The sequence below is a fragment of the Dysidea avara genome, chromosome 11 (assembly GCF_963678975.1).
Source record: "Dysidea avara chromosome 11, odDysAvar1.4, whole genome shotgun sequence".
Lineage (NCBI taxonomy): Eukaryota > Metazoa > Porifera > Demospongiae > Dictyoceratida > Dysideidae > Dysidea > Dysidea avara.
The window spans coordinates 8,073,778-8,141,553 of record NC_089282.1 but is presented as its reverse complement, the minus strand read 5'-3'; the positions used below and the strand labels follow the sequence as shown (position 1 = coordinate 8,141,553).

Here is a 67,776-nt window from a genome sequence, read left to right as displayed (position 1 = left end):
GGAACAGAGTTGGGCGTTGTGGCTCTAGTGAAACTCAAGGTGTCAGTTGAAGGCGCAGACAGGACTCTACAGGTTCCATGTTATGTTTTGAACTCCAATAGACCACTTTGGAATGGTGAGTTGTGGAACTGTGGACTAGTACTTGGGACTAATTGTTTAGAGAAGTTTGGGTTTTTAATCACTCATCCCAGCGGTCAGATGGTCAGATCAGCTGTGAAGGAAGTTGCTACTTCACAGGACACTAACAACACAGAAACAGTAACCCCTAACTCAGTGGTGTGTACACCGGTATCCTCTAATACAGAAGTGAGTGCAGCATCTAGCACAAATGTGTGTGCAACAGCTACTCCTAGCACAAATGTGTGTGTATCTACTTCTCCTAGTACAGACACAAGTAGGACTGTGGTACTAGACAAGCGCCTGCGTATTGGACTGTTCCAAACTAAGGTTGTACAAGTGAATGTGGTGGGTACACCTGTATGTGATCTTCAGACAATTGGAATGGTTACACCAAGTGAGACGGTGGCTAACTTACAGTGTGATTTTACTGAAGAGGTGTGGAACAGCAGCACATCAGGAGTGCTAGCTATCACAAACTGGAGTGGTGAGCCATTAGCGATTGAACAAGGCACAACAATGGGCAGTATGGAAGAGGTGGAACTTGTTAGTCAAGATGACCCAGTGTGGAGCAACACAGACCCATTGCCAGTAGATGTTGCAAGGCTTGACGAACTCACTGAGGATGAGGTCAGCCAGAGGAAAGCAGAGCTAGAGAGCCAGTTAGTAATTGGTGGTGCCTGTTCTGAAGAGGAGTGTGGCAAGTTTAAATAATTATTGTTGTGTAAGCATAGTTGTTTTGCTCTAGAAGACACAGAGCTTGGAGAGACAGGTCTGGTGGAGCATGTCATAGATACTGGTGAGGCAAAACCAGTGAAGACTTCTCCAAGACGTCTGCCATATGTTCTCAGGAAGGAACTTGAAGATGAGTTAATCAAGTTAGAGACAACTGGATGTATCGAGCCATCAACTAGTCCTTATGCATCAGGATTGGTGCTGGTGCGTAAGAAAGATGGGACATTAAGAGTGTGTGTTGATTACAGACAAGTGAATAAGGATACTGTAGCTGATAGATACCCCATGCCCAGAGTGGATGAGCTGGTGGACGCTATTGGTAGAAGGGAGGGCAAGTACTTTACAACTCTCGACCTGATGAAAGGTTATCACCAGGTGAAGATGGAGGAACAGTCAAAGCCAAAGACAGCCTTCACCTGCCATTTGGGACTTTACCAGTACCGTCGTATGCCTTTTGGCCTGACAAATGCACCAGCAACATTCCAGAGATTAATGAACAAACTATTCAGTGGCAAGGAATGGGAGTCAGTATTTGTTTACCTGGATGATATTCTGGTAGTGTCGACATCCTTTGAGGACCACTTGAGAGATGTGGGACTTGTATTGGATAGACTTAAGGATGCAGGACTGTGTCTCAAGCCCAGTAAGTGTATGTTTGCCAGGAAGGAGGTTGTGTACCTCGGATTCACCATATCATCAGAGGGAGTGACCCCTAATCAGGAGAAGGTGAAGGCAATTGTGGAATATCCTCAGCCAACAGACTGTAAGTCAGTGAGAAGGTTTTTGGGTATGTTAAATTTCTATAGGAGACACATACAGAGCTTGGCAGCTGTGGCCAGACCGTTAACAGCACTAACACGTAAGGACCCAGTTAGTGGTGGTATAGTGCAGTTTAAGTGGAGTCCAGATTGTGAGAAGGCATTTAGAGAATTGAAGGAGAAGCTAGTATCAGCACCAGTTTTGAGCCCACCAGATTTGTCAAGACAATTCTTTGTGTGGACAGATGCCAGCCTGTTAGGTTTTGGAGCAGTGCTTGAACAGCTTGATGATGAGGATCGAAGGCACCCCATAGCTTATGCCAGTAGGCAAACCAATAATGCAGAGCAGAAGTATGCACCAACACAGTTGGAAGTGGCAGCTCTAGTTTATGCTGTGGAACACTTTGAAGTCTACCTGCTCGGACAACCATTCACAGTGTATACTGATCACCAGCCTTTAGTAAGTGCATTTATAGTTCACTTGAAGAGCCAGACAAAAGGTTTACTTGCTCGTTGGTATTTACGGCTAGCCAGGTTCCTGCCTAACGTGAAGATTGAGTACAAACCTGGAGTTACTAATGTCGTGGCAGATGCTTTGTCGAGAGCTCCCAGTCAGGGTGACAGTGATGGTACCAGTGTTTCAGTAGAAGGAAGTGATGTATTACAGTTGTCAGAACCAGATTCAACTCTGCGACAAGTGCAGACAGATCAGTGTAAGGACCCAGAACTGGCAAGACTGATTGATTTCCTTACTGACAAGACACTACCATCTGATCCTCGTGATGCCAATGTTGTGGTTGGTTTAGCCAAGAAGGGATACTATGTGGTAGATGGTATTCTTTATTACGAAGGTCCTGAAGTGTGTGATCACAGATGTGTAGTGGTACCAATTCATTTAAGACAGAAGTTACTGGATGAACATCATGATCTGCCATTCGCAGGACATTTTGCTGCGAAGAAGATGGTACAACGAATCAAGCAGTATTATTACTGGAGTGGACTACGAAGTGATGTGTACAAGAAGTGCTCCTCTTGTGTAACTTGTGCATCAGTAAGAGGACAGGGCAACAGAGGGAAACCACCCCTTGTGAGTATACCAGTTGGAGGCCCATTTGACATGATTGGAATGGACTTTGTTGAGTTAGATGTCAGTAAAAGTGGCAACAGGTATGCCCTTGTGTTTCAAGATTATTTAAGTAAGTGGCCCGAAGTGTATGCGTTATCCAACAGGCGGGCAGAGACTGTAGCTAAGTGCTTACAGGACTTGGTGTGGAGACATGGAGTACCCAATAAGATCATACATGACAGAGCGGCCGAGTTCTTGTCTGATGTTCTACAGGAGACTGCTGAACTTCTAGGTGTGAGGCAGCTACCCACATCAGGGGCCCATCCCCAAACTGATGGTCTCGTAGAACGCTTCAATCGGACCTTGAAGCAGATGCTGTCAAAGGTAGTCAATAAGGGAGGCCATGACTGGGATCAATTGTTAGGTCCAGTGTTGCTAGCTTACAGAGCAACACCACATGCATCATCAGGCATGTCACCATTTTATTTACTGTATGGTAGGGACCCCCAGTTACCAAGTCAGTTAGAGTTTCAAGTGCCAGTTACAAGGTATCCTGTTGTGGAGACAGAGTATGGCAAAGAGCTAGCCATGGAGTTGAAACAAGCTCGTAGTGTGGCCAAGCAGAATATTAGTAAGAAACAGAAAGAACAGAAGAAATATTATGACCGAAGAAGCAAAGAAGTAGAGTTGCAGGTCGGGGATTTAGTTATGTTGAAGACAGAACCTAGGTTCAAGTTAGATCGTTTGTTTAAGGGACCATTTGTGGTGAAGTCCCTAACTTCAACGAATGCAGTGATCCAGTTGAAAGATGACAACACTGCAGAACTATTGAATGTGTCCAGGCAGCGACTATCCCGTTGTGAGCAAGCAATGGCAACTGCTACCCCATGGGTAGGGCACTCTGGCAAGCTGAGAAAGAGACGCCAAGTTTTTAATAGGCGAGACAAGCAAGCAGCCACTGATAACCAATCCATAGAGGATCAATCTGAAGAGAGGGCTCCAGACAATGTTACCGTCACCAGACATGGACGTTTAGTAAAGAAGCCAGCAAGATTTCACATAATGAATAGCCCAGGGACTATTCACTAGAAGGAGGGGGAAGTTGTGAGATCATGCGAGACTCAATGAGAGATTACGGAGTCCGGGGAACGTGCAGAGAGAGTTGTTGGCGTCAAGACACCTCATGGACAGTGACTCGACTAGTCAGACTTAACTGTATTATATTGTGATTGCTGTATGATTTTACAGTCTTAATAAATTATCTAATCGAGTCTTACAAACGGTTAATTTTTCATTATGAAATTTGTCTATTGTAAACTTACATGGCATACACAAAGGTGCCATGAGAAATATAATTGTAGTGGTGTACACACTTTAGTTTTAAAGCACAAATGTTACATCATATATACACAGAAACCAGAAAGAACACCACAATGCAATCAGCTTGTAGTGACACAATTTTGTAATGTGTTAGTTCTGCTATACTACAAGTCAGAGACTCAGAATTTAATTTGTACCATTATACATAGACAGCACAGAGTTTCTCAGAAGCTAATCATGTAATAATTTACATACAAAGTGTGACCAATTTTACTTCGTATTATAATTTCTTTATCACCTATCACCTGAAAAATTATTTGAAATGAACCTTTGAATTTGCAATTCTTGAATACTTAATCTGTTTGCATTAATTCCCCATGACATCTGTGATTTACACTTCTGTCAGCAGAATGCCATAAACGATCCCTTTAAAAATCTTGTAATAGCATTGAATTCTAATACTTATATCTAATCTAACAGCATAGACTACAGCACTGCTGTAAGGGCCCACATTACTGGATGACCAATGACAGTGTACACATGTACAGCTAAGTTATAGATGAATTACATTACCAATTGGCTAAATCCATTAGCTGAATAACCTATTAAGTAATTTCACAAACAAATTATTACTACATGCCTAATTAGCGCAGCCTGATATGCCTAACAAAATTAACATATTCATTATCATACATACTGCTGACTCCCTAAGTTTGACAGCCACAAAACCTTGCAAACGCTTGGTGTGGAGGATACACAGAATTATGCATGTTGTATCATCCTCACCCCCACCCCAGAACATCCCCAATATGTATACCACCCTAGAACATCTTTGATATGCACCCCACCCTAGGTACTCATGACTTCTCAACTACCAAAACCTGTGTACAATGCATATAGAAACTGATGAATGTTTGCTAGGAGCATGCATGCGTGCATGTAAGAAACACAAACTTTTCAAATGGTTTTACAACCCTTTTCAAATCTATATTTATAGGTACAATTATATATAGTAAGAACACTAAACATCATGTCATAATTTGGCACAAAAATGTGACTGGATTTGTGAAAAGGGGCCTTCCACACATATCCAATTTACCAGCTTTCAACAATTCATAACTAGAGATTGTATTGACTTGAAATTTTGTTAGTATAGTGAGCATGCACCAACATAGCTTAATGGAAGGAAAATTTTAGGTTTGTCTTACTTGAACACTAAATTATGGTCTTTCAAGTTCATAGAATTGGATGTGTGTAGAAGACCCTTTTATGCAAATCTGGTCACAAAATTTAATGTGGATAGCACAGTCCAATGTAATAAGTTAATAGCAGCATGCTAACCTTGAGAACCTAGACTATGAATCAAACCATTAAATTGCTAGGGTACACCCTACCATGTACCATCATGCAGGACTGATTTATGAAGAAAGCACCTATTGAAAGTGAGTGTGAGTCGGCCTTATCACAAACCTATATAACTATAACACAAATCAGCTAAATGTGGTTTACATTTCAAGTGTTCTTCAAAGTGACATTTTATATAGATTCACTAAAATATGATGTTTCCTAATTGTCACATGTTAAACAATGATGGCATTGTAACTAACGTATTTACGGGTGTTTTACCAGTATAAGGGTATCTTGTTTGGTAAATATTTCATAACCACTGAGAACTTCACTATCTATAAATAGAATGCAGTTGAGTTGATCCTACAACACAGTGATACTGAATTGTTAGCAGCGCTTGATCATTCCTACAGTGCTACTTATATTTGGGTTTGGTTTACGTAGATTATCTCCAGTCATGTTGAAAGGAGTTCTGGTACTCATTCCCTGACAGTTGTTGCATCAAGTTATGGTTCTCCAGCTGATGATGAGAAACCAGCATCTGCAGCCTCTATACCTCAGCTGAAAAGTGGAAGAAACCATTGCAAACTGCCAACCAGTATGAATATTGTTGTACTACATTTGCTTACCATTATCCATTACATAATATATAGTTATACATACTATACATATGTATGGTTTATGCGTACATGCACTGTGCTGTTACCACTCTAACGTTACAGATTACTGCATCAAGCACCTGTATGTCTTGGCTCAATTAAACATCAAATGATCTATCTGCTGGAACCATTGGGAATCATAGGATTGCACTGCAAGCAAATGGACAGATGAAAACAATAATTCTACCTCATCCTTCTGGAGGTCTGGTGCGGAACAAAGGAGACTTATGGAAGCTATCTCTTGAAACTGATTTTGACTTCACTGACTGCATAACAGTAAAACAAATAGAAAACATGGCTCTGCTGGAAAATAGCAACGATGGATGGCATATTGATTCCATAGTCACTTTCTTGGTAGTCAATCCATATTACTGGGCTTTGAGCAGTGCTGACTTTGATGTCAACAGATGGGTTGATAAAAATGGAGATCCTACATCTAAGCAGTTTATACTGACCCTTTGTGTTTGAACACTGCAAACACAACAGACTTCTTTGCTGTACATATTAACATTTGCAATTAGTATTTTTGTAGGACTTCCTTTGTAGCACTAGGATTTCTGTATACGTAGTTGCTTTAGGATGATATGCAACAACTTACAACAGCATGATATTGTCACGATGTAAAGCTGTATATTTATTTACATTTATCAAACAATGTGTAAGGAGAAAATGAGTACATAATATATTCTGTAAATGAACTAGCATGTTTTATGGTATAATCCATGATTTCCATGACAAGTGTGTATGTGTGCATGGATGCATACATAAACCAAATGATTTAAATTGACCATGCATGTACATATCTATACAATCCCCTAACATTTTAAGTTATTGTTCCAAGTACAGTCTGTGCCAATAGCCAGCAGTTTACTAGTTTTCCAGCATCTATGCTGTATCACACAACATCAATGTTAAGTCAGTGTGAACGATCAGAATACTCAAGTCAAGAGTAACATAATTATGCACCTGGAGAAGAGAAAAATTAAACTGTAACCTGTGAAATAATAAACATTCCAAAAAGTTGACAAAAAACTCAATGAAGGTTCAAGGGTGGCTCCAGGAATTGTAGTGACAGGTTTCCAAAGTTTCTGTTGCAAGCACAGGCATACTCCCCCAGGAAATTTTAAGATTGAATCTGGTAACACAAAAACTGACATTTAAAACATATATTAGGAATTGATTAATATAGGCTGCTTTTGTTTGCTACTGTTGCACAGTATCAGGAGCTGTTAAGAGGTGAAGTGTGAAGCATACAACAGACGTGGATGCCATTCTGTGAGCCTGGGGACTGTTCTATTAGGGTAGTTGACTGTTCTATTAATCTGAACTTTTGATACCTTTGCAAAACAATTTAATTGCCTGAATATACTTGACCAGTTTATGGAAACCTCAGAAACCACCTGGATCCACCCCTGTTGTGTAAATTTAGATATAGCTCAGGGGTAGCCATGGAGGCTATAGAGAAACTGTCAGATAGGTTTAGAACATAGAAGGACTACAAGAGCAGTGAAAGGCTTGGAAGGAAATAATGGCATATGTGACAGGATCTGTGAAAAGGGATCTTATAGTCTTTCCAGATTTGACTAATCATATCTCCTTAAACTTTTAACCTATCACCTTCATATTGCAGCACACAATAGTGGTATATTGTGGCCAAATTTCAGGGTAGTGCCATATTCATAAGTCAAGATATGGGTTGCCAAATATGGAAAGGCTATAAGACCTCTTTTCGCAGATGCGGCCACATAATTATACAGATGAACAGAATTGGGTGTACGATGAATGCTTATAGTATGTTTGTGAGAGACACAGCCTGTACATGTAACTGAAACACATCAAATTCAAGTTTCACAATCTCCCAGAGTGCAACACAGCATGATTTGGCGAGCAATAAGAGTTTATCTTTTGCTTAATTATAGGCCACTGCACCAGTCAGAACAATTACAATGGAATAGTACATCAGCCAGATGCAGTGATAGTGGACATCCAACAGGTTTTGGAGCATCAAGTCAAGAAACAACGTTGTGGTAACAATGAATATTGGACAGTTACAAGATGTGATGGAGTCAACATTAATCGGTCAGGACATGACATGTGGAAACATTTAAAAGGATAACAATTCCAGTGCTTTCTGGTGACAACAAAAACTATCAAAACTGGAGGGCAGCCTTTATAGCTTGAAGATCCAGTCATAGCAGAGCATAAGTTGTTACAGTTGTGACAATGCCTTGCAGGAGAGGTACTTAAAGTGATCAAGAATCTGGGACATTTGTGCAGCAGCATGATTAGGCTGCAATGGAAAGATTGGAAATGAAGTTTGGTGGATAACGATGTTGGGTGGCAGTGTGGCACTCTATTTGGAAGAAATAGATAATTAAGCCAGTATATGCTCAGGAAGGATTAAAGATGTAACAACTGAGAGATGTATAATATGAAATTACAGCAAAATTACCTACTTCTATGTGAATATAATTACCACCAATGGTTATTACAAAACCATAAAAAGGAATGTGTTGAAGTTTTGAGAATGTGTGGCTTGGGAAGCTGAATTTCACACCAGAGCCTTGGAAACAGTTCAAGGATTAAGTGCTGGAAGGTGTGGAAAGTTTGACACAAGAATTATGAAGGAGTCTCCATGACATTCGTGGTAGACCAAGCTTCAAGTCAGAAGTTGGAATTGTCCAGAGGTCTTGTGAGATCTGTAACAAGTCACATGTTATTTGGGCCTGTGAAGAGTTTAAGAGGCTGAATTTACCAAAGAGGTGGGAGCCAATTATATGTTTTGGCTCAAACCTCAAATGATCCATTTGCTGGAACCATTGGGGATCATAGAATTGCACTGCAAGCAAATGGACAGATGAAAACAATAATTCTGCCTCGTCCATCTGGAGGTCTGGTGTGGAACAAAGGAGACTTATGGAAGCTATCTCTTGAAACTGATTTTGGCTTCACTGACTGCATAACAGTAAAATAAATAGAAAACATGGCCCTGCTGGAAAATAGCAATGATGGATGGCATATTGATTCCATAGTCACTTTCTTGGTTGTGAATCCATATTACTGGGCTTTGAGCAGTGCTGACTTTAATGTCAATAGATGGGTTGATAAAGATGGAGATGCTACATCTAAGCAGTTCATACTGACTCTTTGTGTTGAACACTGCAAACACAACAGACTTCTTTGCTGTGCATATTAACATCTAATCAAAAACAGCCAAGCTGTAAAAAAGGAGTGCGGCCCTTGAAAAGGCTATGGTGAAAAAAGATGTGAAATCCAAGGTGGCGGCCAAGAAATGGCTGTGATGGTAGGTTAATGGTAAAAAGTTTAATAACAACAATTCAGGTGAATTTGGTGCCGCTTGGTCAATTGGCACAAAATTCACCTGAATTGTCGTTATTAAAATTTTTACCATTAACCTACCATCACAGCCATTTCTTGGCCGCCACCTTGGATTTCACATCTTTTTTCACCATAGCCTTTTCAAGGGCCACACTCCATTTTTACAGCTTGGCTGTTTTTGATTAGATTTCACTTCTTTTTGTATTTGTATACCCCAAAGCTGGCCTATGGCCAGCTTTGGGGCTTTTTAACCTATATTTTTCTTTACCACAGGAAAAAGAAAAAGATGAAGCAGATTTTATAAATACTTTAACTCATTCTGATTTTATCAGTAAATGTACAAATTATATATATATAATGCATATATCAAGAGTTCATAATATAAAAAGAGAGCATATATTTATTACATGTCAATTAATCCCCACAGGATAATTTGCAGCTGATCTCTCAACTGGGTGACTTGAAATGTAGCTGAACACTCTACAGGATGATCTGCTTGTACGTAGATGAACTCTATACAGGATTCTCTCTAATGGGTGACTTGACTCTATAGCTGAACTCTCTACAGGGTTATCTGTTTGTAGTTGAATTCTCCACAGGGTGATTTGTTTGCAGCTGAACTCTCTACAAGGTAACTTCTTCTAGCTGATCTGTCTACAGGGTGACTTGTTTCTAGCTGGTCTCTCTACAGGACGATTTGTTTGTAGCTGAATTCTCTACAGGGTGATGTGTTTGCAGCTGAACTCTCCACATGGTGGTTGCTTTGTAGCTGAACTCTCTGAAAGGTGACTTCTTCTAGCTGAACTCTCTACAGGGTGATCTTTTCATAGCTGAACTCTCTACAGGATGATTTGTTTGCAGCTGAACTCTCTACAGGATGATTTGTTTGTAGCTGAAATCCCTACAAGGTAACTTCTTCTAGCTGATCTTTCTACAGGGCGATTTGTTTGTAGCTGAGTTCTCTACAGGGTGTTTGTTTGCAGCTGAATTCTCTACATGGTGGTTTCTTTATAGCTGAACTCTCTACAAGGTGACTTCTTCTAGCTGATCTCTCTACAGGGTGATTTGTTTGTAGCTGAACTCTCTACAGGTTATTTGTTTGTAGCTGAACTCTCTACAAGGTGATACTCCTAGCTGATCTCTCTACAGGATGACTAATTTCTAACTGAACTCTCAACAGGGTGATCTGTTCATAGCTGAACTTTCTACCGGGTGATTTGTTTGGAGCTTAACTCTCTACATGGTGGTTTCTTTGTAGCTGAACTCTCTATAAGGTAATTTCTTCTAGCTGATCTTTTTACAGGGCATGTTTGTTTGTAGCTGAGTTCTCTACAGGGTGATTTGTTTGCAGCTGAACTCTCTACATGATGGTTTCTTTGCAGCTGAACTCTCTACAAGGTGACTTCTTCTAGCTGATCTTTCTACAGGGTCATTTGTTTGTAGCTGAATTCTCTACATGATGGTTTCTTTGTAGCTGAACTCTCTATTAGGTACCTTCTTCTGGCTGATCTGACTACAGGGTGACTTGTTTGTAGTTGAATTCCCTACAGAATAACTTGCAATATAATATAATTGAGTAAATTATAAATGCAGCTGAATGCTTTATTAGGGTGACTGTTCTATTAGAGTATCTCGATCTCGCATTTGCTACACGTAGTTGCCTTTCGAATCATAACTCAGTGGTTTGTAATCCGATTCTTCTGTACTACTGCAAGGACTTTCTATGATGATTATTCCAGCTACAGACTGATTTTCAGCTCATTGCTCCAAGCGGTTTTCCTGATAGACACGAAAACTAATAGTTTTTTTATTCATAAAAATCGATTGCGTAATTTTGACACAGGTTGGGTTTTATGTCATATCTCCGTGGTCTTTGTCCCGATTCCTTTCAAACCACAAAAAGGCACTCCTACGATGGTTGCTCCATCCACATAGCAATTTTCAACTGATTCTTCAAAGGAGTTTACCCTGTAGGCGTGACAGACCTTCGACCTTATTTTACGCAAATAATCGGTCATAACTCCGTGAATGTTCATCGGATTCCTACCAAAGTTGGTACAGAGATCCGCCTTAATGAGCTCTTTATGTGTGCCAAATTTTAGCCCGATCCGAGCACGCATTCGTGTTTTATGGCGGATTTTGCGAAGTGTGCGAAATGAAGAAGAAGTAGAAGAAGAAGAAAAAAACGAAGAAATTAAAACGAAATTTTGTTCGCTCGTATCTCGGAAATGGCTGGAGCGATTTTCTTCAAATTTGGTATGTAGACTCCCCTTGCTGGCCGGCATCTCTCTAGCAAATTTGGTTCCAATCGGATAAGGGATCACAGAGCTACATAGGTGTGAAAATTGCGTTTTCTTTCTTCCTGTTAATATACTCACGGGTGGCACGCCGGCTTCTTGGGCCGCACGACACACTACCGTGTGTCTTGATTTGCACTTAGTATATTTGTAGGCCTTCCTTTGTAGCATTAGGCTTTTTGTATACATAGTTGCTTTAGGATGATATGCAACAACTTACGACAGCATGATATTGTCACGATGTAAAGCTGTATATTTATTTACATTTATCAAACAATGTGTAAGGAGAAAATGGGTATATAATATATTCTGTAAATGAACTAGCATGTTTCATGGTATAATCCGTGATTTCCATGACAATTGTGTATATGTGTGTACGAATACATTCATAAACCAAATGATTTAAATTGAACATGCGTGTACATATCTATACAATCCCCTAACATTTTAAGTTATACTGTTCCAAGTACAGTCTGTGGTAAACCACCAATAGCCAGCAGTCTATTAGTTTTCCAGCATCTATGCTGTATCATACAACATCAATGTTAAATCAGTGTGAACGATCAGAATACTCAAGTCAAGAGTAACATGATTATGCACCTGGAGAAGAGAAAAATTAAACTGTAACCTGTGAAATAATAAACATTCTAAAAGGTGACAACAAATTGGATGAAGGTTCAAGGGTGGCTCCAGGAATTGTAGTGACAGGTTTCCAAATTTTCTGTTGCATGCAAGCATGGGCGTACTCCCCTAAGATTGAATCTGGTAACACAAAAACTGACATTTAAAACATATGTTAGGAATTGATTAATATAGGCTGCATTTATTTTCCTTCTGTTGCACAGTATCAGGAGCAGTTAAGAGGTGAAGTTTGAAACATACAACAGACATGGATACCATTCTGGGGGCCTGGGGACTGTTCTATTAGGGTAGTTGACTGATCTTTGCAAAACAATTTTAATTGCCTGAATATACTTGACCAATTTCTGGAAACCTCAGAAACCCCTGGATCAGCCCCTGTTGTACAAATTTAGATATAGCTCAGGAGGTAGCCATGGAGGCTATAGAGAAACTGTCAGATAGGTTTAGAGCAGAGAAGGACTACAAGAGCAGTGAAAGGCTTGGAAGGAAATAGAGAAGATAGAAATGGCATATGTGACCGGATCTGCAAAAAGGGATCTTATATCTTTTCCAGATTCCCAACTACTTTGACTAATCATATCTCCTTAAGCTTTTAACCTATCACCTTCATATTGCAGCAAACAATAGGGGTATACTGTGGCCAAATTTCAGGGTAGTGCCATATTCATAAGTCAAGATGTGTGTTGCCAAATATGTGCAATTGGAAAGGCTATAAGACCTCTTTTTGCAGATGCAGTTACATAATTATACAGATGAACAGAATTGGGTGCAAGGAGTATACGATGAATGCTTATAGTAAGTTTGTGAAAACACTGGGAGAGACACAGCCAGTGTAACTGAAACACATCAAATTCAAGTTTCACAATCTCCTAGAGTGCAACACAGCATGATTTGGTGAGCAATAAGAGCTTCTTTGTTTAATTATAAGCCACTGCACCAGTCAGAACAATTACAATGGAATGTGACAATAGTAAATCAGCCAGCTGCAGTGATAAGTGGAATAAGTGGATATCCAACAGCATGTAGAAACATTTAAAAGGATGATGATTCCAGTGTTTTCTGGTGTCAAGAGAAACTATCAAAACTGGAAGGCAGCCTTTATAGCTTGAAGACCCATTGATGGCAGAGCATAAGTTGTTACAGTTGTGACAATGCCTTGCGGGAGAGGTACTTAAAGTGATCAAGAATCTGGAACATTTGTACAGCAGCATAATTAGGCTGCAATGGAAAAGATTGGAAATGAAGTTTGGTGGATAACGATGTTGGGTGGCACTCTATTTGGAAGAAATGGGTAATTAAGCCAGTATATGCTCAGGAAGGATTAAAGATATAACTGAGAGATGTATAATAATGAATTACAGCAAAATTACCTGCTTCTATGTGAGTATAATTACCATCAATGGTTATTACAAAACCATAAAAAGGAATGTGTTGAAATTTTGAGACTGTGTGCCTTGGGAAGCTGAATTTCACACCAGAGCCTTGGAAACAGTTCAAGGATTAAGTGCTGGAAGGTGTGGAAAGTTTGACACAAGAATTATGAAGGAGTCTCCATGACATTCTTGGTAGACCAAGCTTCAAGTCAGAAGCTGGAATTGTCCAGAGGTCTTGTGAGATCTGTAACAAGTCACATGTTATTTGGGCCTGTGAAGAGTTTAAGAGGCTGAATTTACCAAAGAGGTGGGAGTGTGCAAAAAAATTCAAATTGTGTTTTTGTTGTTTGGTGGTTGTAAAGCCTATTCACCAGGTGGTGAAGCCATCTTGTTTATTAAACCGAAACAATTGTTCATAAAGAACCTGTAACAGAAAGTGATAAAAAAAACAAAGAATTGTTTCTCCTATAGGGAGGGGATAGTGAACGAGTCGAAACAAAAGGATTCAGGATTTGTACAGAAACTACAGGAGGATACTGTGTTTAACTTACCGTAATTCGCTTTATTTTCATGAAAAATTTTTTCGTAATATACGGGCTAGTATGAGAAGGGTCACCTAATTCCAAAAAGCAAATCAAACATTAGAACAGATGATTACTGAATCCAATGGCGGATCCAGGATGGGGAATTTGGGGCAATTCCCCCACACACCTTGTGGAGGAGCCATAGTTCTGATTATAATACTAAACTTTGTCAGGCCAAGATCAGCCTATATAACTCACGAAAATATGCACATTTTATTAGCATTTATTACAAATTCACCTGAAACCAAAGTCAAACTAGCTATGAAATTGTCACCCCAATGGCAACTGAAGTTCAACATTAGTAAGTGTAATTGGTTACACTTAGGTAAACCTCACGGATTTGGTGAATGCGTAATTGATGGCACTACTATTACATCTTGTGATGTTGTAAAGGACTTGGGAATAATGATTGACAATCAGTTAAAGTTTCAAGATCATACCACTACAGTTGCCAAGAAAGCTAACAGACTACTAGCAGTTATTCACAAGACTTTTCAGAATTTCAACCATGCTACATTCATCAAATTGTATAAATCATATATCCGCCCAATGTTAGAGTATGGTAACATCATCTGGGGACCACAATACATTCTAGATCAAGAACAAATAGAGAAGATACAGAGAAGAGCCACAAAATTGGTCCAGGATCTTCAAAACTGCACATATAATGATTGCCTCACTGCTCTAAACTTGCCATCACTTAAATACCGCAGACTGCGCGGAGATATGATAATGTTCTATCAGCTATTACACAGCCATCTCAGTCTAGGTACATCAGATTTGTTTACTACTGCAACTTCATCAACAACTAGGGGTCACAATTACAAGTTATTTAAACCTCAAGCAACATCAAGAGTGAGATCTACTTTTTTCACTGTACGAGCCATCAATGACTGGAACAGTTTACCCAACCACATAGTTAATGTACCCACACTTAATGATTTTAAAAACTTCTCGACAGTGGCTGGTCTACTTTATTGTATGATTATTAATTAGTTAACTATTATTGTATATAAGTTTTTGCTATGTAGTTGCAAATTTGTTAAATTCTTTTTGTACAGATCAGGCTTTACAGGCTCCTCGAGCCTTCTTTACCTGTAACTCAAATACTAATACTAATACGCTTTCGTGCGTACTAAGCGCCTCTAAAATATTTACCGTGTTGCTGTTGTTTAAGACATTCAGAGCCTTTTAACAGCTTTTAAGACCAACCATCTGTAATGGCCAAAATGGTAAAAATCAACAGTAAGATACATGAGGATACACTGGTTAGTTACATGAAGATACACTGGGTTGCATGAGGATGCAGTGGGTTACATGAGGATACATTGGGTTACCTGAGGATACAATGGGTTACGTGAGGATATACTGGGTTACATGAGGATACAATGGGTTACCTGAGGATACAATGGGTTACGTGAGGATATACTGGGTTACAACTACTAAGAGGTGTATTATTTGCTGCTTCAACTAGCTAACAAGAAAGGGAAAAAAAGCTAACAAGAGAACCTGCAGCTGGCTTTCCTCAACCACCTACAACTTGGCCTGTTTGTGCCCCTCCCCTTGCCAGCTCCTGAATCCGCCCCTGGACTAACTTTAATAATCACGTGATTCATGCACTTTCAACTTGAACCCTGACCCCGTGATTTGGGACTCGACTCGGGACTCGATCATTCTTGAGGCTCCTCCACACTATAACCATGGATGGACACGTCACGTAGGCAAGTTAGGACGTTGCTAATACAGCGAGATCACTTAGCGGATTACATTTCCAGTAGAAAACTACTGTGCATGTGAGTGGTGTGCACGTGGTGCTGGCGTATGTTTGTACGGTTGGGATAATTTATTAAATTTCTGTCTCGAGGTATACTGACATACTGGTACATAGAAATCTGTTCTGCTCTTTAATAATAGCATGGGTAAGGATTATATCATATATAAGTGTATTTAACACCATGTGGTAAGGATATAGCTATAGCACAAACTTTCATGTAAACACATAGCTGACCCTTGTATCCAGTTAAAAAAGCAACCCACCCATTAGAATGAATAATCCCTTAGTTTTTCAGTTGCCATTTAGTCACTGCAAGAGTACAAGTGCATTCATATTTACAGTAAATGACTTTTTCAGGACTAATGTTGATACACATACAACTTTACATCAAATGTATATGCTGTTATAAATTGTTGCATATCATTGAATAGCAACTACAAACTAATGTTACAAAAATATTTAGAAAATCCTACAAACAAATGTTTAACTGCAGAGTCAATGAAGTCTGGTGTGTTTGTAGTGTTCAAACACAAAGGGTCAGTATAAACTGCTTAGCTGTAGGATCTCCGTTTTTATCAACCCATCTGTTGACATCAAAGTCAGCACTGCTCAAAGCCCAGTAATATGGATTCACAACCAAGAAAGTGACTATGGAATCAATATGCCATCCATCATTGCTATTTTCCAGCAGAGCCATGTTTTCTATGTGCTTTACTGTTATGCAGTCAGTGAAGCCAAAATCAGTTTCTAAAGATAGCTTCCATAAGTCTCCTTTGTTCTGCACCAGACCTCCAGAAGGACTTGGTAGGATTATCGTTTTCAGCTGTCCATTGGCTTGCAGTGCAATTTTATGATCCCCAATGGTTCCAGCACTTACCACATTAGATGTTTGAGCCAAAACATACAGATGTTTGATGCAGAAATCTGTAACATTAAAGATTGTGTAACAGTACAGTATTATGGATGTGCACATACAACATACTATAGCTATACTTATATGTATAATGGTACTATCTAGTACAGCAATATTCATACTAGTTGGCAGTTTGCGACGGCTTCTTCCACTTTTCAGCTCAGGTATGGAGGCTGCAGATGCTGGTTTCTCATCATCAGCTGGAGCACCGTAACTTGATACAGCAAATGTCAGGGCAATGAGCACCAGAACTCCTTTCAACATGACTAGAGATAATATAATCTAAACCAATTTCCAAATATCAGTAGCACTGTAGGATGCTGCTAAAAATTCAGTATAATTGCTGTGTATGGGATCAACTCAACTGCGTTCAATTTATAGGTAGTGAAGTTCTCAGTGGTTATGCAATATTTACCAAACAATAACTCTTGATACTAGCCAAGGATCTGTCAATAAGTTAATTGCAATACCAACATTATTAATAATGAAACATCATAATTATTATATTAATTTTAGTGAATCTGTAAAATTAAATGCTTACTAAATTTGTAAACCACATTTGTCTGAGTTAATGCTGCCTCAGCACTATGTATATAGGTTCGTGATAAAGCTCATGCCTACTTTGTTAATGAGTGGAATTGAGTGTTTTCAGTCTTCCAAGTGGACAGTAGCTACTGAGTAAGCTATTTAATATGTAGGTTGACTGGATTCTCATCTCTGAGGCAGTAGCTATATAGGATGCTACCATCAACTTATTGTGCCTAATCTTTTTTTGTACCAAATTTTGATGCTTAGCTGTGTTCTTGCTTTAAATATGTGTATAAATCTACATGTCCTCACAGTGTTACAAACAACAAAAACAGATCAGAAAAGAGGAGAGCAACTTCAAGCAGTCACTGTGGAATATGCAGATTGTTCTTGTTATTAACGTAGGAATGAGCTGTCAGCAAAAGAGAAACAGGACACAAAGGAGGACTAAGGTAAGTCCCGTCCATGATGCATATATTGTATGTAACTGCGGTATGCAAAAGGGAACCTAGCTATTGGCTGAAGTGACAAAATCAATCTTTTAGCCATCATCAAGTTCACTATAAATTTGGACTGAAGTGTGAATTTCATATTGAAGGAATGAGTCCCGTGGCAACTCCACAATGGGGTCATACTCGAGTTGCCACAGGAGACATCCCTTTTGTATGAAAGTCATACTTCCAAGCTTACAGTGTTATGCTTGTTTGAAGACATTAGTACGTTAGTCAGTCAATCAGTCAGCAGAAAATTCCACTAAATTAGATTTTGTAGTGACCTATTGAAAACATTTCGGATCATACTGAAGACACTCTTTTCAAGGTACCATGAAGGTATTGTCAGAATGGCCAGTTTGTGGTCAAATTTTTTAAAATCAAAAGCGCAAACCTTCATGATCCATAATATACCATACTGTATGATATATTTATCAGGTCACTGCATGGTCATCTCAGTAAAGTGGTATTTGGTAATGATCTTGTTTTTTTTTGTGTCCATTAAAATGACCTGCCTAATGCCTATTAACATCAAGAAAAGTTTGGTACAAAGGAAACTAATTTTTTTAAAAATCACCACACCCTTACAAACTTTTGCCCTGTTGAAAACCTGGTATACAGCAAACTATCTGTGAGTCTGCAACCAACACAACTTTGTTACCATATACCAAATTATGTTTCTCACATGCTTGCTGAAGACACTTGCACTGACTTCTACTAACATATAGTGACTACACTAGAGTATGTATGCTAGAATGGGGTTAAAGGTTTGGGCAAGCCTGAGCGAGCCCCACATAAATGCGAAACGTGCGGTCGACCATGCGCGAACAAGTACAAATAAATACGGAGCACTTATGCAAGCACTTGCGTACTAATTTCTCGACTAATTTTATATATTACCTATTTGTTTACTGATATAGTCAGGGTTGTTTTTACCTCAAGCGTGACTATTTAGCTATCATGAATATAGAGACGAAAGGCTAAGACACGAATACTCCATTTAAAGGGTTTGAAGGGTTTACACTAATTTCACAATGCTTCATGCCCGAGGGCACCCCTGCACGTATATGTGACCGGATCTGCGAAAACCCGACATAATGGTGCAAGCCTAAATTTTCAGTATATTTGCGTAAATGAAAAAAAAATTGTAAAATTTTTAAACGCTTTGTTCTTTATGAAGGAAGGGTGCAATGTTAAAACATGGGTGCTATCTTATTCGCCAACTCAAGATGAGTTTGAAAATCTTTGTTTCGTAACAGTAGCCTAAAGGATACTTGAGTTATGGGCATTTGTTTACGTCATGTCAAAATGGTCGTACGTGATCAATTTTTCTTCACTGATTTTGTCTCTGTATGTAGTGAAGAAAAATGGTAGTAGAAAAACTCACCATGAAATGGACTCCCCTATGCATGGCGAACACGATGGTGCAAGTTGCAACTCTGTACTACATTGCATTTGTAAGTTACAGTCGTTTTTGTAAGCACCTGTAATTTATTTTCCCAATACTTACTATACAAATCGATCTTTCTATTGCTGCTACTTTGTAGGGCTGTAACTCCAAAAGTTGTTGGCATACAAGGCTGAAACTTGGCCAGAGCATGCACTCAGCTAAGTAGATTATAAATATTCAATAATAAAGGATTTAAAAATGCACCATTATGTCGGGTTTTCGCAGATCCGGTCACATATATTGATATATTATACCACAATTGGTTCCATAGATAGTAGAGGGTGCATTGGTGCCCTCTACTATCTAAGGAATCATTTCTCACAATCAGTAGTCCAAAGTTAAGGTTAGGGTTTGGGTTCAGCTTTAGCTACTATAAAGCTGGTATGTACGTATTCCTTATTTTTTTGTGCATCGTCCATATGGACGACACACTGTCGCAGAGAATTGTAGATTTGTGAATGAAAAGAGAAACACCAGAAGAAGTGGAATTGAGGAGTGCATGCTAGAAGAGGGAAATGCGACAGACATAACTGACAAAAGAAGCGCCAGAACAAGCAGAATTAAGAAGTGCTACAAGACAACAGCATGACAGGCACCTTATAACAGCGAAAAACAGTGCCAGTTATATCCTGGTTATTTGAACACTCTGCTGACCCAATTATTGTTGAATTGCATCAGTCTCTTTTATTTACTGACTTTCAGGATGCACCAGTTGTTGTTTTCAAAGCAGTTTCTGCTGCTAAGGCATCAGTTTCTAACATCATTTGGTTCATTTACTTTTAGAGTAAGGTTCGTAGCAGTTTACATCCAGAATTTCATGCACTTCGTTATGTATTAAATGTGAAAGTGTGTCAGAAATAGCTTGCCCTTTGCTAGCACAAATACAATTTTATGCAACTCAGGCTTGCCCCACAATGTTGTTAACATCTGTCTAGTATTCTAAGATGGGAAAGGTTGTGGAATGGTGATGCAGCACATCCATGGCCCACATTGAAGTGCTGTAAGGTTTTGTGGCTAAAATAAAAATTATTATAATTTGTGTATCAGGATTAGTAAGTGTACTTAACCATATTGCTAATTTACACTTTAAACTGTAAATGTTTAAACAGAAAAATCCCTGTGACCTGATCCTCCAGTAACATAAAGTCTAGCTATGCCAAAGGAGCCATAACAGATATGATCTAATCTTCCTCTGCATTCAGCTTAACTTCAACAACATTGACCTCTAACTTGCACACATTACCAGTTCCTGTATTTTAAGGTTTTAGCCTTTTCATGGCTTCTTAGTGGGATATTCCATGCAATATCATACAGTACAGTAGTACTGTATCATGCAGTTTTGGGCTTTTTTGCCCAAAAATATCACCCTAATTTCAGCCTAAAATTTCCTTCATAACAACTTGGCAGTATTGGTTAGGCATAGCCAAGCCCAAAAATGCCTTCAGAGTGACCCCACACCCTTACAGCAAGTTTATATGGAATTTAAAAAATTTCCTATTTAACTGAATTTTCTACTGACTAACTAACTGATTCCTTCAGCCAAGCATAACTCAACAATGTATAAGGCTATGGGCTTGATTTTTTCACCCTTTGATGTTGCTTTATCCTGAGCCATGCCGTTTTGCCAACCGCAGTACATACAATGCATGTATCATGGACTTACCTTTGTCCTCCTTTGTCTTCCAGTTCTTTTCACTGACAACGCAAGGTGTAGATTCATGATAGCACAATATGGCTTTCCTCTGGCTGTGTCATGCTTTTCGCCCGCATTTTCTGTAGCGACTGGATTCATTGCAGAGAAGTTGCTTTTATTGTTCTTCATTTGTAATGCTGTATAACGAGCGGAGCATAACTACAAACGAAGCATAATGGCCACCTCACTTTTCAATACGTAATTGATTATTGCAGCACACGTTCAGACAAAAAAAAATTATGGAATGCCTGGCGCCATTCTTTCTTTTAATGTAGTACACGTGGATTCACTAATCATAATTGTGTTATTAATAAAGTAAAAAAAACAAGTAGAAGGAAAAATTAGGAATTTTAAGCTAGATTAGGGATCAAAGAACAAAAAGCAGAGAAACAAGAGAACAGTTAAAAAGTTGTGAAACAAGGGAGGTTGCCTATACCTGCAGATATACTAGTGGACATGTAATCCTTAATTCAGTCATGGTTATAGACTGAAGAGTAGGGATTAGATGTCCACTAGTATACCTGAAGGTATAAGCAACCTCCCTTGTTTCACAACTTTTTAGCTGTTCCCTTGTTTCCCTGCTTTTTGTTCTTTGATCCCTAATCTAGCTTAAAACTCTAAAGTTTTCCTTCTACTTGTTATTTTACATTTGAGTACATCTGACAAAGCTGCAAGCCTTTTTAGTGGTAGTATATATTATTATTGAAATTGTTAATGTTTTGACTAGCATGATATATGTCTACATCACAGCACTCAACATGACATGTATTATATACTGTGCTTCTTATTAATGCAAGTGGCCTTGTTGCAACTATATAGCATTGTGTATCCATCTCCCACATATTCACCTGTAATTACTTGTAGTTTGGCTATGCAAGTATCATGTGTGATAAAGACTGCTATAGCCAGAGTTTGAATTATGAATGGTTGCAAGTTGAAGTAATATTTTGCACTTGTGAAGCCTACTAGTAGCTATACATTTTACATATTAGTTATACGGGCACAATGTGGAGTCTATGAAATTTATAAACCCGAAGGCCCGGGCTGTAGCGCATGAGCGAAGCGAGGGCACTACTAAGGGCCTGAGGGTTTATAAATTTCATAGACTCCACATTGTGCCTGTATAACTGCTTTAGACTCTATTTCACATTACACTCAGATTACTTACCTCATCCACAGCTGTTTCTGCTGTAGGCTCGGAAGCGATAATACTAGCGCCATGGCAACTATGCGGCCTCAAGTGACAAAATAATCGCGCTCGTTAAATCACTGCATGTGAACAATGCATAGTGATTGGATAAACCTAGATTTTGAGCATATGTTATATTGTGCCTGAAGGCATGGAGTATATTAGAAAACAAGGTGGAGTATATGAGATTTATTACCCACCCAAAACGGCCTAAATAGAGTCTAATATGTTGTTAGTCATACATGTTTTGATGTTTTTTGTGATATAGTAAGCAGTATACAGTGTATACAGAGAACATGCATATTGTGTAATAGTGAACGAATGACATTGCATAACTTTAACTGCATATAAGTCTTGCAACTGTATTTGTTATATATATATATATTATGTATATAATAGTTATACAGGCACAATGTGGAGTCTATGAAATGTATAAACCCGAAGGCCTGGGCTGTAGCGCACAAGCGAAGCAAGGGCGCTACTAAGGGCCTGAGGGTTTATAAATTTCATACACTCCACATTGTACCCGTATAACTGCTTTAGACTCTATTTCACATTACACTCAGATTACTTACCTCATCCACGGCTGTTTCTGCTGTAGGCTCAGCAAAAGCGGCTGGTTTTCTTGCGATAATACTAGCACTATGGCAACTATGCGTAATCACGTGACAAAATAATAGCACTCATTAAATCACTGCACGTGAACAATGCATAGCGATTGGATAAACCTAGATTTTGAGCATGTGTTATATTGTGCCTGAAGGCGTGGAGTATATTAGAAAACAAGGTGGAGTATATGAGATTTATTACCCACCCAAAACAGCCTAAATAGAGTCTAAATATATATAATCGTACACTGATTAAATTATGCGGCTAAAAGGTTCTTTTCTCATAAACAGAATCATACCTGTTGAAGATTCTTTAATAAATTAATGAACTCTTAAGTGAACTCTCAGGTGCTAAATTTTCCTTACAGCTTATCATATAGTCGTATGACACAAATTTTGACAAGAGGAAAACTTAATGAATCCATAACTCATCAGCTTGTTGACAGATTAATAATGTTGACAATATCATAGATATAAGTATGCACTTTTAAAGGCGTTTATGGATTTTTGACAATTATAAGTTGTAATTCGTCAACTTTTTCTTTCGTCAAGTCAGTATCGTAATGACATTACAATAATTAATCCGTCAAGCCAGTGGCTAAAGCTAATATCTAGAGTGAATCCTTGTAATAGTTTATTTTAACAGTATGCACAAATGCCATGTATCTACTAGAAAGCATGAAGATAACTGTTTAATGTGAATTTATGTGCATAAGACTCCAATATTTTGTGTCAAATACATAATAGTTATATAAAATTCACCAAACAGTTTGTCTAAAAATTATACTTTAAACAGATTAAGTGTGCAGTAGTTAAGGTACAGTGTGTGTAATTGTAATTAACAGATTGTGTTGATATATATCCATCCCCTCATGACTCTCTGAGGTACTGCAGATAGAAAAATGCTTATAATTATGAAGTTGTTAACCAGCAGTATTTGCAATGTGTTAGCAAACATAATATTATTAGGTTTAAGTTCAAGGTTTTTACTTCCTGTATATATAAATAAATAAAGAAAATAAAAAAAATATAGCTATATACAAATAATATTTTGTTCTCCCACTAATAGACAAGGGAAATTTAGCTATTCAACATGATCACCCAAAACATCAACATACAATTTATATCACCCACGCTGTAAAGAGTTCAGCTATACTCCACCCTGTAGAAAGTTCAGCTACCAACAACAAGTCATTGTGTAGAGAGTTCAGCTACAAAGCTACAAATAAGTCACCCTGTAGAGAGTTCAACAAGTCACCCTGTAGAGAGTACGACTACAAACACATCACCCTGTAAACAATTCAGCTACAATCGAGTTAGCTACCCTGTAGAGAATTCAGCTACGAACAGGTCACCCTGTAGAGAGTCTAAGCTACATTACAGGTCACCCAGTAGAGAGTTCAGCTACATTACAGGTGACCTAGTAGAGAGTTCAGCTCCATAACCAGTTTCCCTATATAGTGAATTCAGCTACATAAAAAGTCTCCCTGTAACTAAAACCTCTCTGTAGTGAGTTCAGTCACATAACAAGTGTCCCTGCAGAGCTAGGATGTTACAAATCTCCCTGTAGTGAGTAAATTACAAGTCACCCAGTAGAGTTCAGGTGCCTACATAAGTCAGTAGAGAGTCATTTACATTAAAGTATCCCTGTAGAGAGTTCAGCTACATGGCATATTTCTCCAAGTACCTCTCGTAGTAGAGAGTTCAGCTTCATTACTAATCACCCAATATAGACTTTATGTCTTTCATGATGAGCAACAAGCAAGTCTGTAGAGCGTTGTCCAGGAGCAATATTACTTCGATAATTCCTACAATAAAGAAAAAACAAGTAAAAGTCATCTCCAAAATCAGTTTATAGGAGGATTTGGGACTTATAATTACAAAAGAAGTATTATCTATACCACCAAAAAGATGAGAACCCAAACACCCAGGGGAAAAAAAAGTTGTAAAATCAAGGTGATAGCCAAGAAATGGCTGCAATGATGCTATAATGTCTAACATTTTAATGATCATTCATCATTAAATATGATTGACATTATAGTACCATCACAGCCATTTCTTGTCCACCACCTTTGATTACACAACTTTTTCACCCTGGGGCCACACCTCCTTTTCACAGCTTAGCTGTCTTTGGTATCGACATAAGCACTGTCTTGTACAGTTGTGATTCACTTGCAAGTGCAAATGCATATGCATGTAATCATTGCTGTTCAACCACAAGTCATGATTATTTCAATGCTATCGAATAATCTGCAACATAATCATACGTAAATACATTTCTCTGTGTATACGTACATAATAATAATAATAATAATAATACGTACATATAATGTTGTAGTAGCCTGAACACACTTTATGCTTAACACAGACTTTGTTACATTTTATTCATTACAGATGATCATTGTATTAAGTACTTATATGTGATGGCGTTTACATCGAGTGAATTGTGGGCCAGTTCAGACAGAGATTTTAGTATTTAGATCATACTCGAGCAGCAAGATGATTACCAGACCTACCAGGTGATGACTTTGAAAGTAACAAGGGAGATTTGTGAAAACTGCTACTGGAAGACTTCTTTGGCTTCACAGGTTGTGTAACACTTCTACACAGATTTCATAGCCATATTTAAGCCCCTTCAGTGTTGAATCAACAATGGATGGATAGAACATTGACTCTGTTGCCACATTTGTCCTCACTGGAGATTATTACTGGGGCCCCATTGTTAATATGCATATTAACAGGAGCCCATAAGTGCCGCAAGGCGTACTTGCGGTGCTTATGGGCTCCTGATAATAAACATCACCTGTTAATAAGCATAGGTATATTTTCTTGACAACATGCATATGCTTATATGATCAATTTTCATCACTTGTTTGCACTTATGCTCATATAAGGTCAAAAATTTTCATCATCATGTAAAAAATGAGAACCATCCACTAGCTCTACTAACTCTAACAATTTTACTCCTCCATCTGAGTTCAGTTTTGTTGATGCATGTTTCCATTTAGCTGGACAAGCAGATGTCTGGATTTCGACAACTCTGTTAGCAACAAACTATATACTACGTCCTCTGATCCACTACAGGATGTTCATATACTATCGGTCCGAAAGCTCATCTGTTCTTTATGAATGGTAAACACATTAGAATATGTATCTGCTTTTCTCAATAACTTAGACAGCTGCTTACACAACTCATGAGTAATGATCAATGCCATCATCATCATTCTTCATCACTGAATCCATGCTGTTATCTATACAAGTTAAGTTCAAATGGTTTCTGTGGCTGTTGGGTAACACTTTTCATATAACTTATATTTAGCATGCATATTATTATGTGCTGTGAAACAAATTGAGCCAAGAATGTTACTCCAAACACAATTTGATTAAAACCATAATTATGCTCTAGGTTCCTGATTCACATTCATGTCCCTTCAGAGAAACCTACGACAAGATTTATCATCACAGGACTGAGTTCTACATCACACCTACAGGATACCTCCTAGTAAGACAACAAAAAGTTTACGTTGTAACTTTGGCCCCTGGAATACAACATTATTTAAAGTGACACATGATACGCATCAAACACAATATGAGTCTTAGTATAGTTGACCTATCTTATTTCACCACTGCAAAGTAAGGCAAGTACCATGTTTTTCCAACAATCTCTGAACACTCAACTTGTTTGATGTACCCTTTCCCAAGATGTACTAGTGTAAAAATAATTTTCAAAAATTAAAACATGGGAATAGAGATCACCGAAAAAAGTAAAGAAACAAGGGTCAAACAAGCCAGCATGAATACACACACAGATCTCTATTTGGACTCAATGGATATGGTATAGCTAGAGACTAAGGAAAAGCAGTAGTTTTATATAAATAGGGGCAGATAAGTACTGAGAATTATCAGCAAGCACTGACAATGCTTCTGTATAAATGTTTACTTGAGTCCAAATAGAGATCTCTGTGTATTTAACATGCTGGCTTGTTTGACCCTTGTTTCTCTACTTTTTTTCAGTGATCTCTATTCTCATGTTTTAATTTTTGAAATTATTTTTACACTAGTTTGTTTACTTTTTATAAATCCATTTATGGATAGCTAACATGATAATAAGAGGTGCTGGTGGTGCTTAGTACTAAACATGTATATGAAGTTAGTCATCATGTACAGTAGCTATTAAGTAGTCAGCTATTATTATCAGAGTTAGCAAACACGTTTCCCTACTGTGTTGAATATACTTTGTACTATACATCCAACTATAGGCAGTGAGTGTATAGCATGCTGTGGTCAGCAATAGTATGGCTTCTGATTTCTGCAGCTATGTGATCACAATAAGTCAAGTACAGTGCTACACAACAACATTGGGGAGTGTATAAACAGTGGAATGGAATACTGGAATAGTGGAATACTGGAATGGTGGAATGGAATTTTTTAAGGTTCAATATCATTTTTTACATCCAAATAAGTACAACTCGGATTTCCCTTGAAGTCAGCTTATTTAGCATAATTCACCTCACCATATACAAAGTTTACCAATATAATGTAGTGTAAAGTCAGTTATGAACATGCACAATAGCAGTTTATTGGGAATACCAAGAAGACTCCTGACTTAACCCTTGTTCCCAAATGATAAAAAGTCAGCTAGCTAGCTGATTACATGAATGCATTGTAAAAGTGCATTCACTGTATAATGAAGTATTCATTTATTTATTATCAACTTTATCAGTTAGGCACTGGAGGGTGAACACAGAAGGCAGAGCCTGTACGAGGTGTTTACCATTAACCTAGGAACCTAAGCGAAATCATTGGGAAAAGTGAAATGCGACTATCTTGTAAGCATTTACATTGAGCCTTTTCCACAATTATGTCAGAAAATAAAATTTAAGCCAAAGTTCATTGTGGCAGTGCCATGTTGCACACTGAACTGAACCACAGTTAGTTTCAGACAAGTAATAAAGTGTTGAGTTATAGGTCATACAAGTGTTATGGTGAGGAAAAGTATGCTAAAAGAGCTGACTTCAAGGGGAATCCTATTTATTTGCTTACATAAGGGGAGGAGTTGTACTTATTTGGATGTAAAAAATGATATTGAACTTTAAAAATTTCATTCACCATTCCAGTATTCCACCATTCCAGTATTCCACCATTCCAGTAGTCCATTCCACTGTTTATACACTCCCACAACATTGTTGCTCTGGTATGAACTTAATATACTGTGGTTAAATATAGGTAATGACTTAAGGTTTCTAAATGAACTTGTTAACATAAATAAACTAGATACTTTTTAACACATTGGTTACCCTTGCAGTCAGAAGATCAATGACAAAGTGAACCTACAAGAAACAAATTTGCTGTGTTATCATTGTAATATGCATTTAAAAATAGGTCATGGACGTGAAGAAAGACATAGGAAGGAAAGTTATGTAGTTTTTATCCCCAAAAAGCACCCACATTTTGCTCTAGCCCTGTGGAGAAGATGAACAAAATGGAATATTTCAGAAATTTAAAAAAGTGCTTTTATTCATTCCTTTTGACTTCATATTTTCCAGTGGACCGAAACTTCTTCCAAATTAACTTTTAAGGCTTCTTTGTGGTTGGGGGAGTTTTCTAAGGTAGTGTTTAGGTGTGTGTTCTATTAGGATTTTGGCCAAAAACATAGGCGATCTCTATTATGAACCACTACCATGGTTCATGATATTTATTGTATCTTGATATGCCTTGGCTATCTCAGAATTCCTTTGTAAATGTTTCTCCAAATTACTTAATCTGTTAACTAATTGATGGGATTGCAATTCTGTATCTGACTCTTGAGCTCTATTAGAACATTTTGTTCTCATATTTCTTCACCGGAAATTCTCAACACCACTACAGTCAATCTCCCAGAACCTGAGTAACATAGTTGTACATACCTCACTCATCTCTGTCTCGCCAGTACTGAAATAAGTTCTAGCAAAGTTTGTTTGTGTACTATATCTTGTCCCTCTTCTAGGGCCAATACAAGCCCATCCCAGTGGTGTGAGCCTTACCACTGGTTGACCAGGTCTACCTCGAATATCTTTTTTAATGAAACATGCCAGACAGCCCAAGCCACCTTAAAACCGTTGTAATACAAGCGTTATATTGACAAGCTACATATGGGAAGTCAGCTCACTCCAACCCTATCAGTATATGAACAAAATTAATGGTTAAGGCCCTAACGTGTTAAACTATATTCCCCTTAAATGTGGCAATCTATTAGCATATGAGGTCCAGTCAATGGCTTTCATGTTACTCTACCAGTCTTGTAGTAAAAGTGGTTACCTTAAACTATGCTTTACCAGCTAAATTTTCTATTATTATCATTCAACAGGCAAGGTATTAAAAGTTACTATCTGACCATTCAGAATGCTTACATTGATCTCCTACACCTGACCTGCAAACCTAGCTCAACAACAACATCAGTGTTAAGGTAAGTCTTAGCTGGCATCAATCATCTATAAGGGCATTGACCTTTAATCTCTTGTTCTCGTTCTTCAAATAAACAGGTATTGTTCTAAATACTGTAATTTGCTTTTTTTTTCGTTGTAAAATAATTTTCATATGCAAAAACTTGTACGAAAATTTCTTACACGAAAATTTTTATATAACATTGAACTTCTCGTAAATCTTACGAAAATATTTTTACACGAAAATTTAATAAAAGTCAATTTGGTGAGTGTCATATGTGACTGTCGGCTACCAACTAATAAGGCCACTCCAAGAAAATTCCTTGTTTCCCATTTCATTGACCTCAAAAGTACATGCAGGTGGGCGGTTCATTATCCATTATAGATATTTCCACTAATATTTGAAATTCATAACTACTGAACTTATAATGGGTAAGAATACAGTAGAAATGAACCTGAACAGTGAAAAGCTAAATGGGCTTTCTGGATGCTAAACTAGTTACTGCTATCATAGATAATATATACCTTACTGTAAGGTATACCCATGCCAAAAACAGCCCAGCTGTAAAAAAAGACGAGGCCAAGAATGCACAAGTACATGTTCATGGAGTAACTACAACCAAAAGATATCAAAATCTGGCCAAGAAAGCATTTACAGTATAGGCACTTTTATGCATTCATTTTCTATATGCTTCACATTATCACATCCAGCTAGTTGTACATGTGTGCTTGCAATATAAACAATACTACTGAGACGATAAAAGATGATTACACTGTATTGTTACCAAAATTAATTTAACTAAAAATTTACAATTGGTTTCTACTTGGCCATCTTTTTGCACTGTATATTAAATAAAAAGATGGCCAAGTAGAAACCAATTATAAATTTTTAGTTAAATTAATTTTGGTAACAATACAGTGTAATCATCTTTTATCGTCTCAGTAGTATTGTTTATATTGCAAGCACACATGTACAGCTAGCTGGATGTGATAATGTGAAGCATATTATAGAAAATGAATGCATAAAAGTGCCTATACTGTAAATGCTTTCTTGGCCAGATTTTGATATCATGTCTTTTGGTTGTAGTTACTCCTTGAACATGCACTTGTGCATTCTTGGCCTCGCCTTTTTTTACAGCTGGGCTGTTTTTGGCACAGGATATCACTACTTTTTGTTGAATGGAGAACATACAGTTACTGAAGATTGGCTATTATATTACATATAGGAGACACTGCATACATGCATGCATAATAACAGCTTCAGTATCAGATTAGCTAGCTAAATCTGTAGCAAAAGCTTCAATTTCAGTGTTTAGAAATGCTACTAAAAGTGACTTGCTAAGAGAAAACTCGTTCAAACCGTTCATATTTCCCTCAAGGACTCACGTGATATTTTGCGTGATGTTTCACGTGAAAATAAGAACCGGGGATAGTGACAAAGTCGAGGCTAACATCTTAATGGTTCTTCCTGAAGCGGCGGATTGGTGATATAACTAGTCTGTGTGTGTAACAAGTGGAGGCAAATTGGCTGCGAGTTGTTGCTGAATGTATGCCGGCCTCGGAATGGACATGAAGGCGCTGAATGCATCACACTATTCTCCCAGCGAATTGCCGAGTAAGTTCTTGTATAAGTCCCATTGTAAAACGGATATATAAAACTACAGTCGTAATTTTAGACAGAAATCCCCCATGCCATAGTAGCTTCCTGGGATTATATATTATATTATATATATATATGCTTTTGTAGGCCAGATCCTTGCAGCTGGCTCTCAAGCTGGCTTGTTCTAGCAGCTGTGTGGATCAGACCGTGAACAAGTTGAGCTGAACCCTAGTGAGAAAACAGATAAAAATGAAAGATTTTTTCTCAACATTTCAACCAACCAGATGGTTGGTGATGACAGCAAAGTTGTTAAGAGCAGACAAATACTTCCATCAACAGTTCAGGAAAGGCTATAAGGTTATATACTTTTATGACTTCCTCTAATGTATGATGAAATCTTTGGCTATAAATAATGTGTCAGGCATTTGAATGATTAGCAAGTAAGTCAACACTACAAAACTAATAAGATAATATTTTTGAGGGCTCAGCTCAATGCATACATACAGTATACTATAATTACTATGCATCAATCGATTGATGTGATGATAATATGTGCAGATCTGAGTCAACCATGGACCCTACTATATAGTAACTGGGCAGATATATAGAGTTATGTATACTCTGATATAATTGTTGAGTGTTGTAGTTTACCAATGGTCAAAGCTAAATTAACCATTTTAGATAGCTTTTTGTGATGTTGAAGGTGTCAGGTAAACTCCAGTTAGGAGCAGGCGATAAAAAGGTTATTTTTCAAAACAGGAGAGGAACATGCTTAGGCCCGCAAGGTACAGGCTTAATCTACTTACCCCAGTAGATGCACCATATTATATATAATGCACATATCAATGTATTGCCCTACTAACCCCCCCTTCGGGAATATATAGGGCCATAGTAGGCACGACCGAATGTTAAATGCCCCATGGTAGGACATACCTATTGTGTCAAATCTCCACCATTGGCTCCAGTTGCAACATGGGGGATTTGACATAGCATAGAAAAACTACTTGGGTGCTTAATGAATGATTGTCAAATGTCCCATAGTGAAGCAGCAGTTTTGCCTTGTAAAGCCCCACTTACATCCAAGGGGGGTGGTGGGGTAACACATTGGTAGGTGCACAATGAGTTTGCATCATAAACCTTATGTTAAAATTTAGTCTGTCTTGCTTTTTTCATGCTTATAGCAGCTAATGTGCTTATTCTCAAACAATCAGGGCTGAAAAACTACAAATTGTCTTCTACTTTTATCTATCAACTATTCAATCACTGCTAGTTTATTAAAATTTCCTTTGCTGTTGTGTAACTTGTTTACCATTATGCTATAACCATTAGTCCCTCCTAGTTTATATGTCTCCTAGCAACTAAAATTCTTATGTCAACAATGTAGGTGAGAACCACAAAGCAAGTCAAGTAATATATTCCAAAATTGGTCATCAACTGCTGCAGTATGCTGAATACATCTTGGGAATGGCTATGTGGGATGCTCACTTTAACAATAATCATAATAGTGGAATTAAGTTTTATAGTTAGCTGTGCCTTACCATACTGTATCCCTTTCTGTATATGCAGGGTGGATACTGATGTTGTGACTGTTGGCGGGTGAGTTTATGGTCAATGGACAAATCACGCAAATGGTGAAGAAAAATTAATAAGTGGTACCAAGACCCTACTGCTATATTATGAACTCTTGGTGGTACTTCATAGCCAAACACTAGTGTATCTGGCTTCTTGTGCTATTGTAGTCATTTTTTTAATTTTATGGGATCATCATAATGCAAATGTTTACTATTACAATATATCATGCTATCATTAAAGAGTTTCTGTAATTGTGGGTTAAGTGCTGAAAGGTGATGCGCTCAGTGATGCTGGCTTTTTAAGTGAACACTGAAGTTTCAGAGGCACTGAAGGGCTGGGGCGGGATTAAAGACGTGCACGGGTAATGTAGCAGTAAGTTACTTCAACTGTATCACTACAGCGGGTATGAAACAGCTGGCACGGCCCTGCATGGGCCGGAGTCACGCTATAACGAGTCAATGGAGGCATAACGTGGCGAATTTAAACCAAATCAGTGACTGGACTCACAATTAAACCAAGAGTTGACAGCACAATGCAGTGTCTATCAAATCAGCCAGCTCGCTATGGCTAATGACCTTGCCCACTTCCACACTGTTTGGTTGGGTTTGGGAATTGAGGCGGGCGTCACACCTCTACGTCATGGCGGCAAGTTTGAATCTTCAAAGAGCACAAAAGCGATCTCATAAACTAATAAACAACTTTTAGCGAAATTAAATGTACTGATACATTGTGTAAAAAGCCCCTGATAGCCGCAGCCTTTTTACAATACGACTTCATGGTTGAAAGAAAATCGCTCCAATGGGATGCGATGACGAAGGAAATGAAAAAAAGATCGATGCACATTTGAATAAATAATTTAATTAATGCATTGTAAATGGGTGGGCGATGGAACAAACTACTCCAACAATTCGCCTGACTTTTCGTGTGGTAGTTACTCATTATACAAAGGTTACATGCCCCTGATTTCGAGGCGGAATCTTTTAGTAAGGCTGAGATTTCGCCATACGGATTTTAAAAGATTGCGTAATTGATCCCTCATGTAAATGACTCACAGTAGTGGTCGCGTGTTTATTATTTTTGTGGGCGCACGTTTTGTACTTCTTGGCCTCGCGACTCACTACCGTGAGTCTTGATATTTATTATTTTTGTGGGCGCACGCTTTGTGCTTCTTGGCCTCGCGACTCACTACCGTGAGTCTTGATATTATCTATATATGCTGCTATACAACCACAGGATAAATAATGAATAAAATGTTCAGTTTGACAGCAATAATTTTTGATCATGCGGGAAGAGAATCTGTATTCGGGCGGGAAGTGGGAAACAATGAATTTTCTTGGAATGGCCTAATTGCACAATGACAATAATTACATTGTCATAGCTATATTTTTAATGACAATTTATTTATTTTTCAAGTTAAACATTTATAACATTCATAAGTACAATAACAATAACACAATGAGTTACTTAAAACCTGGCCTCACTAACTGCCAGTAAAATATCGCCAGCAGCTAGCTGTGGCCTGCAATTGCCAGACGAAGAGCGTGCACCCCTTATGCACATGATCAAGGATCTTAAGAGTGAAAAACTTAAAAGTGCAGCGAAACCAATGGATTGTTTGGTTGTAACTCTAGTGCATCTTGTCTGACAGTAAAGAAGCCAATCGCTTATAACCAGTCAGGGACGTAACCAGAAAATTAAAATAGGTGAGGCAGACTTCAGGGGCAGATCTAGGATTTTGTTAAGGGCAGTAGAAGTGACCACACAGTGTGCGAAGCACACTCTGTGAAATGCGAAGCACACTCTGCGAAATGCGAAGCATTTTGCCTTCTAGGGGGGTCTGGGGGCATGCCCCCCAGGAAATGTTTGAAAATTAGATGTTTCGAGTTTGAATCTGGGGGCAATTTTAGTCATACTATGGTAATAATTATTGCAAAGAATGTGCACTGGAAAATTAATACAATGAAAATTAATACAATTATTATGTACAATAGCTGAATGTACAATAGCTTATATACCTTCTGTAAGTGCATGTTCCTTGGAGTTTTGAACTGTCAAAGAAGCACTTGGTTCAAGCTCAGGTGTAGACTCAGGCTGAGAAGAATGAGCAGCAGATCATACAAGCATAAAGGGCATTACTTAATCTATAAGGCAAAGCTATTCAAGTCTCTAGATTAGTTAGTTACTAGCCTACAGTATATGCTTATAATAGAATGCTTTGGAATTGATTATAATAAGATTAATACCTAGCATTAACTAAACTCACCCCATAAATGTAAAATGGTAATTTGGCACTTCTTTTTCGGTTGTTGTGACCATAGGCATAGCAAGACATTTTTAGATAGGGGGCTCTAGTTTAGTGTTGAAGAGCAAAAAAAAAAGGTCAACACCTACTAAGAATGGCTGCCCTCCACTAAATAATAATTTGTATCACTGATAAAGCACATAAAATCCTTATTCACAACTTCATAGTTTGCTACACTGCTTCTCTGAATTCTGTGACTGCTTTATTAGAGTAACTGACTGCTCTATTAGAGTATCTTGATCTTTTTGAATTTACAATCATAAAATCACAAGGGGGCCCCAGCCCCCCTTGCCCCCCGGTTACTACGCTTATGGTCACTTGTGACTCCTCACTCTGATCATCCATTTTTAGCAACAAAAAAAGAATCGCCTAACCATTCAAAAATTTCTAATAGGTGCCAACTGTTGTTTGTAACGAAGCAGTACCGAGGGTAATCTGCTATGGATGGATTCGTATTAATTTCCATTTTAAGTTCCCTAGTAACATATAAATTGTTGTAACATTAAGTTTCAAGTATCAAAAAGTCCACTACTAGCTTCTCACTTCAATTACTAATATTTGGTGAGGCAGCTGCCTCACCTGCCTACATGGTAGGTACGCCCCTGCCAGTGTTGGGAGTAACGCGTTACCTTATGTAACGCGTTACATAATATTATTACTTTTGTGATAACTAAGTAATATAACGAAATACGCTATAAAAACAGGTAATATAACTCAAGTTACTTTACTTACAAATGTAACGCGTTACCTAAGTAATATTAGCGATTTCCAACCTCCTGATTTTTCATACATACTTTTGCTAATCAAAATACAAGTATTCAATAAATGTTTTATGAGCAGCTGTTCTAGTACGTGATAGCCAATGCTTCGTACTTCGTAATGCACTTTGCCAAATTAAATTTCATTCAGTATTTATTGAAATACGCGAAATCAAAGTTCTAAAATTAAAATTCCCCATAGGAAGCCCATACAAAAAATCTGTACGACGTAATGTATGGGAAAGTACGGGATTTTACGGCACCACTTGTTGTCAAAAGTTATCGAGTTTTCTGCGAGTTTCTGTGACCTGTGAGGCTGAAAGAAGTCATCCTGGGCAAAGTGGACATGCTGATTTTGAATTTACCATCCGTTGTTTGGTGAAGAGACGTTTCCAGTCGCCCACGACGAAAATATGTCTTGTAAAAAGGTATACCACCATCTAGGACTGTTAAGAATCCTGCGTAACAACCACCCTGGTGTTCAAGACACCCATCCGCATCAGTCCAAGTATATAGTTTAACAGTAAGCAGTTTGTTGTGTTGTGAGGAATAGCTTTATAGCATGCAACATCATGCATAACTTTAAAAAAAATCAATGTCAGGCACTGTGAAATGATACATACCTTGTAAAGCTTCTCAACTACCTGTTGTGATATTCTGATGTACTACTGCTGTTATTGTTAATTATTTTGCAGCTGCAATGGTTGTAATTCTTGTCAGAAGCAGCTTATTGTTGTTCTTTATTAAGTAGTGATGTCATCATATTATATAATAATTAGTATTCTCCATACATTTAGTGTCGCATATAAAGTGAAGTAGTATCTAAAAAATTCTACCTTACCATAGCACTGAACATTACTGATCATGTATGTTGCAATCTGATTGTCATGTTTTTACAAAGTAATTGTTAACTATGACCTGTGATTCCAAAGGTCATATTCTGTGCAGTATTAATTATACACAGGTATCCCACTTACATTTAGTGGTAATTAACTAGTGATATTGTGTGACAGGATGCGTTATTCTTAGCAAATTACTGTCTCAACCATTAAATATTACAACTGGTCATTCAACAGAGAATCGGTCACTTTAGAAAAGTTTTACTTATCTCATGCATTTTACTACATTGAGTGGTTATGTGGTGAAAATTGCATGTCATTAAGAGATTCCTGTTAAAAGTTATGGCACTTTGGATATTGTGCCTGGCGCCATGCTAATGTACAGAAAAGCCCTAAAAATGTCGTACACAAAAATCACCGCTCTACCAACTTCTTTTGCTTGTATCTCTTGATTGGAACCACCAATTGAGGTGAGGTTTGCACTAAAATGATTCTAAAAAAATGCACAATATTTGCCATACCAAAGAATTTAAGGAATGTAAACTTTTTAATTTAGTTGGAAATCCCTAGTAATATAGTTATTATAACAAGTCTAATATTACATAATATTATTACTACAAGTAATGAAGTTACTAATCTCGTTAATAATCCCTCAGTAACGATTAGCCACAATGAAGTAATGAAGCCTACTGAATGAAGCTTATTCACTAGCTTCTTACTTACAACCAAGATTTGCACGTTGTCCAACAACACAATTATGTCACGTGATAAGGTGGTAGTTTTACACGTGACAGCTTAAGGCTGTGGACACAAAGTAATATAATATGTAATATTATTACTATAGTTACTTTGTTTTATGGGTAATATTTAACTGTAACTAAATAGTTCAGTTGCAAGTAATATGTAATATGTTACTAGTTACTTTTAAAAAGTAACTTGCCCAACACTGCTTATAACAATTTATTGGTGTACATCAGGGGCTGATCCAGGAGCTGCTGGCAAGGGGAGGGGCACAAATCAAGTTAACTGATAATGACTCCACAGCATGTTCCGGTAGTGCATTTCAATCATCAATATTATTATTCTTCATTATGTGCTGCGTGCTTATATATTGCTAGTTAGCTAGCAAGCTGTAAATCTGTTGTAGTTGATAGTATCACGTTTGCTAGAGCAGATCATTATAAATTTTGCCAAATCTATCCGCGATTGGAACAATTTACCAACTGACACAATAGAATCCAGTGGCGGATACAGGGGGGTTGCAATGGTTTCAGCTGAAACCCCCTCTGAAAATAGCGCGCGCCCCAAATTTATTGACGAGTCGTCGTGTCAGTGATAAAATCGCCACGTGTGCTATAGAAGGATTCTCTACTGGCGAAAATCTTCATAGTTTAGCCTTTGAAATCACTATTATAGCGTTGTACAGCAGGTTGCGACCTTTTTTTTTTTTTTGGTCTTCGACTTACAGCTAGAGTGGAATCTGAAACCCCCTCTGAAAATTTCTAGATCCGCCACTGGAATCCCAATCTCTACAAGTATTTTTAGATAAATTATAACTAACTCTTATCTATGTGATTTGTAATGTTTTCCTTACCTAAACATATCAGTTTGTAACTGTGTTTTCAGTAATCATAATCACATAGCAGCAAATAAATACCTCCCAGTTTTTTAGGTCATTGCAGAAGGTTGTGAAATCTTAAAAGGTGCTACAAAAGCTATGAATAACTTAAACAACTGCCACATGATAATTATTTCTAGTACGTGGTGCTGGGTGATAGTTTGGGTCTCATTTCAGGTAAATGCGTAGGTGATATGTCTGCCTAAAAAAGTATTTATTTCTTGATCAATAAACTGATGTTGGCCTAACTGGTATATCAAAGTGATAGCTATAATTCTTCCTAAAAGGAAAGGGCAGAGAAGGAGGGGGGGTGTTTGCCCCAAATACCCTATCCTGCATTTGCCATTGTACATGTATAAAAATAATTTCAAGAGATATTGTTCACAGTAAGAATTTGTTAAATTGTTAGCTACACTGTTCATATGCATAGTAAACTTCTGTCTTAGAACAGCCATGCATATTCGGCTTCGTAACAGGTGTTCAGAATCCTTGCAATTGGTAGATTATATTACATTATATAGTCACAGACTCACAGTACTGTACATAGCTGTTATGATGCAAAGCAGTCACTTACGCATTATCATTCCTATAATTTAATCATCAATGTTACGTAGACTGCTAGTTCTGAATTCTCATCAGTAATCAAGATTGTTCTATGAGAATATGCAGCAAGAGACTACTCTATTAGAATATTGGCTGACTGTTCTATTAGAGTATATCAATCTTCATTCATGAAATGTGCTGATTTCTTACTTTCTGAAACTGTCTGAATAATTTTAGAAGTTTATTCTTCTACAACCCTCTGCCAATGAAAATATTATTGAGAATTACTAGAAACATAAAATCCATACTATAAACACTGATGTAGTGGTCAAAAATAGACATGGGTGGTGGATAAGAAACAAGGAATTAGCAAATGTTGGCCTAAAAAATAAAGTCAGACGAGATTATAGCATTATCTGGTAGGTAATTCCACAGCCTTATGCTGCTGGGAAAAAGTGAATTGGCATGGGCTGCATTGATTTTCTTGATGATAATTATTGTTTACTGTACCACATGTGGGTTGGTTAGGAGGACGGGTCTTTTGCATCAATGTACACAAGGTGGTGGACTGTTTGTTAGCTGTACCAAGCAGTTGATTCGGTAAAATTGCAATAGTGACTTGAGAAACTTTTTGTGACAAGTATTTAATAATTGGTTCAAGATCAGTCTTCATGTTTCCATTACAGGTAGAGGTGTGAATGGGGAGACAGTGGATAGGATCCCAAACTCATACTCTGTAGGGCTGTGACACATACACACTTTAGTTTTTATAAGGCTGTGGCACTACTCTCATTCAGTTTTATTTCAGGATTTGCTATTCCTTGTAATTACAAGTACATCATTTTTCACAGTTCTGGTATAATACAAAGTCTGTCACAGTTTATGGTCCCATCTACATGGTAGTTCAACTGACCACACTATAGTGCCAGTCAAGTTTACAGTATGTTAATACATGATCTGGTGGATCCAAATACAAATGACAAACTTGCCACAATACATTGATAAGCTTTTGTATATACAAAATTGAAAATGATACACACTCCAAGAATTTAATGAGGGTCTTAAACTAAGATAGTCTGGTGTTCCTGCTGTAAGTCTATACAAGCTAAAATTACCGAGGGAGTTTCTAGAACCTTAGGAACCCCCTAAATATGCCTCTGAGCTATAAAATAGTAATAAAAATTCTACATGATTAAAATGTGTATACAAATTAAACTTTAGTTTATTATAGTCTCACTAATTGTGATCATAAAAATAAGTAACCCCTTCCCTCCCCAAACAGCTTTAAAATTATATTAGGACACATTCAAGAAAAAGTAAGATGTTGACTAAAGGTGCTGATATCTGGAGTAGCCAAGAATGAATGTAAAGTTTTAACATTGGACCTTTTATGTTCTACATTCTAGTCTTGCTGTGCTGCATTCCTTTTTAACTGTAATTGGCTGGTTAATTGGCTGTCTTTTTTCTCTACATTAACTATTGAAAAGGCAGCCAATTTACTAGCCACATGCAATTAGAGTTAAAAGAAATGCAGCAAGACTGAATGTAGAATGTTAATGATATATAGTTCAATGTTAAAACTTTATTTATTTAGCTGATCATGACCATCATTCTTGGCCACTCCACATGCTTTGATAGTTACCTTTACTTTCTTGGATGCGCCTTTTTTACAGCCAACTGAGCTGTTTTGGTGGGATGTATATCTATATACCAAAACAAAACAGCCAAGCTGTAAGAAAGGTGCAACTCCAGTTACTTTTACTTTCTTGCATGCAGCCTTTATTTACAATCAAGCTGTTTTGGTGGGGGATATATCCAAGCTGTTAAAAAAGAAGTGGCCTCCAAAGAAGTCAGGGTGAAAAAAGTTATGAAATCAAAGGTTATAGCCAAGAAATGGCTGTGATGATTGGTTAATGATAAGAGTTTTAATAACGAATGAAATTTCAGGTGAATTTTGGATCTTTTTTGGGACCACACCTTTTTACAGCTATGGTTGTTTTGGCATAGATATCACTTCTTCTTGTAACTACCAGGGCCGCCTGTAGGGGGAGGGTGGGGGGGCAACTGGGGAATTTTGCCCTGGGCCCCAGCCTGAAAGGAGCCCCAGGGGCGGATCTAGGATTTTTTGAAAGGGGGGGCTAAACTAGACAGGGACATGGGTAAATAGCCAGACATTAGAAGATACCAAGCCTTCTCACAAGGCCCTAGTGGTAAGATTCATGTAGTATCCATGGTCAATATAAGCAGGAGCTCATAAGTGCCATATAAGCTCCTGATATTAGCTATTGGGAATAATGACTACAATAGTGTGTGAACAGTCTAGGGGGGTCTGGAGGCATGCCCCCCCTCCTCCCAGGAAATATTTGAAATTAGGCCCTCTAAAGGTGAATCTGAGAGTGTTTTAGCAGTTTTTCAGTGCATTTCAGTTTATCAAAACACTTTTACTTTTTCATTAAATCAAGACTGATTGCAATATGCATGAACATAGCTATCATGCATGTATGATAATCTTTTCATTTGTAGCTACCAAACATTTAGACATAGCTAGCTACATACCATAATGCATCGGCTCCTCTTCAACAGCCTCAACTCTCTATCTTTCTGATAAAAATAATGTTGTTGGATCCCACTGGAAGGTTGGATTAGATTATTTCACACATCATGAAGTTGGAAGAATTGTGGAAAATGCTTACCCCAGCCTCAGCATCAACAGATTAAAGACAGACACTCTTTATGGAATGCTAGAGACTACCATCTGAGATTCATCAACATTGGTGACTATGACTACAAACAACACAAGTTTGACTGTGATGATTTTGCAGTCTGCATGAAGGATACTATTTCTAAATACTCCCATGATCAAACAAAGCCATACAATAAGGGAAGCCTTTGTGGGATAATAGGTGGAAGAAACATGTATAACTAAACAAAGGCAGAAACATGTATAGCTAAGTAGTAGTGGTGTTGAATGTCACAATTATTAGTATGCATGCTCCTTAGCCTAGTGACACTTTGTTCCTTAACACCAATAAAGTGTACTGAAAAGCAGAATGCAGTGAAGGATAATAGTAGCGATTAGCTAGTCTACTGGAAATCCTTAGCAAAGTGCAACTATATTTGCATTTATGGGGTTTCTGAATTTGTGGTTGTGATAGTCAACTTATTTCTAGACCTGCCGGGTTATAAAGACTGATCTATAGGTAGCTACAAATGCCAGCACCATAACCCACAGCATGGTGTCATATCAGAAGGTAACTGATACAGATTTTACATTCATAGACAAAAGTGCTATAGCTGCCTTATAAACTTGTAAAATACCAAAACACTGCAGTTTGCTAAATGGCTGAGTTGGTAACTACATATTATACTGAGGCTGATAACTCTAAAACCAACTAACACTTTGAATCATATTTATATTTTAAAAAATGAGAAAATTTTAGGTTTGCATATCTTACTTGAACACTAAAATAATTACGGTCTTCCAAGTTCATAGAACTGGATGTGTGTGGAAGACCCTTTATGTAAATCTGGTCACAGAATTATGTGGATATCACAATAAGTTGATAGCAGCATGCTAACCTTCTCAGATAAGAATCAAGACTATGAATCAAACCATTAAATTGCTAGGGCACACCCTACCATCATGCAGAACTGATTTATGAAGAAAGCACCTATTAAAACTGAAGTGAGTGTGAGTCGGCATTATCACAAACCTATATAGCTATGGTATATCACAAATCAACTAGCTAAATGTGGTCTACATTTCAATTTTTCTTCCAAGTGACATTTTTAGAGATTCACAAAAATTGATGCTTCCACATGTAAACAATGATGACATTGCAATTAACTTATTGACAGGTGTAAGGGTATTTTGTTTGGTCAATATTGCATAACCACTGAGAACTTCACTACCTATAAGTAGAATGCAGTTGAGTTGATCCTATACCACAGTGATACTGAATTGTTAGCAGCACTTGATCATTCCTACAGTGCTACTGAATTTGGGTTGGTTTAGATTATCTCTAATCATGTTGAAAGGAGCTCTGATGCTCATTGCCCTGACAGTTGCTGTATCAAGTTATGATGCTCCAGCTGATGATGAGAAACCAGTATCTGTAGCCTCCATACCTGAGCTAAAAAGTGGAAGAAACCGTCACAAACTGCCATGAATATTGTTGTACTACATTTGCTTACCATTATCCATTACATATATAGTTATACATACTGTACATATAATATGCGTACATATACTGTACTGTTGCACATCTTCAACGTTACAGATTACTGCATCAAGCACCTGTATGTTTTGGCCCAAACATCTAATGATCCATTTGCTGGAACCATTGGGGATCATAGAATTGCACTGCAAGCAAATGGACAGCTGAAAATGATAATTCTACCACCTCCTTCTGGAGGTCTGATGCAGAACAAAGGAGACTTATGGAAGCTATCTCTTGAAACTGATTTTGGCTTCACTGACTGCATAACAGTAAAGCACATAGAAAACATGGCTCTGCTGGAAAATATATAGCAATGATGGATGGCATATTGATTCCATAGTCACTTTCTTGGTTGTGAATCCAATATTACTGGGCTTTGAGGAGTGCTGAATTCGATGTCAATAGATGGGTTGATAAAGATGGAGATCCTACATCTAAGCAGTTTATACTGACCCTTTGTGTTTGAGCACTACAAACACAACAGACCTCTTTGCTGTGCATATTAACATTTGTAATTAGCATTTTTTTTGTATACGTAGTTGCTTTAGGATGATATGTAACAACTTACAACAACATGATATTGTCATGATGTAAAGCTGTATGTTTATTTACATTTATCAAATAATGTGTAAGAAGAAAATGGGTACATAATGTATTGTGTAAATGAACTAGCATGTTCATGGTATAACCCATGATTTCCATGACAAGTGTGTATATGTGTGCATGAATGCATTCATAAACCAAATGATTTAAATTGACCATGCATGTATACAATCCCCTAACATTTTAAGTTACTGTTCCAAGTACAGTCTGTGGTAAACCACCAATAGCCAGCAGTCTACTAGTTTTCCAGCATCTATGCTGTATCACACAACATCAATGTTAAGTCAGTGTGGAAAGATCAGAATACTCAAGTCAAGAGTGACATGATTATGCACCTGGAGAAGAGAAAAATTAAACTGTAACCTGTGAAATAATAAACATTCCAAAAAGGTGACAACAAACTGGATGAAGGCTCAAGGGTGGCTCCAGGAATTGTGGTGACAGGTTTCCAAAGTTTCTGTTGCAAATACGGGCATACTTCCCTAAGATTGAACCTGGTAATACAAAAATTGACATTTAAAACATATATTAGGAATTGATTAGTATAGGCTGCTTTTGTTTGCTTCTGTTGCACAGTATCAGGAGCAGTTAAGAGGCGAAGTTTGAAACATACAACAGCAGACATGGGTGCCATTCTGTGGGCCTGGGGACTGTTCTATTAGGGCAGTTGACTGTTCTTTTAATCTGAACTTTTGATACCTATGCAAAACAATTTTAATCTCCTGAATATACTCAACCAGTTTCTGGAAACCACCTGGATCCACCCCTGTTGTGCAAATTTAGATACAGCTCAGGAGGTAGCCATGGAGGCTATAGAGAAACTGTCAGATAGGTTTAGAACAGAGGACTACAAGAGCTTTGAAAGGCTTGGAAGGAAATAGAGAAGATAGAAATTGCATATGTGACCGGATCTGTGAAAAGTGATCTTATAGCCTTTCCAGATTCCCAACTTTGACTAATCATATCTCCTTAAGCTTTTAACCTATCACCTTCATATTGCAGCAAACAATAGGGGTATATTGTGGCCAAATTTCAGGGTAGTACCATACTCATAAGTCAAGATATGGGTTGCCAAATACGTGCAATTGGAAAGGCTATAAGACCTCTTTTCCCAGATGCGGTCACATAATTATACAGATGAACAGAATTGGGTGCAAGAAGTATACACTGAATGCTTATAGTACGTTTGTGAGAACACCGGGAGAGACACAGCCAGTGTAACTGAAACACATCAAATTCAAGTTTCACAATCTCCTAGAGTGCAACACAGCATGATTTGGTGAGCAATAAGAGTTTGTCTTTTGTTTAATTATAGGCCACTGCACAATAGCATACTGCAGCTGGCTGATGTATACATCAGCCAGCTGCAGTGATGTTATAGGTGGATATCCAACAGATTTTGGAGCATCAAGCCAAGAAACAATGTTGTAGTAACAGTGAATATTGGACAGTTACAGGATGTGATGGGATCAACATTAATTGGTCAAGACATAACATGTGGAAACATTTAAAAGGATGACGATTCCAGTGTTTTCTGGTGACAAGAGAAACTATCAAAACTGGAGGGCAGCCTTTATAGCTTGAAGACCCATTCATAGCAGAGCATAAGTTGTTACAGTTGCGACAATGCCTTGCAGGAGAGGTACTTAAAGTGATCAAGAATCTGGGACATTTGTGCAGCAGCATAATTAGGCTGCAATGGGAAAGATTGGAAATGAAGTTCGGTGGATAACGATGTCAGGTGGCACTCTATTTGGATGAAATAGATAATTAAGCCAGTATATGCTCAGGAAGGATTAAAGATATAACAGAACTGAGAGATGTATAATATGAAATTATAGCAAAATTACCTGCTTCTATGTGAGTATAATTACCACCAATGGTTATTACAAAACCATAAAATGGAATGTGTTGAAGTTTTGAGAATGTGTGGCTCAGGAAGCTGAATTTCACACTAGAACTTTGGAAACAGTTCAAGGATTAAGTACTGGATAGTGTGGAAAGTTTGACACAAGAATTATGAAGGAGTCTCCATGACATTCTTGGTAGACCAAGCTTCAAGTCAGAAGCTGGAATTGTCCAGAGGTCTTGTGAGATCTGTAACAAGTCACATGGTATTTGGGCCTGTGAAGAACTTAAGAGGCTGGATTTACCAAAGAGGTGGGAGTGTGCAAAAAAAAATCTAATTGTGTTTTTGTTGTTTAGTGGTTGTAAAGCCTATTCACCAGGTGGTGAAGCCATCTTGTTTATTAAACCTAAACAATTGTTCATTAGTGATGATCTACAAGAACCTGTAACAGCAAGTAATAAAAAGAACAAAGGCTATATGGAGGGGATAGTGAACAAGTCAAAGCAAAAGTTGCACAACAGGACTCAGGATTTGCACAGAAACTACAGGAGGAAACTACAGGATGTGTTACTTAGAGATTAAAGGTCAATGCTCTTATAGATGATACCAGTACTAAGACGTACCTTAACACCGATGTTGCTGTTGAACTAGGTTTGCAGGTCAGGTGCAGAAGATCAATGTAAGCATTCTGAATGGTCAGATAGTAATTTTTAATACCATGCCTGTTGAATGATGTATAATAGAAAATTTAGCTGGAAAAGCATAGTTTTTACTACAAGACTGGTAGAGTAACCATGAAGGCCATTGACTGGATCTCATATGCCAGTAGATGGCTACATTTAAGGGGAATACAGTTTTACAAGTTAGGACCTCAACCATGTGTGTGAAAGACCCCCTTTTGCAAATCCAGTCACATACATTTAAAACAATTACAATTATTACAAACTACATTAGCTAGGTGTTTAGTGAATCTAGTGGTGTATACATGCATACTTCATGAAATGGAAATTTGTATACACTGTATATACAGTGTAGTACAATTAAAAGCACATAATAATTATCTAATCCAAAACAGCCAAGCTGTAAAAAAAGAGAGTGCGGCCCTCAAAAAGGCTATGGTGAAAAAAGATGTGAAATCCAAGGTGGCGGCCAAGAAATGGCTGTGATGGTAGGTTAATGGTAAAAATTTTAATAACGATAATTCAGGTGAATTATTGTGCTGCTTGGTCTTGGCACAAAATTCACCTGAATTGTTATTATTAAAATTTTTGCCATCAACCTACCATCACAGCCATTTCTTGGCCGCCACCTTGGATTTCACATCTTTTTTCACCATAGCCTTTTTGAGGGCCGCACTCTTTTTTTACAGCTTGGCTGTTTTGGATTAGATTTCACTTCTTTTTGTATTTGCATACCCCAAAGCTGGCCTATGGCTGGCTTTGGGACTTTTTAACCTATCTTTTTTTCTTTACCAAAGGAAGAAGAAAAGATGAAGCAGATTTTAAATACTTTAAATATTTCTGATTTTATCAGTAAATTTACAAATTATAATATAATACATATATTTATTACAGAACTCTCCATGGTGGTTTCTTTGTAACTGAACACTCTACAAGGTGACTTCTTCTAACTGCTCTTTCTACAGGGTGAATTGTTTGTAGCTGAACGATCTACAAGGTAACTTCTTCTAGCTGATCTTTCTACAGGGTGATTTGTTTGTAGCTAAACTCTCTACAAGAAAACTTCTTCTACTGATCCCTGAACAGGGTGAATTGTTTGTAGCTGAACTCTCTACAAGGTAACTTCTACTAGCTGATGTCTTTACAAGGTCACTAGTTTGTAGCTGAACTCTCTACATGGTGGTTTCTTTGTAACTGAACTCTCTACAAGGTTACTTCTTCTAGCTAATCTTTCTACAGGGTGATTTGTTTGTAGCCGAGGAAACTTCTTCTAGCTGATCTCTCTACAGGGAGGTTTGTTTGTAGCTGAACTCTCTACTGTAACAGGTGATTTGTTTGCAGCTGAACTCTCTACATGATGGTTTCTTTGTAGCTGAACTCTCTACAAGGTAGCTTCTTCTAGCTGATCTCTCTACAGGGCAATTTGTTTGTAGCTGAACTCTCTACATAGTGGTTTCTTTGTAGCTGAACTCTACAAGGTGATTTCTTCTAGCTGAACTATCTCTTTCCGTAGTTAAACTCCCTACAAGGTAGCTGATCTTTCTACAGGGTGGATTGTTTGTAGCTGATCTCTCTACAGGGTGACTTGTTTGTAGTTGATCTCTATACAGGTTACTTGTTTCTAGCTGATCTCTTGAATTCTCTTCAGGGTGACTGCTCTATTAGGGTGACTGCTCTATTAGAGTATCTCGATCTTGCACTTGCTACACCAAGTTGGATTTCGTGTTATAACTCCGTGGCTTTAAGTCTGGTTCTTCTGCACCTTTGAAGAGCCTTTCTAAGATGATTACTCCATCTGTACAGTGATTTTCAAAGCATTACCCCAAGCGGTTTTTCTGGTAGGCGTGACAAGTAGTCGTTTTTTATTAGCTAATCTCAATTGCGTAATTGTTACACACTGTTGGTTTTTTCGTTGTATCTTCCTGGTTTTTAGCTCGATTTCTTTCAAACCACAAAAGGTTTGAGGTTCAATAGTTAACCTATTCATCCACCGATTTTCAGCTTCTTCCCGTACGCGGTTTATCCTGTAGTGTGTAGGCGTGACAACATATTGGTGTTATTTTTTGTGAATAATCGCTCATAACTCTTTGCCTGTTTATCGTATTCCAGCAAACGTTGGTACCGAGATGCGCCTTTATACCCCCCTTCTGTGTGCCAAATTTCAAGGCAATCGGATATGGAGTTCGCGTTTTTGTAAGTGTGTGACAAGAGGAAGAAAAATAAGAAGAAAAAAATAAAACGAAGAAACTAAGCCAATTTTTGAAGTCGCATATCTCGGGAACGCTTGAAACGATTTCGCTCAAATTTGGAATGTGGAGTGCTGAAGTTGGAGGGCATGTCCTAATTAAAAATCGTCTTGTTTCATCAAGGCAGCACAGAGCTACAGAGGTGCGAAAATTGCGTTTTCTTTCTTCCTGTCAATATACTCACGGGTGTTGCGCGCCGGCTTCTTGGGCCGCACGACACACTACCATGTGTCTTGATATTGCCACTCTAAAACTTTGTTCTTGCACATGTGTACATGTTTACAAAAGGTGTCTAGCACTGAAAATACAGGTATGTAATGTGAGTTTATGCATACGTGTATACTAATATTGCTTCTTCCTGCAACACAGATGTCTGAAACTGTCAAATATAAGAATTTAGGGAAACAAGGAAAAAAAAGTTATCCAGGGATTTATGGAATCCCCATCCCAGTTGAAATTTAGATATACCAACCAGTAGCAGCTGCAGGACCATCTGATCATCAAATTTAGCTACATCTGAAAGCTGACACTGCAGCACAATGAACTAAGAATGACAGTTTTATAATGTATTATTCAGTGCTGGTCACTGCAAAGCACTACTACAATACAATACAATAAATCAAAAAACCCAGACTCTTCATTTATACCAATGTACTGAACAGCTTAGAGTTTCTCAGACTTAGGCCATCTACGTATGTATCATAAATTACTCTGTATCGACTTCTGTGACGCTGATCATCTGAAAAATTAAATATCACTGACTTGTGAATTTAAATTCAAATCTGTTTGCAATTGCACCCCATGGTAAGTATAACTCCTGCATGGTGATCGTACTGTGTTCTTAATCCATCATGCAAAATCTTGACCATGCTTGTGACATTTATGACACTTTGAAAATGCCTATAGCTAATTTTTATTTGGATACTGACCACTAGCACAGACTACAGCACTGATGAAAGGACCAACATTCATACAGTACCCATCATGGTATTATTGACAGTACTGCTCCACATACAGCTATAAGTTACAGATGTATAATATTAGGTAAATAACCTATTAAGTGGTTGCATAAACATATTATTACACACCCAATCAATGCAGCCAATTTGCCCACTGTTTACATACTGTCCCCAAGTGAAACCCTGCAATCTTTTGGTATGGAAGATACACATGTTGCATCCATAACCTTCCCCCACTCCCGGATATGTACCCCACCTTAGAACATCCCTGATGTGTATGTACCCCACCTTAGAAAATCCCGGATGTGTATGCTACCCAAGAACAACCCCAGTATTTAATTTATTCTCATAATGTACTCCACCCTAGAACATCACTGACATGTATACCCTATACTGATATGTACTCTAGTGCTCCATAACTTATTAACTGCCCAAATTTGCGTTTAATGCTAGTATAGAAGTCAATGAAAATTTGCTAGGAACATAATATGTAAGGGAAAAACATTTACAAACATGACATGTATAGATTTATATAGGGATAATTATATAGCGCAACACTAAACATTTAAATTTTGTACAAAACTGTTTGCAGAAGGGTTAGCACAATGCAGCACAATAAGATAACAACATTATATAAGATCCCTGTTTGAGCAGGCTGCTTGCATTACTGCATGTCTCCTGCTCATATAGAATTTTTAAATCTAGAGCCTCCCCGTACTGAGACCTATCGGTTTTCCTAAACTGAACTTTTCTGCATGCTATAATTATTATTTTTGCATTATATAATGTCAACATTGGCATTATCATTAATTTATACAGTAGTTCTGTCTTCCAAGTAGATGCCCCGGTGTGTTCTAGTTTTATCATCTGACAAATGAATGAAGATGAGTTGAGAGACGTCTTATGTTCAGTATACAAAACAAGTACAGGGGTCTAGACTTAGGGATACCATGCACTGATATCCACGTACAGGGATGGTCAGTACAGTAGCCCTGGCAAGACTTACACTATTAAATTACACATAATTAACTTATTGACAGGTGTTTGACTAGTACAAGATTATTTTGGTTTGGTCAATATTGCACAACCACTAGGAACTTCAGTTCCTATAAATAGAATGCAGTTGAGTTAATCTTACAACACAGCATACTGAATTTTTTAATATTCCTACAGCGCTAGCTACTGATATTCAGATTTGGTATCCATGCAGCCATGTTGAAAGGAGTTCTGGTGTTCATTGCACTGACCATTGTTGTATCAAGTTATGGTGCTCTGGCTGATGATGAGAAACCAGTATCTGCAGCCTCCATACCTGAACTAAAAAGTGGAAGAAGCCGTCGCAAACTGCCAACCAGTATGAATATACTGTAGCTGTATATATTTAGTAGTAGCATTATACTTATAATTATAAGTTTAGCTATAACATGTGTGTATAAATGTATGTGGTTTATACACTGTACTGTTATACAATCTTAATATTACAGATTTCTGCATCAAGCACCTGTATGTTTTGACTCAAACCTCTAATGAGCTATTTGCTGGAAGCATTGGAGATCACAGAATTGCACTACAAGCCAATGGACAGCTGAAAGTGATAACCCTACCACGCCCTTCTGGAGGTCTGGTGCAGAACAAAGGAGATTTATGGAAGCTATCTCTAGAAACTGATTTTGGCTTCACCGACTGCATCACAGTAAAGCACATTGAAAATATTGCTCTGATTGAGAATCATAATGATGGATGGCGCATTGATTCCATAGTCACTTTCTTGGTTGTCAATCCATATTACTGGGCTCTAAGCAGTGCTGACTTTGATGTCAACAGATGGGTTGATAAAGACGGAGATCCTTCATACAAGCAGTTTATACTGACCCTTTGTGTTTGAGCACTGTAAACACACCGGACTTCATTGACTCTGCAGTTTAATATTTGTATCCAATTTGTTTGTAGGCTTTTCTGAGCATTTTTGTAGGATTACTTTATTTGTAGCTGCTATAGGATGATATGCAACAACTTACAACAGCATGATTTTAGACTGTCATGATGTAAAACTGTAAGTGTATCAACATTTGGAAATTACATATTACCACAAAACATGGTAACTTACACAATAACTGTAGACAAATCTCCATACATGTTTATCACCAAGAGACAGAATTGATTGTGGGTTTCAGTTGGTCTCAATTGAGAGACACTGAAGTCTCAATTGTAAGCCACAGGAGACCATTGAAACTGGCCCAGAGTGTAAGTGCATCTTGCTCATATACATTTTAGCTGTATATTTTTCTCTAGTAGCAGTAGAACTATAGTGCCCTATAGCCACTCAGCAATATACAGACAATGCCTTGACCACATGGTAATATCCACATGTAAAAATTCCTTTGATCTGTCAATGCAATGTGTTACTCAAACATGTGATCACAAGTTTTATATTACAATTTAAACCAAGACAATTATGAAATAGATGAGATAATCATGCACAAACAGCTGTGGTTGAGGCACAAAGTACATAGACATGTAGCCTCACCTCAACACAGTGCTGACAGGACTTTCAAGCTTTTTTCCTCTCCCACCCAACCCACAGAAGGCAATGCTGATCACTCCTGGCATTTAGTATCTCAGCTTGTGGTATAGGTGGTATGCATACTTTATAGAGGTACATACACAGCAGACAAAATTATAGCAACAATGTGTTATATGTTGCAGTTATTCTAATGGTCACAATATTGTGTAATTGGTAGTAATGAACGTTCATGGAGTATATACATATTAATATTGCCATTAATATTATGTTTCATATAGCAACTATGGCACATATGTTTAACAGATGAATACACAGGGGCGTAGCGAGAATTTTTTGAATGGGGGTTCCAACAGCAGTATTGAGTTACCAGAAGCAGGGGTCTGGGAGCGCAGCCCCCAGCCGCTGAGCCGAGACTTTCAATATTTTAATAAATCTAAACTTAGCAAATTACTATATTTTATGCAAAAAAGTACATTAATTATAATGCATATAAGTACCCTGGGATGAAGCTAGTACTAGATAAAGCTACCTAGTGGAAACAGACAGCATAACACATAGAGACACATATAATATTCTGTAAGTGATAGTTATCTCACTGGTATAGGAACCATAAGCGTTAATCGGATGGCTGCAGGTTCGAGGCTGCCTAGGTCCAGTCATGGATTTTTTCTCCTTTCTCCACCTTTTCAAACACATTTTCTGTACCAACTTTAAACAGGCTGTAGGAGCAGGTGTCCTACAGACCTTCAGCACTTGCGCTGTAAAGCCTTAATAAAAAAATAAATCCACTGATACAAATGTCATGACTTACAATCAACTATACCAATATGCATAGCATGAATTGCATGACACAGGAGATAAATTACTGCAGTTTTAAACACTGCACACCAAAGCTACAACAGTATAAGGTCATGCTCAGTTTTGTATTTAATGTTATAATGTCTGAAAAACTTCATATGGATATAGATATTTACATGCATTTTCTATTGGAGTATACCTGATTGCTCTATTAGAGTATATACCTGACTGCTCTATTAGTATATCGATGTTTTAAAAGAGGGCTCATGGCCTCTGTAAATCCTTCCCTGAGAGATGAATGCAAATTTTATCAAATGTTGCGTTGTGCCATTACACTGTATTACTCACTCATTTTGTCCTGCCACACTAAATGGTGTGTTAGGGTCCTGCTTGTAAAAGTCTAAATTTTACAGGGGGGTTCCTGAACCCCTCGGAACCCTCCCTACGCCCCTGATACATTTCCCTCTCTGAATTATTCAGGGGAATTACAAACAAGCAGTACTGTATAATAACAGTGCACATCTATATATGCCTGTGCCATAATAATATGTATAGTGTGTTATCAGGGTATATACATGTACAATGGTCATGATTATTTAATATACTGACTCCTTACCTATGGTTCTAAGGGTATACATAATCAATAATTAAATGTGGAGCTATTCTGCATAAACCGATCAAGCTTCATGCTGGTATGTTCAACAGAAACGTTTCCTGTTAGGCAGACAGAGCCCTACCAACCCCAACTACAATCAGTCAATAGTGTTGGGCAATCAATTACTTAAGAAAGAAGAGAGAATAGTTCGTCTATATACAGGTGAGTGAAGTGCATTAAACCCTATCAAAAAAGGTGAGCCCAAGAAAGTACACAATATTGAATGACTCAAAGAGATGATATCAAAATGAGGCAAATCGTCTGGCTACAAACAAATCTTTGCCAACTGAGTTGTCAAATATCAACATATAAATAAGACATGTCACAGATATTGAGTTGCTCATGCAAACTTAGTATAAGGTCCATAGGTTTATTTCTAACTACCGTAATTCACTTTATTTTCATGCATAAAAAATTTTGTGATAAAATTTTCATGTAAAAATATTTTCATATGATTTATGTGAATGATTGCTCTATAGTAGTTAGTTTGATCTTATGTAAAAATTTTCGTGTAAAAACTTTTTGTATAAGTTTTACAGGCGAAAATTATTTTCAGTGTTGCCATGTTGTGAATAAAGTTCATAGATTTATGAACTTTTTGTCTTGTTTGTGAACCTGAAATAATCTATGAACTTTGGTTTTGGAAATCTCAGGCTGTGATTATTATTATTTTTTTTTTTGCTCTTAAGTGCCATACTAATGCAAAGATCCACTGTGTGGGCTTGGTACATAATGTTTTCGGAGAGTGAACATTGGATTATACAAATTTATTTTTTCACATGAACATTTGGAGCAATCAATCATCTGGCAACACTGATTATTTTACAGCAAATAAAAAATTATGGTATTAATTGGTTTGATTGACTGCCTTTTAGCCTTCGTATTGGGAGGCCAATTACAATTATCAAGCATCTGTTGCTGGTTAAGCTTAAACAGATTGTATACTCAGTCTGTATGAGCAACTCTTGATGTGTCTTATTACATTATGTTGATTTAATTTTTTATAAGAAAACATTACTCAACTGATAAGGGTTTCTTTGCCACCAGACAACAATACTTTTATAGACTTCATTTTGATATCAACTCTTTGAGTTGTTCAATTCTTGAAATAATCAACGTAGCTGCATGTACACCAGTAGTAACAAGATCACGGCTGTGCCATGGTGCATAGCTGGTACAATGAATGGGCTAAAATTCTACACATTTTGTTATATAATAAAGCAGATTGGGATGCTCAAATTTGTGAATTTGTGTATTAACCATTAGGCTGTATACGATTGGTCTGTAATATATCTGTGATGTGCCCTATTATAATATATTATGTTGATTAAATTTTTTATAACTCAGCTGGTAAAGGGTTGTTTGCAGCCAGGCAGTATTACTTTTCTTTGATATCAAATCTTTGAGTCATTCAGTTAATCATGTCTTTTATTTTTAATGTCAATTCTTGAAATAATAAACATAGCTGCATGTACCCCTGTCTATATCCCAAGATCACAGCAGTGCCATGGTGAGTGAAAACTAACTATATATCACTAACTCAATCTACATATGGAAGTAAGCAAACCAGTCATACCTTGAGCCAATTATTCAGCATATAATTTGGCATTGCTATAATACGTTGGCATAAGCATTGAGAATAAATTCCAGCATAGTATTAATTTTGGCATAACTGGTAGGTACAGTGGACGAGCTGAAATTTTGCACATTTGTTGTAAAGCAGATTGGGATGCTCTAGTGCTACTAGATTTATAACCTTTTATTTGGACTTAAGGTCCAACTACTCTTATAGAATGGTCACCACAATATTTCTAAAAGCATTCACAGACATCTTAGATACTCAATCATAAATTATAGACAAAATGTATTTATAGAGAGGTTAACTCAGGGGAATATTTTAGTGTAGGTTTCCTAAGCTGGGTTCCAGAAATTCCCTTCTGAAATTTTACTTGTAAGCTTGCAGCAGGAACACCTTGGTTTGGCAGCACAATATACAGATAAAATGAATGCCGGGCAGGGCAGTACAGCTACAGTGTAATAAGAGGGAATATGTCTCAAAAAATCAACTTGCCAATTATGGGAGAAGGGTACCTGTGTATTATACACATATCAAGATACTCTCTAAATAGAACAGTCGCATATGTTCTTAGCTCTTAGCATCAAAATACTCTAATAAAACATTCACGGTGAAATACAAGCAAAATGAATAATATAAGACTAGCTTGAAATCAAAGTAGCCAAGCATTGATTTATTTAGAGATTTTGAATGTGTATTTGGACCACTATAGTTTGTAACAATACCTTACTAGCCATAAACCATAACAGTTGACATCTAGGAGTGGTAATTAGGCACATAATACTTAACACTTTCCATTAAATCATGAATCTAATAACTTTAATGTTAAAAATTGGTCAGCTGCTTGGGTGACTCTTACAACTATACCTCACTAAACCACATTATGCTGGGACACATGCCCCTGGGGCATAATGGAGCACAAATTAAGCATAATTTGGAAGAGAAATGCAGACTATTGTAGATAAGGTACCGTAACATCGATCATACATACTAATAATAGCTAGCTTTGCATTTGGAGTAATATTTGTGTACATCCCATACCAACTATCTCAAGGAAAATCCTGGGTAAGAAAACAAGGACATTTCGAAATTTATATATGTACCATATATATGCAAGTATAACAAAAAATTTGGAATTTTAAATTAGAGTAGGGACAGTGTATAGTGCTGCAATAAAAAGTACCGAAACAAGCTGGATTGGAGTAGTACGTAATGTCCAAAGACTGTAAAACAACAAGAAATGAATATCCCTACTGTGCTACACTCAATGCACAGTAGGGATATTCACTTCTTATTGTTTTACAAAGGTGAATATTTTCTTCCTCAACAAGACACGTCTTTTAGCAACACACCGGATTACTGAGGTAGACTTGGAATGACTTGACTGAACCAGTTGCAGTGGTTGGGAGTGAACCGAGGAATCATGGAAGGCTACTTGTATAAAGAACGTGTCACAAGTAGTGAACACTGTGAAACAGGTGGTGTGAAAATTTAAACTAAAATTGTAGGTTAGTTGTATGCTCTGAAACTACATGAGTATCTTACTTGTGGATGTCAATCATCCAGCTTGTGACCCCATTCATTCAGCTTGTAATCAAGATACTCTAAGCGAACATGCAGCCATTTTTACCCTTCACTCTTGGTGTAATGAATGCTGTACGTATCCACTATGCACTGGTAGGGATAGTATACAATATGGGCATTCCACTATCTCTGGTACTGGACATTATCTATTGTATCTCTTGTTTACTATTAGTGTTTAACCAACTTGTGAAGAGTGCAAGTTACAAACTATGTGAACATGTCATATTATTAAGTTACAGTGACATTTATAACTATAGCGTATACCTCAGATTCATGCAGTTGCTGTTGACAAGAAAAAATTGTGTACATGTAATAGATTCATACAGTAAGAAAGATAGCAATGTGTCAATGGATTTGACTGCTTGCTACTCACTCATACAAACTTCCAAACTATGTGCTTATAGACTGTTTGCATAGTCATATAGCAAAGTTTATTACCTACAGTACTTTTTATAAAACAGTTTAACCACCACAAGTAAAGCTTTGGTGATTTTTCCCAACTAGTTTGCGCATTTAAATACATTTTAGGTGCATCATATAAGCTATTGAAAATGCTTGGTTTGTTAGTATGAGGTTGAAAAATGTAGTGAACAAGTAGCAGATGCAGCTATACAAGTTTCTATAGAGGTACATGCATATTTCAACACTATTGTATAGTTAGAATACATGCTTATTTTGTTTTGATTCCATTTGGGTCACAAGTTGCTGAAAAAATGTTTCTTCCAGTTTATATATCGTGCTTGTTAATAATGATAGTTCAATGAACATATTGGCAAAAAGTCCTATCGTTGCATTTCAAATTATTGTACTGGAAATTTCACCAACATATGTATTGAGACTATTACTACATTGTTGTGATGTGCCCAAGTTTTATCGATTAGGTCTAACCAACTTAAATAGTTATTTCACAGGCTCGATCGGCCCACAGTTTCTGGAAATACAGTATTTTATAATATTTCTTGTCCATCTGACCAAATCCGACTAGTCAGTGCAACCAGTGATTCTGATATTACCCACAATTTGGTAGCTAGTCTAGCTACATTATACATCAGTTCTGGGATTTAGACTCCTCTCTAGTAATAATATCTACTTCAAAAGCTACCTCTGAGAAAATCTGCAGGCAGCTTCTAACTGCTTGGATGGTTTGAAAAGTAAGAAATGCATGATCATAGCTTTATCCTGTGGAGTTACAATACTTGAACACTTTATTTAATATCTGAGAATCTAAATCTCATGCATTTGCATGAACATAATTCTGACAGATCTCTGCATTCTCTATTGAACAAGTCAGTGGTAAATTGGGTTCGAAGCTGCCAAGGTCCAGTCATGGATTTTTCTTTTTTCTGCACGTTTTCAAACATACATCTTTAAACAGGCTGTAGGATACAAACTGCTGTAAAACCTTAATAAATAAACTAATGTCCTTTTGGTTCCACATGGGGTACTTTGAGATAATAAGTACTCTCTTAGAGTTCCTATGGATACAAATTCATGAAATTGACAAGGAGAAAACACAGCGTTCAAGCGTAAATTGGATGGTTGCAGGGCTGCAGATTTGAGGTTACCCAGGTCCAGTCATGGATATTTATCCTTTCTACACCTTTTCAAACAAACTTAACATCTTTAAACAGGCTATAGTGTATAGGACAAAGTGTCCTACAGATCTTCAGCACTTATGCTGTAAAGCCTAATAAATAAATGAATAAAATAAGCATTAATACGTACATGCATTAACTATGTACCTATTAAATGTGTACATTAACAAGTTTTGTATGGCCCTTATATGCCGTATGACAGGAAACTTTGATGAAAGAAAAAATTGATGAATTTGACAAATCAGTTAAATTATTTTGTCAAATTTTAGTTCTTCAAACTCCATAAGTGCCCTTAAAAGTACATGTTTAGATCTATGGTTTCTCAATACTGATGAAGTGTGAATTTTCAAGAGGAAATTTTTCATTCGTCAAAATTTCCTCCTGTCATGCATATGGTAGCAGTCGTAGTTTAAAACACCATTAGTAGTTAAGTACACACAGATATTTAATTGCCTCAAACTTCCATCTGTATAGTCCCTCTAAGAAGTTGGCAAACTTAAAGGAATTGATGGAAGCACATGGCCACCAGGAGTGAAGCCCGCAGCCTCAACACAGGAAAACTCACTATGTCCAAGTAATGATTGACAGACTGAGAACTCTTTCTTGACTATGAGTGGTGATGCATGGCTGTTTTTGGTGCAGTGATTTGATTTGTCCCAGACTGTGTTTCTTTTTATGCATGTATACACACAGACATGCATAAGCATTGCATTGACTTGTTGTGTACTTGTGGACGTGACAGGTACCAAACATAGTTAAGGTGTGCTTCATGACCTCATTAATAAGACCACCTCATAATAGTGACCATGTCAAGTAGGCCCGAAACATGGCTAAGGTGTGTTTCATGACCTCATCAATAAATACATCAACACCATCATGAAAGTGCCCATATATAGATCTCAGGGCTCTGTGATTCCGAATCTGATTCCAATATTTAAGTACAATGCTGTAAATTTGCAGATCCACATGTACAATACATACATTATTTACTTATAGCAGTGCCATCAAACCATTCACTAATGTGATTAAACTTGCCATCTATACCAGGATGACCAGATACGTATCTTTCTACTGCTATAATACTTTGTAGCATGACAGATACTTGCATGTTCATATCCCATAGCAGTCTTTAGCTTGCTACATATACATGTCCTAGCGCAGATTGACTAGCAGCTATAGTCTAACATTACTAGCTAAGTCATGTAATACAAACTGATAGGATTGAATACCTATGTAATGTGGAAGTGAGCAGAGAATGACTATGGTTAGTTCTAACTTTGCAAAACTACTGAATAGTAGAGCAGCATGGTGCGATAGTTGTGCAATTTTTTGATACAATTATGAAACTTTCCATATAAGTTGTACTCCTTGTGACAAATTTTTTTTGCATATAGAGCCATCACATAATATTATACCTTTAGCGACCTTTACAGCCATTTTTGTATTGAAAATTAATCATTTTTGTTTTTATCTCCCTGAGACACCATTTTGCACAGTTTCAAATTAAAGGTGCTACTAAATTGAAATACTTGGATTTTATTTGAAGTCAATAGGTGATTGCATTCCAAAGTTATGATCATTTATATTAACCATGAAATTCTATGAATTATTTCCCATTAGTATTTTAAACCCCAAGGGCAAAGAATTTTATGACATACAAAAATGATCATAACTTTGTAGTGGAATGAGATACAAACTTCAAACAAAAGTCAATATAGTTCTTGGATCAACACCTTTAATTTGATACTATGTTTTAATAGTGTAAAATAATGCCTCAGGGAGATAAAGACAAAAATGATTAATTTTCAGTGAAAAAATGGCTCTAAAGGTCACCAAAGGTCAAATCTGTGATGGCTCTATATCAAAAAACATATGTCATGAGGAGCACAATTTGTGTGGAAAGTTTCATAATTTTATCACAAAGTACACAAAATATCCATTTTTTAGTGCTATGCCGCTCTACTATGAGTAGCTACTAGATACAATGACACTCACTAGTGGGGTAGTACTGGCCCATCTGTGGTAGTGTGTCGAGGATTCACCTCACCTAACATATTTAAATATTCATGCAGTTTTCATCAATCATTTTTTCTCTTTCATAACCAGATTGACATCCACAAGTAAGACAACCATGTATATATATGGTCTCTATACCAACATTTGCAGTTTACACTGTGGCACCATATAATATTCGTTTCACAGTATTCACTTGTGACATGTTCTTACGAGTAGCTTTCACTCTTTCGATTTCAGTCATTCTGAGTCTGCCTCAGTCATTCCGAGAAGACGTGTTTACCTCTGTAAAATTCACAACATTGCTTGAGAAGACGAGATTAGTCATGCTGTTCAACCTGAGATTCACGCAATGTACCCTTCCGTAAAACAAACAAAAATGGTAAGTTAACGAAACGTGAAAATTTTTCTAAGTCAGAAGTGGGCCCAAAAAAAAAAATCACACGGATCACCCTCATAGGCGGCGGAAAGGGGGGGGGCTAGGGGGCTAAAGCCCCCCCTCGGTCTGTTGAAGGGGGGCTAAAGAATGATATCACACCGAAATTATCTTTCTTGGAGTGGGGCTGAAAACCGTGATAAAGATCGAGATACTCTAATAGAGCAGTCACTCTAATAAAGTAGTCAGTGTGTAGCGAGCTATAAAAGGATTTTTATGTAGTTTATCAGCTAGAAATGGTAGCTGGTGAGGTGGAAAGCTCTTGTCAGTTGGTTGCGACCTTTTTTTTTTTTTTTTTTTTGGTCTCACCTTACCAAACTATAGAAATAAGTCTGGGTCAGCCCAGCCCCCCCTCATATCAACTACTTCCTCCGCCGCTGATCACCCCCACACCTTTGATGTCCCTACTATACAGTACTATTGTACTGTATGATATAGATTAATTATACTAGTGCAGTTTGTATGGCTTTGTGCTGATAGCTGCTGTTGTTATTGTTATTAACACTTTACAGTGACCAGCACTGAAAGTCTGACAGCAAAATCTGGTGCAGCCTTAGGATTACCTAACCTAATTTCAAGGACTTACATAGATTTAATGACTTATAGTTGAAAAGATGTAACAGAAAAGGGGCCAAAGTAAGGAAAAAAAATCCCTCTAACCCCAGGATTTGAACTGCAAATCTTGATCAGTGCAGACCACTTACATAGAAAGCAAAATTAGATATTTGTGCATAAAACTACTCTACATCTTCAATTTCAGTCCCGAACATATATATAAAATTCTGGGCGCCCTGCTCCATATACATACTAACTACTCTGGTGCACCCCCTTGCCAAATCCTAAATCCACCCCTGACATGCTACATAGCTTGTTTATTTCTTTAGCAACTATATCATTGCTTGTTTAGTATTAAAATTAATTGTAAACAAAATAGCAAACACAAAAAATTAAAACTACACACAGAAATTCTACAATCCTAAAGTAGCACCATAGATATCTATGGTAGCACTGAAATATGTACATATTATGCACACAATTCAGTCCAATATTTCTCTTTCTCAGCAATGTTCAAACACAAAGGCTTAAAATAAATTGCTTGGCTGAGTTGGCACCATTGCCATCAATCCATCTATTAACGTCAAAGTCAACACTGCTCAATGCCCAGTAATATGGATTGACAACCAAGAAAGTGACTATGGAATCAATATGCCATCCATCATTATCATTTTCCTGTAGGGCCATGTTCTGTATGTGCTTTATTGTAACACAGCCAGGAAAGTCAAAATCAGTTTTTAGTGATAGCTTCCATAAATCTCCTTTGCCTTGAACTATGCCCCCAGAAGGAGTTGTTAGATTAACTGATCTTGTCACTCCACCTGCTTGCAAAGTGAATAAGTGCTCTCCAAGGGTTTGAGCATGTGTAACAGTAGATGTTTGTACCATGACATATAGGTACTTGATGCAAAAATCTGTAAAGTAATAATACATCTTTAAAGTATAATATAAATTAGTTTCTTACTGGTTGGGATTTTGCGGCGGTTTCTTTTGGTTTGCAAGCCTAGATTTGGTGCACTTGCTACAGAGGCTGGATTTTCATCCTCAGCTAGAGCACCATAACTGGATACTACAGCAGTCAGTGCAATGATGAGCAGGAATTCTTTCAGCATGGCAGCTGGATGAAGAATCAGTCAACAGTACAGTAGCAATAATTATCTGCTAAGCAGTGATATACAACCAACAACTTTAACTGTGGCTATTTATAGACAAACTGAAGTGTCACAAAGTGATCACATGATAAGAAGAAATATTTAAACTTGTGGTAGAAGTTAATATGTGGTAGGTAGGGAAATACCAAACAGGTTCATGGTTGTATCAGAGTTCAGTTGGTGTTACACATATTACTATAGTTTGTTGTCTAGCCTTCTCTATATGTAACTGTAACAAATCTTTTGTTTATTAGCACTTAACATACTACTTCAGCTTGCCTGCATATGCTACTGCTACATGGAATACATTAGAACTATGCATAGTTTGGGGATAAATGGGGCAGCCCAGGACATTGCTAGGTGCTAAATGCACCTGCATTTGGAAGTTAGCTGCTGTATTTCTATTGCTATAGCCAGTACTTAGTCATATCAAGCAGCCTAACTGCACCATGCCCCCTAAGTGCCCAAAATGTGAAATAATGTATTTACCAAGTGTGCTAGCATGCATTGGTTGAGAGAGGGTGGATGCCAGTGATTAGTCAAAGGTAGGTGGGTGACTGTTGTTGGCATGTTTGCAGCGGCTTCAATCTTTATGAATGAATTCAACATAAGCAATTCCAAATACTGCCCCTTCTTCCACAAGTAGAGATCGCATTTACACATACAATGGTGTTGAGTATTAACAACTGTGGGTTCCAGTTCTATTATCTGGGATCCAATACCAACTACACCTGAGGTTTCCTTGTCTGTTAACCTTATTTACAGTGGTAAATTGTGTTTAAAGGAAGCAATATGCATTATGCTAACGAACAGTAAAATATGCCAGTGAATAATGATATATTTGTACTACTAGACCTACAATTTTTCAAGTTTCTGAATCACTTTGTGTCCCAGGCTTTAGGAGCAAAGGTTATTTGACATGAATGTGCAAAGCTAATGCACCACTATTAAATTGATAACAACACAAAAGTTGTATATTTGTGATGATACATATATATATATATATATAAGACTCACAGGGTAGACAGATCAGTTAATAGTGACTTTCTTGATGGATAAACTGATCACAAAACTTTGCATAATGTAAGTCATAATTATTGTGAAGTCGATGGCTTTATGTGTAGTAAAATTATGTTGAACTCTCTGCAAGTATAGAGTAATGTAATTTAAATTAGTAAGCTAATAATGTGGTTTTAAGAGGTTCACAGTTTCATCCAATCCGCATTATTTTATTATAAAAGAACTCAGGTTGTTGGTCCAAGGTCAACAGGACAATTAAAAGATGCTGTGTGGAGTCCATAGTACAGAGAAGTATTTTATTATATACTTGAATTTTATGCTATACACATAATTATTGTGTACAATGATATCATGTCTCTATAATATTAAATCCAATTAAGGTGTAATGTATCATATAGATTACAAGTATATATCTTTTTATCTATTCCTAACTTCTGGCTATGATCTGATTTCAGTGATGTTTGAAATGACTTTAGATTGCTACCCATAGGATGATCTGGGTGTGGGGATTCTGCTGCACCAAAGTGTGCTAGGAACTCACACTGATATAGCTAAACAGTAAATTAAACCAATGGATAATAATTTAAAAGAGCTGAATTTTACATGGAGAAACTACAAATTATGTACTTTATCTAGCATGAAGTAAAGATGATCGAATATTTTGTTTTAAGATACTATTATATGCAATGTGTAGTAGTAGTAAGGACACTGTTTTGGGTATGGTTATAATGTTGGAGACCCTGTTAATTTGCTGCTATTACCTTATCTCATAAAACATTCAGCCAAAGTGATTGAATAAACAATCTGTTTTGATTACACTCTATACATTTTGAAGTTGAAAATTTATAACTTCTTGTCAATCTTCAAGCCTCCCATACCCCATCACAAAGTATCTAATGTTTGTTAGATCAATTATGGCAATGGCTATAATAGTTACATATTGTCCGCAAAATAATTTCAGTTATCACACACTGTTCCACTTTGCACTTTGACCATGCATACACTGCTACAGTACACTTTGTTCTCCCACATGTGGCAGTAAAATTTGCATGAACTTTGAAACCACTAGTTACAGCCACATTAATCACTCACTGGGAAAAGTAGAAGGGCAAAGTGCAGGTTTAAATAAACTGTGTATCTTTAAAGGAGGCAGAAAGGTTAGTGGTGAAATGTTGTGATTTTATGTGAACTTGTCTCTCTGTTTAGCAGGCTACCTACTCCATATTATAGATATTTGTATACTATGCAACATACTAAGGTGTGCATTTAGGTTACAGTACACAGGAAGTGCCAACATTTAAATGTGTATTATTCTATTCCAGCAATTCTAGTACACACTGTATAAACATAGATATATATTCATGGTCAGTTAGAATTAGCTATTAGTTTTTTTCCATGACTTAGCTTGCTACTGCTGCAAGTTTATTAATAATCTATAAACATAAGTACAAAGTAGAAATACCACTAACTTGGTTACAGAAACAAGCAACATATAACTAATGTAAATACAAGACTAGTCAGTGAATGCCTTTCCTAACTATAAGAGACTGTCAAGCTGACCACCCCCCAGACAGTGATACGTAGTTTGCAGTAAAGGTTTACTGATGATTAATTTGCTGGTTATGACCTGCCGTACGTACAGGACTTTATCACCCTAGTTTTTGTATTTCAGTGTACTGAACTTACGTATAGTAAATTGAGTTGTAGCAAAAAAGCTAAGCAATAAACATTGTATTGAGAGTTCGTAACATTAAAATGGAGTCATATATTGTCTTGGTATTATAAAACTCCTTCAAAATGTATAACACTGAAACAATGACAGTAATTATGGTTATATATATGTGATCCAGTATTCCACAGTACATTATTAAGTGCGGTAGTACTTAATAAGTCGGGATCAGTTAGAAATCATACAACTTGGTAATTTTTTTCACTTTAAAATACAGCCTTGCAATACATTTTTCAGAAAAAACACCTGGAATGCATTAGTACAGCTGTAATGATGCTGTACCTTGGTTAAACGTAGTAAAAAGTTGATTGTTTCGATGTACAGTGAATTATTAAAAATTTCAAAATTCACTTGCATCATTCATCTGGCTGTGCCATGCCTGCTTGACTGCCTGCCATAAAACCTGGTAGCATTAGGTGTATGGCTCCAGAAAGTTCAGGCTGCTAAGGTAATGATGGCAGATTCCTGAATCTGTTGCTTTGATTATGTTTTGTCCACTGAAAGATATGTAATTGATAGTTGTGGCGTGCGTATCTGCACATCATCACAGCACATGTGACTTTTTTTGCACTAACACGTCAGCCGTAGTAAAACGAGAATATGGTATTCAAAGAGTTTTTGTCTTAATGTTGTGTAGTCATCTTAGCTATGGTTTTACCAGTTTAGTTTTTTGTCGTGTAACATATCTAACAAGCTAGAAAAAAAATGACTACTAAAAAATTAAAACTTTAATTTAAAAAGGAAGTAGGATTGATACAATGCACATGCCATAAAAAGTAAGGAAACAAGCTCAAAAATGTTACAGCTGAAATGAGAATGATCCACTTAACAAAAAGTAAGGAAACAAGTCCAACAAGAAGATGAGATGGCTACTTGCTAAATAGTAGAGCAGCTAAGCAAAAAAATCATTTACTTTTTGATAAAAGCACCGAACTTGGTACAACATTTGCATAATTCTTACTATTTCATATTAGATACAGTGCCATTAAAATTACCAATCATATCATGCTCAAAGAACCTGACAAGTAAAATCAATAGAAATGTGATGAAACTTTGCATCTGCATAGAGCAAAGGATGGTCATATCCGAAAGATGATCAAGAGAGGTGTCCATCCAGGTCATTAGCTTGCCATGTTAAGAATCATGGTGTATGAAGTCATAGATATGCTATGTATTATTATTTCTATTGGATTGTTCCTGTACTTTTTACACTAAAATATTGTCTCCATTAGAAGTCTTTTAAAAACAGTTTATTTTACCACATTTTGAAGATTTTTTGATTGCACCTGTACATTTGAAATCCTTCCATGTGATTTAAGCAAAAATAAATAAAGAATCTGGATGTGCTTGTATGGTTTCCTGACCAGCTAGAAATAGGCTTATAACCCAGTTTTAAAGTTTTGAAACATGCCCTAAGGCAATCAGTTTGATGTGGCACCATAAGTCAAATGATTTAGTATATACCTTACTCAATTTCCACAGAAAATTTAGTGCTTTTATCACAAAGTGAACGATTTCATCAAAATTTGTCACTTAGCTGCTCTACTAAAAATGAGACACATTTTAATGCCTACTTTTTGCTAACATCTTAAAATGGGACTAGCTATATCATGCAAATTAGCCAAAAGTAGACACATTAGAATGTGTCTCATTTTAACAAGTAGCCATCTAATCTTGTTGGACTTGTTTCCTTACTTTTTGTTGTGTGGATCATTCTCATTTCAGCTGTACCATTTTTGAGCTTGTGTATATATAGTTTCAGACTATATATACTGTACGTATTTTTCCAAAGTTACTGTACTGAAATACTGAAACAATGTTTATTCATTGATGACTTGTCCTCTCACTTTTGAATAATGTTCTGTGCACCTGGAGTGGGCCAATGAATGATGAAAATGAATGGCATAGTGCAGTGGATAAAATGTAATCGAAACAACAGATTTGTGAATCTGCCATCATTACCTTGGCAGCCTGAAATTTCTGGAGCCGTACACCTAGTGCTACCAGGCAGGCAGGCAGGGCAGTCAGGCAGGGCAGGGCAGGGCAGGGCAGGAAGGCAGGGCAGGCAGACAGAGAGTATCTATGGGCAGATGATCATGAAATGCAGGTGAATTTTAAAAATTTTCTGTACATTGAAACAGCCAACTTTTTACTACGTTTAACCAAGGTACAGCATCGTTACAGCTGTACTAATGCTTTCCAGGTGGTTTTTGTGGTTTTTCTGGAAAAATGTATTGCAAGGCTGTTTGAAAATTTACATAATATTGCATTGCAGAATTGGGCTTGCATTGCATTACAGAAGTGTACAAAAGTTGCGATTCAGTGATCTTCTCTCACAGACTAAAATCATTCAACCTGAAATTAGCCAGCAACAAAATTAATAAACTACCTTATTACCACTTAACAATGGTTTAACTTGAACAATGTGTTTACTACCGAATATTCCATGGTTCTTGGTAGATTAAAACCAAAACAGAATAATATGGTATAGGTACAATTTTGCTATCAGGATCCCTGACACTTGCATAGAGTTATGTAGGTGAAATTAACTTATGTTTCTTGCTGGCAACTTTCTGTCTAAGCTATGATGCTACAGTAACAATGACTGATCAATAAATTTCATTGATGAGTATCTTGACCCAGCTAGCTATTACTTGCTGAGACAGGCTAGTAAAAAACTGAGAACTTGAAGTAAATCCTCTGCATGAGGTTTCATCTATACAGATTTAGAAACCGATTTCAGACAATAATATTGAAAAAAAGCAGCAGACATTTAAAGTATAAAAGGTCGAAAGTGAAATGTTTAGAAGCCATAAATTAAGAGATATAACACATGTATATGTAGGGTGAACTGTAATTGACAAATTACCAGTAGCTGTTGCTGTGCAACTTCAGCTGTAAATATGATTTATTTTGAATCAACTGTAGTTATATCAACAAGAGAGAAACCAGAATTTAAAAAAAAAACAAAAAAACAGTTTGTTCAATACAGTTCCCAAAAATAACATTTCCCAAAAATGAGTCTCATGCAGAGCATACGATGTCA

The 67,776-nt window shown here is 37.2% G+C and overlaps 2 protein-coding genes and 3 long non-coding RNA genes across 6 annotated transcripts; 4 read left to right on the top strand and 1 right to left on the bottom strand.

Annotated features, from left to right (window-relative positions):
- Positions 1-14,498: 14,498 nt before the first annotated feature.
- LOC136237646 (uncharacterized) lies at positions 14,499-15,233 on the top strand. Its single transcript, XM_066027863.1, has one exon. The coding sequence runs from the start codon at positions 14,499-14,501 to the stop codon at positions 15,231-15,233; it is 735 nt and encodes a 244-aa protein (XP_065883935.1).
- Positions 15,234-15,880: 647 nt separating this feature from the next.
- LOC136238281 (uncharacterized) lies at positions 15,881-25,609 on the top strand. The gene is made up of 3 exons (XR_010692934.1): positions 15,881-16,037; positions 17,767-17,904; positions 25,278-25,609. It is a non-coding gene; the product is annotated as an uncharacterized lncRNA (long non-coding RNA).
- On the bottom strand, positions 16,340-20,491 carry LOC136238280 (uncharacterized). 2 transcript variants are annotated; one of them, XR_010692933.1, is made up of 3 exons: positions 20,477-20,491; positions 17,047-17,370; positions 16,340-16,935 (listed from the first exon to the last, which is right to left on the bottom strand). It is a non-coding gene; the product is annotated as an uncharacterized lncRNA (long non-coding RNA). The 2 variants fall into 2 exon arrangements; XR_010692932.1 differs by lacking the exon at positions 20,477-20,491 and having other exon boundaries at positions 17,047-18,841.
- A 513-nt stretch (positions 25,610-26,122) lies between the features above and the next one.
- Positions 26,123-43,397, top strand: LOC136238282 (uncharacterized). The gene is made up of 2 exons (XR_010692935.1): positions 26,123-26,385; positions 42,818-43,397. It is a non-coding gene; the product is annotated as an uncharacterized lncRNA (long non-coding RNA).
- Positions 43,398-45,471: 2,074 nt separating this feature from the next.
- On the top strand, positions 45,472-51,178 carry LOC136238707 (uncharacterized). Its single transcript, XM_066029264.1, has 3 exons — positions 45,472-45,888; positions 50,268-50,448; positions 50,579-51,178. The coding sequence occupies exons 2-3, from the start codon at positions 50,307-50,309 to the stop codon at positions 50,977-50,979; spliced, it is 543 nt and encodes a 180-aa protein (XP_065885336.1). The 5' UTR covers positions 45,472-45,888; positions 50,268-50,306; the 3' UTR covers positions 50,980-51,178.
- The last annotated feature ends 16,598 nt before the right edge of the window (positions 51,179-67,776 follow it).

What these genes read in the sequence shown, in the direction of transcription:
- LOC136237646 (XM_066027863.1), top strand. Translation starts at nt 14,499, where the DNA reads ATGAAATTGTCACCCCAATGGCAACTGAAGTTCAACATTAGTAAGTGT.
- LOC136238707 (XM_066029264.1), top strand. Translation starts at nt 50,307, where the DNA reads ATGTTGAAAGGAGTTCTGGTGTTCATTGCACTGACCATTGTTGTATCA. An exon ending in CCGTCGCAAACTGCCAACCA is followed by an intron (nt 50,449 to 50,578) that starts GTATGAATATAC and finishes TTAATATTACAG; the next exon opens with ATTTCTGCATCAAGCACCTG.